Below are 72,089 nucleotides of genomic sequence, written 5' to 3'. Positions count from 1 at the left end.
AGGTGAGCGTGCCGTGAACGCGCATGACGTCACGTCCAGTCTAAAATTCCGACCCGAATCCCTCTTATTTATTTTACTGTACAGGATTATAGAGACAATCGCAGTGATCAGAGAAGGGCTCATTCAGCCCATCAGGCAATTGTTTAAGCATGTATGGGTTAGAAAACGGGTATTTTTAACATGGAAAGTTGCGCAATGCACCTTTAATGGTGCGTTCACTCCGGACGCAAATAGCGCGTCAGGCGCGAGTGATTTACGCGTGTAAAAAATTCCTGCGGCGCGAATGAGGCGTAGAGCGCGGCGCGGTAGACGCGAATATGCCTCATTCGCGCGTCAAGTTCGCGCGAATTGAGCGTCTGGCGCGTTAAGCGTGAATGTTTTATGTAGTGCTTTTTGTGCATTCTCGCGTTTTACGCGAATTCGCGTCTGCCGCCCGAGTTGAAAAATCTGAACTTCTGCGTCAATTCGCGCCGCGTTAACCAATCAGGAGCCTGCTTGCTGCTGTCACGTGGTGAAGTGACAGTTTATAATGTTATTTTATGTTTGGCCTCGATAAATTATTTTGTAATATGACTAAAATGCTTGGTGTGCAAAGCAAATCTTTCACATAAAAACTCGATTTCAATATATGAGAGATACTCATTTTGTATTGAATGCTATTTATTCCATATTCTAGATTATATGAAACATTATTATTCTAATGTAAAGACAACAAACACAATTTAGTGTATAAAAACTTAAAAAAAAAAAATCACAGGACAGGTTTCACTTTTGGAGGCTGGCTCCATTTATTATCAAAACAAAAATAAATGACAGATTAGGTGGGTGCGGGCGAGGGTGAACCTCCCGCCGGGCTGTAGAGACCACTCGAGGCCGAGGCCTTATACGGCCTACGCTGTCCTCGTCAGCGTCCTCACCGTTAGGTCCACCAAACCTAGCTCCTGGAGCAAATTGTGAAACTCCTGAAACCCTCCGGAGGGTCTGGTGGACCCGAGTACAGCGACGATGTCCCCTACGCAGCTGTTTCTGCTCTCCAGAGCATATACGAGCGGTGACTCTCTCGATTAATGCTAATGCTCGATAAACATCTAAAAAAGATGGCCGCCAACGGGTTTCGAAACTTTCGCCTCTGACGCGCGTAAATTTCGCTTCAAACTTTTGTTTTTACGCGCATCAGACGCGTGAATAAACACAAAGTGGTCAAGCGTCAAACTAGACGCCGTAGACGCGAATTTGATGCGCTATTCGCGTCCGGTGTGAACGCACAGTTTTGAAGAACCAACAAGAAACACAGGCAGATATATACTGGGAGAAGACAAAGAGCACTAATTAGGTAACAGCTGAAAACAATGACTAATCAAATTGGAAGCCATGGTGACAAATAAAAGAGCTAACTCAGACAGGGTGATGGTGAAATCAGAAAATAAAGTCCAAACACAATGAACTGTTACACCCACAGATCAGTCTCTCTAAACCACAACAGCCTCACAACTAGTGATGGCCAAATGAAGCGTTTCGAAGCATTATTGCTTTCTGATACAATTGTGTCGAAAATGGTTCATTACTCGAAGCTTCATTCATATAGAAATTGCAGCACCATCTCCTGGTGAAGTAAATGTAATGCAACAAAGCTGACAACCATAAAATGCAAATGCTTATATGTCAACGCCCCGTTTATTACGTGTTTACCGAGGCGATCAAAGCTGAAACAGTGTTAGTGCTGTGAAACTCATTTATGTAGGTGAATTTTACAGATACTGATGAATTTCATGTGTTCACCTTGATAATAAAACATTAAGCATGATGTGTGTGTAATTATTATGACCGCCGCTAGCGTAGCTAGCGAAAGCGGTCATATAGGGATTGTCAAAGTTTTTTTTTTTTTTTTTTTTTGTCACCTTACTGAATTTTTCGTCAACGATACCAGGGACACCGAAGCACCGGGGAACATGACATTTGGTGGGCATGTAGCCCCACTAGACTTCTAAGGAAAAATTTCGTTTGGTCCCCGGGGGCCACTCCCCCCCCGCGCTGGGCCCCCCCAAACCCCCAAAAATGCAGTTTTTCCTAAATAACTACCTGAACCGTGGCACCGAGGATGAAGAAATTTTTATGGTATGTTGGTCTACTAGACTTTTACGGAAAAATTTCGTTTGGTCCCCGGGGGCCACTTCCCCCCCCGCGCTGGGGCCCCCTTACATTTTTCGGCAACGATACCAGGGACACCGAAACACGGGGGAACATGAAATTTGGTGGGCATGTAGCCCCACTAGACTTCTAAGGAAAAATTTCGTTTGGTCCCCGGGGGCCACTCCCCCCCCGCGCTGGGCCCCCCCAAACCCCAAAAAATGCAGTTTTTCCTAAATAACTACCTGAACCGTGGCACCGAGGATGAAGACATTTTTATGGTATGTTGGTCTACTAGACTTTTACGGAAAAATTTCGTTTGGTCCCCGGGGGCCACTTCCCCCCCCGCGCTGGGGCCCCCTTAAATTTTTCGTCAACGATACCAGGGACACCGAAACACCGGGGAACATGAAATTTGGTGGGCATGTAGCCCCACTAGACTTCTAAGGAAAAATTTCGTTTGGTCCCCGGGGGCCACTCCCCCCCCGCGCTGGGCCCCCCCAAACCCAAAAAAATGCAGTTTTTCCTAAATAACTACCTGAACCGTAGCACCGAGGATGAAGAAATTTTTATGGTATGTTGGTCTACTAGATTTTTACGAAAAAATTTCGTTTGGTCCGCGGGGGCCACTTCCCCCCCCGCGCTGGGGCCCCCGTAAATTTTTCGTCAACGATACCAGGGACACCGAAACACCGGGGAACATGAAATTTGGTGGGCATGTAGCCCCACTAGACTTCTAAGGAAAAATTTCGTTTGGTCCCCGGGGGCCACTCCCCCCCCGCGCTGGGCCCCCCCAAACCCAAAAAAATGCAGTTTTTCCTAAATAACTACCTGAACCGTGGCACCGAGGATGAAGAAATTTTTGTGGTATGTTGGTCTACTAGACTTTTACGGAAAAATTTCATTTGGTCCCCGGGGGCCACTTCCCCCCCCCGCGCTGGGGCCCCCGTAAATTTTTCGTCAACCATACCAGGGACACCGAAACACCGGGGAACATGAAATTTGGTGGGCATGTAGCCCCACTAGACTTCTACGGAAAAATTTCGTTTGGTCCCCGGGGGCCACTCCCCCCCCGCGCTGGGCCCCCCCAAAACCAAAAAAAATCAGTTTTTCCTAAATAACTACCTGAACCGTGGCACCGAGGATGAAGAAATTGTTATGGTATGTTGCTCTTAAGGGCCCACATCAACCTAGCCCATAATCACTCATTTGTGATTTACGCCCCTCCCATAAAAAATGAAAATGCAATATTATTCTGCTTTAATCGCCCCTATCTTCAGTGGAGATGTTCAGAACTGCACCATATTTCATGTGTATGATTAACTTGACAACCTCTGGGGGTATCCTCTGCTAAGTTTTGTAGAATTTCATCCATGGGGGGGTATAAAATAAATTCATTTATGTGCACATTTAGTGACTGTACACTCATCGGCCTGTAGATGGTGCTGTTGAGCGAAGGGTTGCTGGTTTAGGATGATACTGTCACACACACACATGCAGGAATACAAACAAACGCAAGCATGCACACACACTGACATCCACACGCACAGACACACACCCATACACACACATACAAATCCACATGCACAGACACACACACACAAACACACACGCGCACACATGTACGCACACATACATACACGCACAGACACACACACACACACACACACACAGACACACACATACACAAACACACACACATACACACACACACACACACACACACACACACAGACAGACATGCACATACTATTACTTTTTTTAGGTATATACATAAACACGCAATACAGCCAAATTACTCCACGTCATTTATTTTTGTGGAAAGCCAGTGCAGGCCTGAGCGGCGGTCATATTTTGTACCGCGATGCGGTACATCTAGTTTCTTTAGACAATGACAGAAGATCAGACCAGCTTAAAAAAAGTCGGAAACCATCACAGAAATACTAATGGTTTCTATTAAAATACCAATAGGAACCATTGGCTTTTACCATTTAAACCACTACAGAATTCTTTTTTGTAGTGTGTTTGGGACATATTGCATTAGGATTTAATGCCCCCACCAATAGAACCCAACACATATCAGTAGAGACTCACAGAGACCACTATAATTCCCATTACAACCAATAAAATTCTCATGAAAACCATTAAATCCAATAGAATTTCGGTAATGGTTTCTATAGTTTTGTTTTTTTAGCAGGGCAGTATCATGTGTGAAAGCTTTATCTTGTTTAGCTGTGGGAAGCAGAACTCTTAACTTGTTAACTGGTGGGACTGATATTTTTGTATGTTGAAAAGGATGTGCTTGTGTAACTGGTTGTACTTGTATAATGTAGCAGAGGGTTTTTGAAGTTTCTTTCTTTGATGCATATTTTTATGCAACAATGTTCATATGTTCTCTAATTAATAATAAAAAAAATGTGGCAGAGGGTGTGCTTTGGGTACATGCAGAAGGCTTAGACAAAGTGTTCATTAAATGGTATGGTTTTTATTCAGAAATATTATTTTCTTTGTCTTTGGTGAAAGGTGATATCTTTTTTTTTTTAAACAATTTCACCAGCTTTAGAGACACCGACTACTGTTGCCATGGTTTGGCTTCACTTTTATAAGAAATACAGCCGCCAGGTTTCAAACCTGTCAACACTGGATTGGGCTGTCAAAGGTGGTTCACTACAGGAGTGAACCAGTGTGTTTGCTTCAGAAGTCATTTTCACGTGACTAGTGACGTAATGATACAAGCTCCGAAGCAGTGGTTCATTGCAAGGACCGTTCGAGTTTGAAGCAAGCTTCGGAGCGTCGGTGTCAGACGTAACATCACTACTCACAACATCTCCATGACCAGACCAACATCATCAATGAGAATCTGATCTTAAAAGACAAACTGACACTCTCTCATCAGACAGACTTACCACTTTCTTTTAAAAAGCAGGGTAAAAGACCACTAAAACAAACTTGAAAGTTTGTTTTTTCAATATTTATCATTCATTCACGTTTTCAAAACTCTTCACACAGTTCTCCTAACCAACTTTCATCTTGGTATGTCAGTTTATTTAAAATGATACAAAAAGTTTATTTCAGTTTATTTAAAATGATACCATCATAATAAAATGCACTAAAACTATGGGAGTAAAATCATGCCAAATGTTTTTGAAACAAAAAAGCTTGTTGAATTGCACTTATTGAAAAAATATGCATTGCATTAACTTGCTTGTATATTGTATTTTTATGGCTTGCATATTTATGGGCTGAAATTTAACATGGTTGTATATTTAAGCTGTGAATATTTAAATTCAAAACATTTCACACATTTTCATTATTAAAAATTCAATCATCCATATTCACCTTTCAGATTTCACTTCTAAAATATTCCTTCTGTTTAAAAATACAACCTATAATATTCGACAGGCATTTTTCGGTCCATTTTATTCTGCTTTAAAAATTCACTTGTAGAAATTCAGTGGTTCATATTCGACAGAAACATTTCACATCCAGTAATTGCAGGAAAAGCAGTAGTGCAGTAGTGTGTCGATGCATAATCTTCCTCTGCTGTTAGTCGGCTGACCAGTAGGTGGTGCAAACGCGTGTTGATGAAGACCAGAGCATCAGGCCCCAGATAGCAACATGGTTTCGGCCCAGATCCGGCCCAAATCTGGTACACGTGGAGTCCAAACGGTCCAGATGTGGGCCGGATCTGGGCCGACACTATGTTGCTGGGTCAGTCAGTCATTTATTGATTAAAACAGATTTACAGAAATGGAGCAAGCGTCAGTATTTGTGATGATTATCAGGGCCAGTATATATGTGCGAAAAAGCTGATAAAGACGCAAAAGCTGTGTTTACGTTTAAGTCTTCACTGTTACTTTTGTACATGTAAGCAGCTTTCTCTACCGTGAACAAGATTATAATGTTATTCCCCGATGCTGACATACAGATCAAACTGGCCCGTCTGACAGTCTCGATCACTGCCTCGTGTGTCTGGGCCATAAGCATGATGAGGTAGTGTTCATGGAGGAGTCATGAACCCACTGTGGGAAGATGACCATAGAGATGCTGAGATCGAGACTCCAGTATCTCGAAAGAGGAGGAGTCCCATCTGCTATTCCCAGATCTGAGCCACTTCAGTTAATACACGGGGTGAACTGAGGGTAAACTAAGGGTTATGGTGGACTCTGGACTGGACCCCCACATAGACTGATGCTGTGATCACTGTGTGAAGAGTTTTGAAAGAGTGACATAGGTATTTAGAAGCAGGTCCTGGCGACTGTATAAAACTGTAATGTGTGAGAAAAACACAAGTAAATCACCATACCTGTAGAGAAAATATGCTTGCAAATCAAGTGCTCTCTCACATCCTCCCACACACCAAACCACATTAACATGCAATACAGACAAGAGAGAGAGAGAGAGAGAGAGAGAGAGAGAGAGAGGACAGAGAGAGAGAGAGAGAGAGAGAGAGAGGACAAACAGAGAAAGAGTGAGAGAGAGAGGACAGAGTACAAGTCATGACAATAAAGCTCATTTGAATTGAGAGGAGAGAGAGAGAGAGAGAGAGAGAGAGAGAGAGGACCGAGAAGGAGAGAGAAGAGAGAGAGAGAGAGAGAGAGAGAGAGAGAGAGAGGGGACCGAGAAGGAGAGAGAGAGAGAGAGAGAGAGAGAGAGAGAGAGAGAGAGAGGACAGAGAGAGAGAGAGAGAGAGAGAGAGAGAGATGCTTCAAGATGCCGGGGATGCTGTTAGGAGACATCGTTCCCAATTTCGAAGCCGATTCCACTTTTGGCAGATTGAAACTTCATGATTTTCTCGGGGATTGGTAAGTGTAATGCGATCATGTGTGCTTGTGATATGAGAGTGTGTTGTTTGATACGTGTTGTTCATCATAGATTACAATACCAGTAGTTTTATTCTCAATAGCATCTTCCTGAGGTCACATCTAACAATATTCCCTCTTTTCTCTCCTCCTCTGTGTTCTTCTTATTATTCAGTATTGGTTATTAGTGAATTGTGTGGCTTGGATATAAGACACGTTTCTCTCGTAATGTCCTCACAATGGACAGCATGTGCTAGTCAGGTATCTTTGATAAAACCGTACATGGTCAAAGCCGTTGTGTGTTCCTGTGTGGTGATTGTGTTTGTAGGTCATGCGGTCGTGACTCGTGTTACCACCTCTTCAGCTTCATCCAAACGCTGACACGGCTTGACACACATAAAGAGCAGAGTCAACAAAAACACTCTGAACTCTCTGTTATGAACACTATCTCTGAGAATCCTCCCGTTCGCCACCGGACGCCTCCATCTCCTGAGTATTAGTACAACTGGACTATATTTCCCAGAACCACATGCCTGGACTTATCACACACACACACACACACACACACACACACACACACACACACACACACACACACACACACACACACACACACACACACACACACACACACACACACACCTGTTTCTCATTCTCTGGACTAGTTTAGCACTGAGCATGCTTGGCTCACTGTGCAGTTTTGTCTTATCACGGCTAACATTTCCAAGCACTGTTTTGCCTGTGTTCTGACCCTTGGACTGTTTATGACTCTTGCTGGCTGTATTTTTGACCCTGCTCTGTTTACCTGGATATTGACCCGTTTGTTTGCTACCTGCCCTGATACTTCTCCTGTTATGACCTCGACTGCTGCTTTGCCTACGCTGCTGCTTGTATATCTCTCTGTTTATCAACCCCTGCCTGTATACTGTCCTCCGAGTCCTCATCACAGACTGACAAAGTGAAGAACCTTTTGGTCTGTCCTCACTCTCTGAGACCCCTGTTTGAGGGTCAAGACTTGCTTTTAGGGCTGAGGTTATAATTAGGCTAAGGTTAGGGTAAGGGTTTGGGACTAAGTTGTGGGTTTAGTGATATCAGACCCTGTTATGCTGAATGTTTTGCAGTGATGGTGAAGCTTCACTGTGGACAATGCAGAAACTTGCGTAAATGATGCACTAACAGCTGCTCTTTGCTAGAGTTACTAGATCAGAGAAACTCAATCACAAATGCTTTTTTATCTCTCTTTGCATGTTTTCACAGTCCTTTCTGTTTTTATGACATTCAGAGAATATTTTAATCAATGATCTTGGGTTGGTTATTCAGTTACTGAACATCAAAACACTCATAAGTCACTGAAGAAATGTCTTCAGCAAATGGAAATGGACCTGCTTCACATTTCCAGGTTCTCAGAAGCAGAAGTGCTCAAAGTTGGATAAACTTCTATAGTGGCGAAAGGAAACTACAACAAATAAGATTTTTTAGTTTCCATTTGCTATGACATTAAAGAGGATAAACGTGGAGCGACTTATGTTGGTCAGAAGAGAGAAAGATGTCAAATTGTCTGTCACTCCCTCAGCCGGTGTGTTAGAAACACCCTCACAGCAGCGTTAACTAGTTCACTGTAATTTAATACCAAAGCAATACAACTTTTAAAAATAATCTTTTAAAATTGTAATGTACATTTATACATCAACGGGCCAGACTGAAAACTCCAGTAATAATCTACAGTTCTTTGTGAACAAACAGTGTCTGTGTGTCTATGACTAAAACATGCAATGCACAGAAATGCTGTACGTCTTAAAATGTGTTTATGATTCTTACTCAGATATGTATGAATGCACATTTCTGCTATAGAAGAAAATCATGCTTTGCTAAGACATTAAACTTCATAATTATGAGATCAAAATTGAGTAATTTATTCAATTCTAATTAATTCGACTTTTGTCAATTATTAGTAAGTCAAAGATAAAAAGATGAACATAGCCAAGTCATAATTATGCAATTAAAAAGTCAAAGTTATGTCAATTATGACATAAATTGAGATTATGGCATAAAACGTCATAATTATGAAATACTAATAATTGACATGAGTAAAAATAAGTATGTTTGTCTTTTTATCTCATAATTATTACTTAGTATGCCACAATTTTGACTAAGTCATAATTATGAGATTAGAATCTAAATTATTACATTAAAAGTCAAAATTATGACATACTAATTATCATGACATTAAAATTTTGAATTATGAGAAAGTCAAAAATATCACATACCAATTCGTAATTTTGACATACTAAATACTTTTACTACGTACTTGCATACTAAATACATACTTTCGATGTCATAATTTCATATCTATGATTTACAAAGCATGATTTCTTTTATTCTTCTGTGGCGGCAATGGGCTTCCTCAGTTCTGTCATTCTCCTTGAGTGACCTGAGTTTCTCCTCGTCAGCTGGGGCGTCCTGTTCTCTCATCCTCGAGACTTCACTCCTGTCTGCACCACTGAACTTGGCAGAGCAGCTCAACTCAGTCCAGAGTTCAGCAGACGCAACGTCAAGCTGATCGCGCTCTCCGTCGACAGCCTCGAAGACCATCACGGCTGGAGCAAGGTTCGCTTCTTTCAGTAGTGTCTCTCTGAATGACCTGCTGCTCAGTGTTCGAATTGTGTCAAAGCTCTTCGGGCGTCCCCCCCCCCCCCAAAAAAAAAAAAAAAAAAAAAAACGTAATAATATACATATATTCATTTATTTATTTCATATAATACTCTACTTTCATTTACTTAACTTTTAGTGTTTCAGAACATGTTTTTGCAGCTGAGCATTAACTCTGCATAATTGATGAACAAAGACTTTTCTAAATCTATGTAATAATCCGGGTTTTTCCTGGCTCAAAATGAAGCGTAGGTGCTAAAATCCCGATCATGTATTTTAATAAGATAATTAAATGTCTATTTTTTGTAGACCAGTATATAGCCTACTGTGTTTCCCACAGTATTTTTGTGGGTTGTGCTTGGTACCTCTAGGGGGGTCGGGGGGCATGCTCCCCCGTAAGAAAATTTTGTACATTTTAAAGATAAATTCATTAATCTGGTGCACTTTGAGTCCCCCGAATCTGCTGTTAAAAATAAATAATCCACCCGCCAACCTCCCGAAACTATGATATTCTCTGATTTAGATATCTGCATCTGATCATCACATTACAATTATTCAAATTCTCAGTGTTAAGCATGATAATATGATAAAATATTACACTGAAGTAGGCTGATTTAAAATTAAGATTGATTTAAAATAAAAGTTCTTCTTTTGTCAAAATTACATTTCCTGCCTAAACAGAGGCTTTACTCCCTTCAAACTTAAATTGTCAATGTTTCATTACATCACTGTTGGAAAACACTCTTATCATAATAATGTTTTAGCTTTATAAAGGGCATTTCTTTCCCTATTTTTTACTCTCTATACTCTCTCCCTACTCTCAGGGAACTGAGGTTATACGTTAGTACCGAGTACGTTATTTCTTATTTAATTTTTTTTTATATTGAAAATTGTTTTAATCAGGGCATTTGTCCGGTTGGGCAAGTACAATTCTCTTTCACTTGTCCCTTAAAAAACACACGCACGTGTCCCGGACAAGCGTTAATGTTGAAATTCTATTCAGATCAGTAAATTACCAAACAATCATAAAAGAAAGAAATATTATCTTACCGTCATCGTGAGGTGAAAATGAGGATCCACTCTGCCAGACTCTCGTGAAAGTGCTTAGCACGATATTTATTTCTCGTACCATTTATTCGCCAAAAATAGTTTTTGCGTGCATATGATACGCACTTTATGGCATGTAATACGCACATACTCCACACCCCTAATCCTACCCAAGGGGTTTAAAAAAAAATATATATATATATTTGGCGTATAAATGGCACGATAAATAAAATGTATCTGTTTATAAATTTAACAGTCTGTAAATTCCTTCAGAAAACAGCGTGTGGCGCACTTGAGCGTCTTTTCAGACGCAAATCTAATTTGAATTACTTTCTAATGGGAGCGGCAGCGCAATACTTTGATTAAAAAAAATATATATATATTACCTAATAAATTATGTTTCTATTATTTTAGTTTTAATGAAAAACCAGGGGACCCCCCGAGGTAATTTTTTTGGGCCTTATGGGGGGTCCCTTGATGCTTATGGGGGGTCCCGGACCCCCCCAGCCCCCCCTCAATTCGAACACTGCGTGCTGCTAATGAGTCTCCATGGATGATTTCAGGACATCTTGGCTTACAATAACGCGGAGTCCGGAAGCGAGTTCCCTTTCCCAATCATAGCGGATGCTGGGAGGCATCTGGTGGAGACGCTGGGCATGCTGGACCCGGAGGAGAAGGATCAGACCGGGATGCCGCTCAGCGCGCGATGTGTAAGTGCACTGCACTCATGAATAAAGCTTCAAAAACAGAGCAAATTTTAACACTAAAGTAACACTTTAGTTTAGGGTCCAATACTCACTATTAACTAGTTGCTTATTATGTTTATTACTAGGATATTGTCTGTTTATTAGTACTTATAAAATCTTATAAAAAAAAATAAGTACTTATATGCACACACATGGCCTTTTGCTGGGCCATGTGCTTGTGTTGTCCCGTCATCTAGCCCCGCCCTCCTTGTTATCCTTGTTTAGTCATTATTGTTTCCCCATTATCACCTGTTGCCCTCATCATTTGTTCCCTATTTAATCTCCTCATGTCTGCTGTCTTGTGTCGGTTCATTGTCAAACATTGTGTGATCTACCTGTGAGTATTCCTGTCAAGTGGATTGTCTTGTGAAGTTCTGATCTTGTATTTGCTGTTTGTTTATTGTCTAGTTAATTGTCTAGTCATAGTCTAGTTTTTGTTACTCTTTATTTGCCCCGCCTATGTTTTGCCCCATCGTGGGTTTTGTTTTCCCTGTTTTCTTTCACCAATAAACCTTGTGTGTCCTGCAAACTGTCTGCGATTGGGTTTATCCTTCACCCTCATAACAATTATACATCCTTAATCCTACCCAATACCTAAACTTAACCATTACCGCACTAACTATTAATGAGCAGTAATTAGGATTTTATTTTAGGAGTAATTGGGAGCAAACCTCATAATAGTTAGTTAATAGTCAGAATTGGACCTTAATCTAAAGTGTGACCCAAATTTCAAATAAAAATGGCGACTAAAAAGAGAATGTTGTGGCCAACAATAGTAGCCACAATTACTGGGACTAATATAACATGCCTGAAAAGAGTGTAAACCTGGTTGTGTGTTTGTTGATTCTGTTATTTTTGCAGCAAGAAAAAAACAATATTTACTAAATCAAAAAGTAGGTCACACTTTACATTTGCTGTCTTTAACTACTATGTGCCTGCATAAAAAAAATAGTTAGGTACATTGTACTTACTCTGTTCATGTTGTACTGTAAAACACTTGCGCTGCTATTGAAATGGGATACGGGTAAAGTTAGGAACAGGTGGTCATGCCCACGCCCGACTATCCCTCCAAATACACCCAAATTCTGATCACAGACACCGGTCACAATTACAGCCACAATCAAGGACTCAATAAAACCTGCACTTCCAATCAGTCAGTGTCTGGTGTCCAGAAGCATACAGACTCTTGTAATGTCTCCATCGGTGGTCATACCCAAGAGACATGACTAACTGAGACTTGTTACAGCACTTGTATACTGTTGCTCTCTTGTTGGCCTGATTGCTTCTATTGTTCTCCTCATTTTTAAGTCGCTTTGGATAAAAGCTTGAGATCGCAGACGGCTCTCTAACCGAGCCTCCTCGACCAGGCTGCCCCGCCAACCATGACTAAATCCCATCCTCACTCCGTATGGATCCCATGGACACCGCTCACTCCTCACTAGGGATGGGTATCGTTAAGGTTTTAACGGTATTACTACTCTTACCGATACTCCTTATCGATCCGGTACTTTAACGGTATTCTTATCGGTTCTTTTTGTTATATTAAAAAAAGGGGAAAAAATTATTTAGGACATAATTAATATTGCTTTATATTTTGAAATGTAAAATAAATATCTATAGCAAAAGAAAAAGCAATGCTTTAACAAAACAAATAAAACATGTATGTTATGCAGAAGGGTGCACGCTTTTGTGTTTTATATAGACAGACAGGACGACAAAAACAAAGTACAAACACATGGTCAAACAAAAAAGTATACAATAAAACAAATATACAAATTATATACCCAGTGCTTTAATTTCAGTAATGTCTACTGAGATTACTGTTCAGGAGTAATATGGGTTAAAAAGACATCTAATAAAGTCAGATGTAAAATAACACTGCATAGTTTATCATAGATAGATTAAAGCTTATAACATTCAAGAGCTGTGACTGATTTTCTCTTTGCCTTTTGTTGTTTGATTCACATTAATGGAGCAATCGTCAGCAGGTTTATTAGACTGCTGCCTCTTTAAGACCAAATGCAGATCTAATCATTATTAAGCCTCATATTTTCTCCCAACTATTTACGCCGATTTAAGACATAAACTGTATTTAAGTGAATAAACTGTTTAAGTGAATCTCCAAGACGGCCATTTTGACATATTTGTGTATTTGATCGTTTAGATGCGCACACGAAGCCCAAAATATACGTTGCTTGTCTCGTTGCGGTGTGTTTCGGAGCGTGCGCCGCATTTTGGAACAGCGTCAATTGCGTCAAATTTGGTACTTTTAATAGCCTTTTATTATCAAACGCGTCCCGCAGTTTAGCATCAGTATAGACTACATTTTACAACAATCACCGATCGTGCAGATTCTGACGTTACTTTTGGGTTTTAGGGAGAAATGACAGCGCATCGCTCTGTGAAGGGAAGGAAGTTGCGCTGGAGAGAATGTGGCTTAAGTTTTTAATGGTACACCTCAAATATCTTCTTTTTTATAATCATTGGAAGCCAAAATCTAAATCTAAAATAAAATTAGTTTAATATCAAAGATCTAAAGTGTAACCTTTTGAATGTTCTGTCCTCATCGTCACTCATTAAGCAGGGCTGTTGTGTTGCGCGCGCCGTGGCTTTGCGTGAAAGATCGCTCTCTCTCTCTCACACACACACACACACACACACACACACACACACACACACACACACACACACTCTCTCTCTTTAGCAAAAATGCATCACAGATGCATGGTTCAATATTATTATATATAGAAGTGGCTGGCGAGATTAAATTCGCAAGATAATAATTTCTTAATAGCAATAATAAATAGCACGTGTACTTTCATAATTTCTCCAGTACCGACAGCAGAACCGATAACGTCCGAGCTTAACGATCCAGCGGTCTTTCAAAATTCAGCACCGAGGCCCGTTTAATACCGGGTTTCGGTACCCATCCCTACTCCTCACTGGGCACTGGCCACCCTGGGACCAATCAAACCCTCTTGCTCCTCCAAGATTGGTACTCGTGGCCTAATCAGAAGGCTTGTTCTGGGAATGTGCCATCTCCGAGAGTCCCTGCCACTTACCATCTAGTAAACTTCTCCTGTTGCCCATTCCAGACCATCCATAGTCACATCTAGGAGTGGATTTAATCACCGATTGGCCCTTGATTACTTGTGTTCTTGTCATATTGAATAGATTCTCTAAATCATGCAAGATGATGCTCCTCAAGGGTCTCCCCATGGCTATGGAAACAGCAGAGCTACTTTCAACCATGTCTTCTGTATTTTTGGTCTGCCTAAATATATAGTTTCAAACCAAGGACGAGTTAGGGAGTAGTGGGATGATGCCATTTCAACCTGCTCTGCATGCTTGGTGGTTTACTGAATAAGATAAGAGTTTAACATATCTGAAAAGGTTGGGTCACTGGTTTGGACAGAGCCATCAACCCTTCACACTGCACTAATTGATTTCTAAATGTGTGCATTTTTCGTTCAGGTATTTGTGATTGGTCCAGATAAGAAGTTGAAGCTGTCCATTCTCTATCCTGCAACAACGGGACGTAACTTTGACGAGATTCTGCGTGTGGTTGACTCTTTGCAGTTAACGGCACACAACCATGTGGCCACACCTGTGGACTGGCGGGTGAGAAATGTCAAGCCTGGTCTGTTTGGAGTGTGTATGTCTGTTCCTGTCATCAGTGTGTAATGAGTGACGCTCATCTGCTGTTGTTTGAAGCCTGGAGACAGTGTTATGGTGCCGCCCAGCATCCCTGAGCAGGAGGCCGTGAAGCTCTTCCCAGCTGGAGTTTACACCAAAGACTTGCCCTCCGGGAAGAAGTACCTGCGCTACACACCACAACCAAACCCCCATCAGGAGTGAACGTACAGACGGCTGATGTGTGGATTCAGTGATGCTGTGTGTGAGCAGCTGTTCGTCAAACACCAGTGCTGTTCTCACAGGAAGAGGCAAAGTCCAAACATGTTCCACACACAATTTACAGGTTAAATGAACATTACTTACACTTACAAATTTTTTTTATAAATAAACAATACAATTCTAATTTGTATTTTTACATTTCAAATGTAATGTTTTATTTATTCAAACTATGTATTTCATCAACTAACATCAAATTCTAACTCAGTTCCTAACTAATTCCTGTAAGTGGGTTAGGAATAGGATTTCAAGTGATTTAGAAAAAATGGCCAAAAAAGAGAATTACATACCCCACCTATAACTAATACAGCTGCAAATTTCAACTATATAGCTCAAGTATAGATTTTAAAACACACACATATATAAATACACACACACACACACACACACACACACACACACACACACACACATCATTGAAAGTCAGTTCAGTTTTGTTCAATAACTGTGTAAAGTTCATCAGTTAATGAGTTTAATTCATCTATAAAGCAGCTGTGCAGAAAACAGGGAGATGTCATCCTCCAGCCCAGTTAGGTTTCCATCCCCAAATATTATTAAGTGTTCCCAACTAAGCAAGCCAAAGGTGACACACACAAGTTATGGAATATGCAATTATTCTATTATAAATATGCCTTTTTGTGTATGAAGCACTTATGTATTGTAGTCAACCATAATGGTAACCTTATATAATTAAAGTGTTTTTATAAAGCAAGACACCAGAAGTTGTTGTTAAACGATTTATTAAGGAAGTGTTATATAAAGAAAGACACTTGTAATAATCATATATGAAGCAAGTGGTTTATAAAGAAAAAAACTGCAATTGTTTTTGTAAAATGGTTTGTTAAGAAAGTGGTTTATAAAGAAAAACATCCCACACTTAATGTTTTAAGCATTTATTAAAAAGCATAGTGAGGAACAAAACATGTATTAGAAAGAGGTTTGCCAAAGAAATAATAAAAATCCAAGCATTACCGTCATATATGTTGCGGACGAGACACAGAATACAACGAAGAAGGAGGAAGAAGAAGCGAAAGGCTTTATATGAACATGTCCTGGGAGTTTCCAGGAGGGGTTTTCTGAAGATGTCAAAAAGTAGATGGACTGGAAAGATAATGTCAGTCAGACACTGATTCACCAAGGACGGCCTCTCCGGTGTTAGATGCCTTGCCATTGCGCCTCCTGCAGTTAAAGCTTGTACACGATTTGGTTTATAATAATTAAAATAAGGTAAAAGGTGTTTATAATGCACCATAAAACAACACACACACACACACACACACACACACACACACACACACACACAGTCAGGATTTAGTACAGAGGACCCAAAAGCAGAGGTGAAAGCAATAATAGAGTTTATTCTCCGTAACTAGTAACAAAGGAGACTGCCGTCAGCAGACGCAGATCTGTATTCAACACAAAATAATAATGCTTGACTGAAGAACAGCAGGAACGGAGAATCCAGTGCAAGTGAAGTAGCGAGCAGCAACAGAGCACAGTCCCTGAACCAGGTGGAAGAAACTCTCAGGTGGCTGGTAAGGTGGAGGACCACAAACAGCGGGTAAACTGGGCAGAGAACAATGTTAATGCTCCAACAAATAACTCACGACAAGACAGGACAGGACAGGACAGGACAGGACAGGTCGAAGTAACTTCTCGTGAGAGATGGTACAGGTGAGATAGCCAACGAAGAGACTGAGCGAAGGCTCAACGTTCAACAATAATCTGGCAAGGAAGCAGAGAAAACAGTGACTAGAAGAAGCAGAGTGAATTAGGGGAAAAGAGGGAACAGGTGTAGAGTGAGCGAGAGAAAACATGAATGGGAGTGAGTGTGTGCGCAGCGCGAGCGCTGATATGATGAGGACCAGCTGAGCGTGTGTGTGCGTGTGTGAAAGATGAGGAGGAAAACAGAGAGAAAGAAACCCGGATCATGACACTCTCACACACACACACACAAACACGAATAAATCTTGCAAAAATGATTTTTTAAAAGCCCTTTATTGCTCTGAAAGTCATATTTCAACAGTTATGGTTGAACACTTGTTTTTGAACTGGTTTTATCTGGTGATATTTTCCTCACTCGTGTTCATTTGTGTAAAATACCTGTGCAGGAGTAAAAGGCTGAACACTTGTAATGTTCAGTTAAAGGACAGATTAATCTAGTGTTTTTGGTCATTTGAAGCAGTGTTCATGTCAAGACTCTTCTAGTGTTTAATCTGGCCGTCTGTGTCACACTAAACACTACTGACACTATATAGTCTCGCTTAGCCTTAGCCAAAGTTTGCTTTGTTCCGCGTCATGTTTAGGGGTGTGACAATATAATGGCAATGTCCCTACAATAACAGACCGGTGTGCATCTAATAAATGATTAATTCAAGAACGTTATGCAAGTTTACTGCAACAGTGGAGCCGCGAACTTCACACACTTTTGAAAATCCAGCGTTTAGTTGATCCTGGTAAGCGCTCATTGTCACAGTTGTAAACACAAGGCTTTCTTCTTCCACGAGGGGTTTTGGCGTCACGGCATTTGTTTTCCGGCGGACCGATAAAAACGCAACACACAAGTCTCCCGGACATCCTGTATTCAACCAATCAGATCGCGACTTCGAAACTCCTGAAGTGTTTCCAGAAAAGTGTGCCGTATGCATCAGACGTTCAGCCAACAGTCCGTGGCTGAGACTAGACACTATAGCTGTGTCCCAATGTGAAGGCTGCATCCTCCGAAGGCCGTATTTGAAGGCTGATTGCATCACAGCGGCGCGACGAAGGACGTCCCAATTCAATTCTGCATCCTTGGAAGGTCGTATTTGAAGGCCGGTTGCGTCATCGCGGCGCGACGAAGGCTACCCTGATTCAAAAGCGACGCCAAATGCGCCCTTCGTTTCCCCGTGAAAGAAGGATACATAAATGAACACTTAGCGGCCTATCCTACCCTATTCTACCCCATAAATCATTGCGCGCCGTTGACGACAGCATTTATTTATTTATTTTTAAAGGCGGCCGAGACTGGAGATCGGTGGTGGACAGCAAATTCACATTTAAATGTAAGTATTATGTTTTCATTTACTCAAATATCTAGCCAAACCAGGGTTAAAGTTTCTTATAAACTTCATCTTAACTCCTTCGTCACCATTGCGTGGCTTCATTTGTCAGGTAGTTTGAGGCAAAACTTGTGGCAATAACGTTATTAGTTTAACGACCTATTTGTAATATTTGCACTAGTCTATCTCACTTGTGTATTATAAGAAATATCCCTCACCCCATAAAGCCTAAAACAATAAGAAAAGCAGTAGATAAGGCAGTGGGGTTTCACTTTTATGTGTTTTTGAAGTGCAGTCATGCAAGCTATGTGGTTTTAACCAAATTTGAGTATACAGAAATATTAAGTATATTTTGCATGTCTTGATGTGTCATATTTTGCAGTGTTAACAATGCACTTAAGATTGCACCCCTGTGTTACCCTTTTCTGCTTTTTTAGAACAATTCAGGAAAAAATGGGTCTGGGGAACGTAACTCCTATACAGGCACAAAAAATGTATTATTATTATTATAATTATTTATACAATTAATACACACATCTTTGCTGAAATGTATTGTGCTGTTGTTGTTAACAAGCCATGGTTCATTTGCTCTGCCCTTAGGATTGCAAGTGTCCTGGGACAGGTGAGGGTGTGAGTGGGAAACCCACTGCTGAAACTTGGCCCTGGTTTATCCTCATGGATGAGGTGTTGGGACAGAGGCATTGCACCAGCCCCCCTGTCGTCATTGCCTCAATCCCTGAGGACACATGTAACCCAGGTCCCATGTAGTTAGAAAATAAAGCTGGAGTGGTTAATACAATGAGACTGGGACTGGGCTCGTTGTAGGGAAATACAACTTGTTTTGTTTGTTACTTAATAAATGTATATTTGTAATACTCTTGGCTATTCTTATAAAGACCACCACAACTGTATTTTAGTTGCAAAAATATTCACAAGTATTTATTTACAACATGAAATAGAAGATAAATGTATCTTAGAATAAAATAAAAAAACAAATCACATAGGCATGAAAAGAGATGGAAGAAAAAAATAAAACTTAAAAGGAAAAACTTCACTTTCCCAAAAGGAAAACCTTTTCTGTGGTTATATTGAAGTTAAACAATTATTTATTCCCTCTGAGAAATGTCCAAACTCGTTGCAGGCCTGTTTGACGACACTTTGTGTGCGGTGGGGCCTAAAAACTGGAATGGCCGCTTCACTCAGAACTGAGCATAAACAAAAAAAGCACGTGCATGTGAATGTTAGTACTCACGAATCCAGGTTAAGTCAGTACAGCAAAGGCAATGGTAATGGCGATGGTAATGGCAAAGGTAATGGCGATGGTAATGGCAAAGGTAGAAGCACAGCACAGAAAGTCACGGCACAGCAGCAGGGCACGCAGAACAGCAGGGTAGAAACAACAGGGCATTCGGTTGGAAACCCGTCTCTCTCTTTCTCTCTTTCACCAACGTCCGTCTCCTTAGAGCATATTATCTGAATTTAACCACATTATCAAACACTATCTCTTATTGAATTAGCGTTAGCTTTGCTTTAGCTTTAGAGATATCACAATGCTAAAACTACAACATATGAACACATTGGCACAAATGCTACCTCTAGCTAGCATGTCGCTAACCACGTTATACATCCAGTCTCTTAACTATAACAGTTCGATATAGCACAAAATTACAGGCATACACAATCATATTCACCTCTTGCAGGTCACACCAACGTTTTTTTGTCAGGACCACGAGTAGTCGACCTTCATAACAAAACATTAATGCTTCCCACACCACGATGCCTCCTTCATTAGCTCTCTCATTATAGCGTCTGTCCTTTTTCCTCTGCGTGCTCGCTATTCCTCACACAAACCTGTCCCACTAGTCCCGCCCCTTACACAGTGATGTTACTCTGATTGGCTCAAGTACTAACACAACCAAAAGCAAAACAGGAATTAAATGATTGACATGTGACAGGTAACAGGTTAGGTTACACAGATAAACACAGCTCTTCTTCTCTACTTTTCTCTCAGATGAAACTTAAAGACTTTTATATGAATTTAACTTTGACTGTAAATAGTCTTATTTATTAAACTCTAAATATTATATTTATACTTTTAACCAGTACACCTTTTAACCAATTTTAACTAACATGAACTCTATTTATGAACTTTTCTTCTTTTGTGTGTGTGTGTTACACTGTTTATGATCTTTTATACTCTGTAACTTATAGGAATTTTGTACAGGGCTACACCCTCCCTCTTCTGAATGTGTAGATGTCCTCATCACACCTTTTGTCCCTCTTCAACTTGAAAGGGTGATTCCTTTTATCCTCCTCCATATACCTTTGGGATGTTTTGGACTTTTTCCTTGGTTTGTTGTCTTGGTCTGGAGGGTTTAACTTGAGTTGGATGACCATGCCATGGTGCATGATGGTAACTGGTTCAAAAGATGGATGACCAGGTTTCTCATAAGTAAATCTCATAGGTGGCTTTGGTTTTCTCAGGGATGTCCGGACTGTAGAAGACCTTTCACTTTTTGCACTTTCAGCAGCTATATTACGTCTGTTTTTTTGTAAGGGAGGTGAGCTTGCTCCCTCTTCTGAATCTTGAGAATCTTCTTCCACAGATTCAGTATTTGTCTCTTGGATATCGGAGTGTGACAGAGGAGGTGCAACACCTTCAAGCGGTTCCTCATTCTCTGTTTCTGTAAGTTGTTGAGTTTCTGTAACTTCACAGCTTTCCTCCTCAGCTTTTCCATCCTCCTCAGAGTTTTCACTCTCATCATTCTCCACAGAGTGATTTATGCTTATCCGTCTCCGGACCTCATCCATATCAAAATCTGGAGGTTTGTGGACAGTTTCAAACTCTGAACCTGATGACTCTGTGTCACTTTCTTCAGACTTGGTTGGTTGACGTTTCTGAGTACGTTGAGTTCTTGTTACAGGCCTCCGAACAGAGCTTGCATTATCTGATGGGTTAAACATCCTGACCATGTAACCGATGGGCAACAGATGATCTCGATGGAGAGTTTTCAGCACACCTGAACCATGCTCTGGTTTGACCTTATAAACAGGCAGGTTAGGCAATTTCTCCACAACAACATATGGTATTGATTTCCATCGATCTTGGAGTTTATGTTTGCCTTTTAGACCCACATTCTGTATGAGAATTCTGTCTCCTTTCTCCAAAGGTAGGTCTCTCACACGTTGGTCATATCGGGCTTTATTTTTCAGGTGATTCTTTGTAGCAGCGTCAGATGCCAACTGATAAGCTTTTTGCAACTCTTTCCTCATCCTGGCAACGTACTGTTGGTAGGAGGTTTCACTTTCACCGTTTGGTGAGATCCCAAAACAGATGTCAATGGGTAACCTTGCTTCCCTTCCGAACATGAGATGATAAGGGGAGTATCCCGTGGAATCATTTTTTGTGCAGTTGTATGCATGTACCAGGTAGGTGATATGTTGACTCCAATGTTGTTTCTGTACAGTATCCAGGGTACCAAGCATGGCTAAAAGTGTTCGGTTGAAACGTTCTGGTTGGGCATCCCCTTGAGGGTGGTAGGGAGATGTTCTTGACTTCCGAACCCCAAGCATGGACAAGAGTTCTTTTATCAGGCGACTTTCAAAATCTCGGCCCTGATCCGAGTGTATCCTTGCAGGTAGGCCATAGTGCACAAAATACTTGTCCCACAATACTCTTGCAACTGTGATAGCCTTTTGATCTTTTGTAGCAAATGCTTGTGCGTAACGTGTATAATGGTCTGTCACTACCAACACATTAGCAACACCTTTAGAGTCAGGCTCTATTTGCAAAAAGTCAATACAAACTAAATCCAGGGGGCCATTACTTGTTATTTGGTTTAAGGGCGAGGCATGCTGAGGGAGTGTCTTTCTGGAGATACATCTACCACAGGTTCGAATGTACTGCTCGACCTCAGCTGTCATTCGCGGCCAATAAAATCTGTCCTTGATCAGTTCGGTGGTGCGTTCGACTCCCAAGTGTCCACACTCATCATGTAGAGACCTTAACACCATTGGGCGGTATCTGGTGGGCAAGACAAGTTGTTTGATCTGTTTTCCGCACATCTTTTCTTTTACTCTGTAGAGTAATCCATCTCTTAACTCCAACTTACGGCTTTCACGGAGGAGCAGCACAGTTTCAGGTGAGTCGTGCTCTGAGCGTTTCAGGCCTTTATTCTTCTCCAGTGTTTTCTTAAATGGTCCAATTGTTGGGTCCATATCTTGTGATGCTTGAATGTCTTTTGAGCTCAATTGGTCAAGTGTATTCATGCTAAGGTTCACTGGAAACACATAAGCTTCAGGGACTGCGGTGGCAGGAGCTCCCAACTGATCAACTAATCTGTCTGGCACATCAGCCTCTTCACTGACACAGGCTCTTTTGCAGAGGGCTTTGATGCCAGCAGGTGGGACACTAGTCCACTCTTTTGTCTCCTCTGAAGAGTACTGTCTGGACAACAAGTCAGCATCAATATTGTGTCTCCCAGGTCGATACTGGATGGTGAAATCGTAGGTGGCGAGGGCGGCGAGCCAACGATGTCCGACTGCACTGAGTTTGGCGGAGGTCAACACATATGTCAATGGGTTATTGTCAGTTCTTACTATAAACTTTGCTCCATACAAGTAATCGTGAAACTTGTCCACGACAGCCCATTTTAATGCCAGAAATTCCAATTGATGGACTGGATAGTTGTGTTCTGAGTCTTTAAGCTTACGACTGGCAAAAGCTACTGGCCTGAGGCCCTCAGGATATTCCTGGTTCAGGACAGCGCCTAAACCATTCATACTGGCGTCCACATGTAAGATGTACGGTTTTGTGGGGTCAGCGAAAGCTAGCACTGGGGCATTGATCAAACAGTCACGAATACGGTCGAAAGCGTCCTGGCAGGTCTTAGTCCATCGTTCTCCGAATGGCTCTGATGGCTTGAAATAGACTTTGCTTGGGTCAACACTTTTTTTAGTCTTGGGGTCTTGCCAAGTGGGGGCGTAACCCTTGGTGAGCTCGGAGAGGGGACGGACAATGGCAGAGTAGTTTGCAATGAACCTCCGATAATAACTACAAAATCCGAGGAAGGACTTCAGCGGTTTCAGGTGAGTGGGCTCTTTCCAATGCTTTACTACCTCCACTTTGTCTGGATCCGTAGCTATTCCGTTAGCAGAAACAATGTGACCCACATACTTGACCTCGGCCTGACAGAATTGGCATTTGTCAATAGAAACCTTCAATCCGACCTCCTCTAGTCTGTCCAACACTTTGAGAAGACGTTGCTCGTGCTCCTCAAGTGTCTTGCCGAAAATGATGATATCATCCAAGTACACGAGAGCTTCCAGAAGATGCATATCGCCTACAGCCTTTTCCATTAAGCGCTGAAATGTTGCTGGCGCTCCTGTGATTCCTTGTGGCATGCGCTCAAATTGATAAAAACCGAGAGGGCAAATTAACGCTGTCTTCTCTTTGTCCTCCGGAGCCATCTCTATCTGGTAGTAACCGCTGCGCAAATCCAGAACTGAAAACCATTGGCTGCCTGATAGAGAATCCAAGGCGTCGTCAATGCGTGGCATTGTGTACTGGTCTGGTGTGGTGCGGTTGTTCAGTGTTCTGTAATCAATACAGATTCTTATCTTCCCATTCTTTTTGCGGACTACAACGATTGGTGAGGCGTACGGGCTACGGGACTCAGTGATAATGCCAGTGGCCAGTAGTTGTTGTATGTGTCGCCTCACGTCGTCTATGTCTGCAGGGGCTAGTTTCCTTGACCTCTCCCTGAAGGGTCTGGGGTCATGCAGGCGTATGTGGTGTTCAACACCCTTGGCGCGACCAACATCCCACTCATGCAATGAGAAAACATTCCGCCTCTCAGCCAACTTCTGCTGAAACCGACTTTTCCACTCTTCGGGAATGGGAGAGTCCCCGAAATTGAAGAGACTTGGGTCTAAGGTTTCAGCTGGGAGGTCGGAAAACCGAACTGGGGTAACGGTGTCCACAGCATACATCTCAGCAACGATGGTCCCAACTGGGATGGAAGTTGTCCTTTTGGACTCATTCTGAATGAGGACAGTGAAACTGTTATTGTCTATGTTGGCGTCTGAGAGCACACCAGGCTGTACCAGCAGACCGGCGGGGAGCAACTGTTCAGTGGGTGCGTCAATCAGTACAAGGTCTTTGGACGGGGCACTCTGTCTTTCCACTTTGCATGTTGCATAGTACTTCACACCTGGAGCAATGGAGAGTAAACCGGGTCCTTTCCACTTTATCTGTCCCAAGACTTCATCTTTTGCAAACTGCTCTTGTGCTTTGACAGGGGCGTAAACAGACTGAATCCTCATTGAGTGCACAATGTTCTCGTCACCTTTTGTCTTCACCAGCTCCCATAAGCGGCGAAACAGAGATGTATTGGTGCCAACCAATACAGGGGTTTGTTGCTGGTTTCTTGGCTCAGGGCAGATTAAAGCAAGCACTTCTACTCGTCCCAATACACCAGTGATCTCTTCAGTGAACTCCATCTCAACCACAACATATCCTTTGTAAGGAAACTCAGTGTCTGAAAGGCCCCAGAGTCCAAGACCAGAGAGGGGTTTTATCTGGACATCAGGTAAGTGTTTGTTATACCAGCTTTCAAAAATAATAGTCACGTTAGACCCACTGTCGATGAGAGCATCGCAGACCACATCATTAACTTTGATGGTGTGAATAAATGATGGACCTACGAGCCCTTCAGGTAAGTCAGTGTTAGGTTCTGGGACTTCAACCTTATTGGTTCTAGCTACATGCTGCTCTTCAGCTGCAGGATTTGGGTTCTCTTGGTTTGGTAAAGGGGAAACTCGCACCAAGCGTATGAGCTTTCTAATAACTTTCTGGAGATTCTCAGGAGCAGTACATCTGGTAGCTATGTGGCCATTTTCCCCACACCGATAACAGAAAAACTCATCCTTGTCTTGTCGGGGAGGAAAAACTTTGGAATGAGCGGGCTTGTGAACTGGAGCTGCTTTGTATCGGTGAGGCTGGGGTGTGTGTTCTCGTGGGGGGTCTGATGTGTATTTCACTGCCATTACACTCATTTTATTTTCTAGGGCTTTCACTTGTTTCCTTAGCGATTGCAATTCACTCTGTGACTCATTTTTCTGTTTTTGTTTCTCTTTCAGACCTGTAAAGGATTCATCAGAGGTTGGCTGAGGTTGTAGGTTGCTTCTCTGCTCTAGCTGCGCTCTCAATTCTCGAATCTGAGCTTGCAGTTCACTCCTAGAGACTGATTCAGGTTCTTTCTCCTTTTCAGCTTGGACAGTGCGTACACGCTGAGGACGCATGTGTGACACATGGCTTTGTCTGGCTGACTGGCGAACCTCCTCTTCCATCACTTCTCTTAACAGGTTCAAGAATGTAGGGGGATTACTACTCCGCTCCCTAATTTTCAACTGAAGCAACATGAGTTCAGAGGTAGACCCTCTAAGAAGCTGCTCTAAACGAGCGCTATTGGCAGCGCTAACAGTTAAACCACCTCCCTGTACTACTTTGACAAGGGATTTTTCTACTCTTCGTAGGAACTCAGACAGACGCTCACCAGGCTGTTGGTGGAGGGCTCTAAACGACAAGTATAGTTCTTCTGGGGACTCTACTGTACCAAAAATGCTCTCTATAGCCTTTATGTACTCACGTGGGCTAGCATCAGGTTGAGTCAGGCGCACAGCTTGAATGATTTCAAAGGCGGGCCCTTTGAGACTTTCCAGTATCCGACGCCGTTTTTCTTTGTCGGAGCACTCGCCTTCCTCTACTAAGAGTGTTGCTTGTTCCAGCCAGTTATCTAAGGTCTCTTCTCCAGTTGGGGTGGGACTGACCCCGGAGAATGTCCGCAGACGTCTGTATGGGTGACTGTCAGGTTGTTTGTTTGTTCTGCTCATAACATCACCGACCGCACGGATGATGTCTTCAGGGTTGCTGTTACCCTCTTTGGTGGGGGAACATAGACCTTGTATGTCCTCTAAGGTTCTCCCTTCGCTCTGCAAAAAGGTAAGTAGCTTCTCTTCAAAGTTATCAAGCTGAGGCTCTATGTAATAGACAGTTTTCCAACCACTTCCTTCACTTATAGGCATTATCTCAGGTGGGATTTTAGAGGGGTCAATCTCTTCACGACACTCACATAGCACCATTACTGATTGTTGTTGAGGTTGAAACATTTTGCCTCTCACTCTAACTTTTCCCAATGCTTTGATGGTCCCTGCTGTTTCTTCAATATCTTCTCTTGAAACACCTTCTGGCACTCCGTGTAAAAGGAGGGCATGCTTTAAATCTAATGATTCTCCTTTGCACCAGTTAATTAGCTCTCGTTGTAATGAACTACTTGTTTGGCTTGCCATGCTGTACTTTACTTAATTTACTTTTAGTTACTGGTAGCACGTTATTTTTATACAAATGCTCTATACTACTGCTCTAAAGTTGTGGGGTCTAGTGGCTTGTACTCTATGTTTATAAATTCCCGTTTATGTTAAATAATCCCAGCGGTGCCTCCATTTTATGTAACCCAGGTCCCATGTAGTTAGAAAATAAAGCTGGAGTGGTTAATACAATGAGACTGGGACTGGGCTCGTTGTAGGGAAATACAACTTGTTTTGTTTGTTACTTAATAAATGTATATTTGTAATACTCTTGGCTATTCTTATAAAGACCACCACAACTGTATTTTAGTTGCAAAAATATTCACAAGTATTTATTTACAACATGAAATAGAAGATAAATGTATCTTAGAATAAAATAAAAAAACAAATCACATAGGCATGAAAAGAGATGGAAGAAAAAAATAAAACTTAAAAGGAAAAACTTCACTTTCCCAAAAGGAAAACCTTTTCTGTGGTTATATTGAAGTTAAACAATTATTTATTCCCTCTGAGAAATGTCCAAACTCGTTGCAGGCCTGTTTGACGACACTTTGTGTGCGGTGGGGCCTAAAAACTGGAATGGCCGCTTCACTCAGAACTGAGCATAAACAAAAAAAGCACGTGCATGTGAATGTTAGTACTCACGAATCCAGGTTAAGTCAGTACAGCAAAGGCAATGGTAATGGCGATGGTAATGGCAAAGGTAATGGCGATGGTAATGGCAAAGGTAGAAGCACAGCACAGAAAGTCACGGCACAGCAGCAGGGCACGCAGAACAGCAGGGTAGAAACAACAGGGCATTCGGTTGGAAACCCGTCTCTCTCTTTCTCTCTTTCACCAACGTCCGTCTCCTTAGAGCATATTATCTGAATTTAACCACATTATCAAACACTATCTCTTATTGAATTAGCGTTAGCTTTGCTTTAGCTTTAGAGATATCACAATGCTAAAACTACAACATATGAACACATTGGCACAAATGCTACCTCTAGCTAGCATGTCGCTAACCACGTTATACATCCAGTCTCTTAACTATAACAGTTCGATATAGCACAAAATTACAGGCATACACAATCATATTCACCTCTTGCAGGTCACACCAACGTTTTTTTGTCAGGACCACGAGTAGTCGACCTTCATAACAAAACATTAATGCTTCCCACACCACGATGCCTCCTTCATTAGCTCTCTCATTATAGCGTCTGTCCTTTTTCCTCTGCGTGCTCGCTATTCCTCACACAAACCTGTCCCACTAGTCCCGCCCCTTACACAGTGATGTTACTCTGATTGGCTCAAGTACTAACACAACCAAAAGCAAAACAGGAATTAAATGATTGACATGTGACAGGTAACAGGTTAGGTTACACAGATAAACACAGCTCTTCTTCTCTACTTTTCTCTCAGATGAAACTTAAAGACTTTTATATGAATTTAACTTTGACTGTAAATAGTCTTATTTATTAAACTCTAAATATTATATTTATACTTTTAACCAGTACACCTTTTAACCAATTTTAACTAACATGAACTCTATTTATGAACTTTTCTTCTTTTGTGTGTGTGTGTTACACTGTTTATGATCTTTTATACTCTGTAACTTATAGGAATTTTGTACAGGGCTACACACACCAGGGCAGAGTTCAGTAGTGGGAGCCCACGGTGAGGAGGAGCGCACCACCAGCACGAAGGCAGAGGTGAGGAGAGCACAGGAGAGGAGGGAGAGGATGGACAGGCTGTTTTCTCTTCTTGAGATAATGATTGAAAAATATATTTTCTACATATTCTTGTTTAACTTTTTTAAACTTTTTTTTTTTTTTTAAGAAAAATTATGTACATTATTTTTATGCAACTTTAAATGTGTAAATAAAAGAGAATGAATTGTTCAGGACATTGTTTATTTTTGGAATGACAGTCATAATTTCTACATGAAACAAATTCTTCTACACCTTTTTTTTTTTAAATAAATTTGGTAAATGAAAATCGTCTCGGTTACGGATGTAACCCTCGTTCCCTGAGTGGGAACGGAGACGTTACGTCGGATGACGACGATTGGGGTTTCGCTTAGAAGCCTATCACCTTCGAGTATATAAAACGAGCCAATGGCAATGAAATGCCATGGGTCTGCGGAATTTGCATAGCGTAACTCCGCCCGCCGCAGGGGGTATATAAGGAAGTACGCTGGCACAATGCAGATATGTCTTCGCTGAGGAGCCGAGACTAGCCCCAGGCGTTTTTCAGCGGTACAGCGGAAGTGGCAGGAAGACGTAACGTCTCCGTTCCCACTCAGGGAACGAGGGTTACATCCGTAACCGAGACGTTCCCTTTCGTGGTCACTCCGAGTTACGTCGGATGACGACGATTGGGGTTCCAGTCTAATCACGCCACCTCGGCTGTCTTCCAGTGCCCTGCGTAAGTCTGAGCTCCCTGTTGTGAGACTAGCACGAACGAAGGAGTCCTACTTAACACAGGGATACCAAGGTACACTGGGAAGCATATCTCCAGAGAGAAATATGCAATTATGCCCAGCCATTGATGGGGGGGACTTAGAATACACATATGACCCAGAGGGCTGCATATGGAAAATCACTGGGGTGTCCAGCCGCAGGTGGAATTTTAAACCCCAGGGGTGGCAAGGTGGCTTGCCAAGGGAAAGACACACGCTCACAAGGAGACTTACAGTGGAATACACATGTGGGGGTCGCCCAGAGGGGGAACCATGCACATGGAGGCACTTAGTCAAGCGCAAAAGCTGCGTTATGGCAGATTGGCATAACTCAGGCGTTGACGTAACCAGTGCTGGAGGAAACTCAGAGCTTATCAGACTCACCTGAGAGAAATATCGCACGTATCCCGTCCGTGGAGAGGAATGGCGAGCAAGCGAAGACACCTGAGCAGAATCTAGCACCGGCTGGTTGAAGCGAGTACATGAGAAGAAACTGGCTCTACTCGGAGATTATAGAATCTCGCGAATGTGTTGGGTGTCGCCCAGCCTGCAGCTCTACAAATGTCTGTTAGCGAGGCGCCATGCGCTAGAGCCCAAGAGGAAGCCACACTACGTGTGGAGTGGGCTTTCACACCAAGGGGGCACGGACGACCTTGCTGCTGGTATGCCAAAGCAATGGTATCCACTATCCAGTGGGATAACCTTTGCTTTGAGAGAGCCTTTCCCTTCAGCTTCCCACCATGACAGACAAAGAGCTGGTCTGAGGTCCTGAAACACCGCGTTCTGTCTATGTAAGCACGGAGGGCGCGTACTGGACAGAGCAGTGCCAAGGCTGGGTCTGCCTCCTCCAAGGGCAGCGCTTGCAGGTTCACTACCTGGTCTCGAAAGGGTGTGGTAGGAACCTTGGGCACGTATCCAAGCCGGGGTCTCAGGATCACGTGAGAGTTAGCCGGCCCGAATTCCAGGCACGCTTCGTCAACCGAAAATGCCTGCAGGTCCCCTACCCTCTTGATGGAGGCCAATGCAACCAGGAGCGCTGTCTTCATAGACAGGAACTTAAGCTCCACTGATTGCAGAGGCTCAAAGGGAGCACTCTGCAGGGCAGTTAAAACCACTGAGAGGTCCCAAGAGGGAACGAGAGGAGGGCGAGGAGGATTCAGTCTCCTTGCTCCTCTCAGGAACCTGATGATCAGGTCGTGCTTTCCAACAGACTTACCTTCGACTGCGTCGTGATGTGCGGCAATGGCGGCAACATACACTTTCAGGGTGGAGGGAGACAGCCTTCGCTCCAACCCTTCTTGCAGGAAGGAAAGCACGACACTGATCGGGCATTTCGTGGGTTCTTGATGTTTAGAAGAACACCAGTTGACGAAGAGGTTCCACTTCAACGCATAGGCATGTCTCGTGGACGATGCTCTAGCGGAAGTGATGGTAGCCACCACCGCAGGTGGTAGGGTACTCAAGCCTGCCTCGTCCCGTCCAGGAGCCACACATGGAGGTTCCAAAGATCGGGACGAGGGTGCCATAAGGTGCCCCGTCCCTGAGAAAGGAGGTCCTTCCTCAGAGGAATTGGCCAGGGAGGTGCTGTCGCGAGGAGTACTAGTTCGGAGAACCAGGTCCGGTTGGGCCAATACGGGGCAACCAAAATGACCTGCTCCTCGTCCTCCCTGATCTTGCGCAAGGTCTGCACAAGAAGGCTCACTGGGGGAAACGCATACTTGCGTTACGCATACATCGAGGAGGGCGGCAGTGGCGGGACCCGAGGGTGGCGCGCACTGCGGCCCTCTGGCTCTGTAGGCTCAGGATTGGGGATTTCGATTCTTTCTTTAACCACATTAGGGTGCTGCCCGTCGTGAGACGAGCAGCGGGGAGTGGAGAACAAAAGATTCTCCCCCGGCCCTCCACCGGGGGAAGGAGTGGCCCTGCTACCACCTCCTGTAGAGAAAAGAAAGCCAATCCTGAGCTGCCCGTCTCAGGAGCGCCGCTTAGCCTGGCGTTTAGCGGGCTGCGGGGCTGGAGAGGGCTGTGGCGCCTTCCTACGGCTTCCTCCACGACGCGGCCCAGATGAAGGCTGCTGCTGGGGCCGTGCGGGAGGGGCGGGAGCCGCGGGAGGGCGCCCTCGGCGGCGAGCAGGCTGAGGATTCTGTACCGACGGCTGAGCAGCAGAGCGTCGGGGCAGAATGTGCTTAATCGCCTCAGTCTGCTTCTGAGCAGTCGAGAACTGTTGGGCAAAGTCCTCGACTGCACCGCCGAAAAGGCCGGCCTGGGATATGGGAGCGTCAAGCAGACGAGTCCGCTCGGGCTCACGCATATCAGCCAGGTTCAGCCAGAGATGTCTCTCCTGGACCACAGCTGTGGACATCACCAAACCCAGGGAGCGCGCGGTCACCTTCGTCGCCCGGAGAGCGAGGTCGGTGGCGGCGCGCAGCTCATCAGAGAGCCCTGGATCTGTCCTACCCTCGTGCATGTCACGAAGCATCTTGGCCTGGTAGACCTGTAAGATGGCCATGGCATGCAAAGAGGCAGCTGCCTGTCCCGCCGCTCTGTAAGATTTCGCCACCATGGTAGACGAGAATCTACAGGCTTTGGACGGGTGCTTAGGATCACCACGTGATGAAGCGCTTGTCGGACACAGCTGCATCGCGACAGAACGTTCAACCGTGGGAATCCCAGTGTACCCACAAGCATCAGCTCTATCGAGGGGAGGAAAGGCGGAGAAAGCCGACGAACGATCACGGGAAGACATGGGAGCCTTCCAGGACCGCGTGACTTCCTCATGCACTTCCGGGAAGAATGGTATTGGGGTTGGGCGGCGACGGGTGTCAGCGGCCGCTCCCAAAAACCAATCATCCAGCCGCGAGCGCACTGGATCAGGTGGCGGGGACCACTCAATACCAATGGCCGCGGCTGCCCGGGAAAGCATGGCGGTCAGCTCGGGATCAGACTCGGGCAATGCTGGCACGCCCGAGGGCGGCAACACAGCCGAATCCTCACTTCCCGAGGACTCGCGCCCACCTTGTGATGCAGCGATAGACATAGAATCTTCCTCTGGAGCTCCAAACGAGACGCGCTGGGGCTCCGAAGAGGGACCAGCGGTCTCAGTTTGAACACTCGCGGGTGCTGATGCTGGAGAGGGGTGTGTGGACCGTGGACGTGTCGGCGGTATGTCCCACACAGTCACCCTCAGGTCACCCCGGCCACCAGCCGAAGTACTAGCCCTCTCGGGACCAGTAGATCGGGGTGTGGGTAGGGGGACTCTCGCTCTAGTGAGCTCATTGAGTCTCGACCGCAGCATAGAGATGGTCATGTTCCCGCAGTGGGAACATGAGTCATCCACGAACGCTGCTTTAGCGTGATCAACGCCCAAACACGCTAAGCAGCGATCGTGCCCATCAGAGAAAAATATCTCGCCACCGCAACCAGAAGTGCACGGGCGAGGCATCTTTGAAAAGACGTGCCACGTGCAATGCTCTTTTTGTGAGAGGAAAAACTCCGCGGATGCTGAAGCGAACAGGGAGAAACACACTATCTGTCAGATCACTGACAAGATCAGCAGGGTAGTGAGCACTCGCTGAAATCGCCGTCACACCAACACCGGAGAGTTCGCTCGTCTCGAAGGTAAGAGAAGACTAACTCAGAATATTTGGCTTGCAGGAGTGGAGAAGTTCTCGGCTCCGAAGCGAAAACATATCTGCATTGTGCCAGCGTACTTCCTTATATACCCCCTGCGGCGGGCGGAGTTACGCTATGCAAATTCCGCAGACCCATGGCATTTCATTGCCATTGGCTCGTTTTATATACTCGAAGGTGATAGGCTTCTAAGCGAAACCCCAATCGTCGTCATCCGACGTAACTCGGAGTGACCACGAAAGGGAACATTTGTTCTATAGGCTACATTAAAGTACTTTTTCCAACATACGTTAAACATATCAAAATCAACATAAACATTTAAATTTACAATACATAAAATAAGAAAAAAAATGATGACTCTTATTTAGAGCAGCCATGTCACCCTGTAGCCCAAGACCGGTTGCCCACTGAAGCTAAGCAGGGCTGAGCCTGGTTTGTACCTGGATGGGAGACCTCCTGGGAAAAACCAGGTTGCTGCTGGAAGAGGTGTTAGTGAGGCCAGCAGGGGGCGCTCACCCTGTGGTCTGTGTGGGTCCTAACGCCCCAGTGTAGTGACGGGGACACTATACTGTCAAAGAGCACCGTCCTTCGGATGAGACGTTAAACCGAGGTCCTGACTCTCTGTGGTCATTAAAAATCACAGGATGTCCTTCGAAAAAGAGTAGGGGTGTAACCCCGGCATCCTGGCCAAATTTGCCCAGTGGCCTCTGTCCATCATGGCCTCCTAATCATCCCCATACACTGATTGGCTTCATCACTGTCTCCTCTCCACCAGTAAGCTGGTGTGTGGTGGGCGTTCTGGCGCAATATGGCTGCCGTCGCATCATCCAAGTGGATGCTGCACATTGGTGGTGGTTGAGGAGATTCCCCCCTTCTATGTAAAGCGCTTTGAGTGCCGAGAAAAGCGCTATATAAATGTAATGAATTATTATTATTATTTATAGACTCTTATTGAGCTGAGCAGGGAGACACTGGTGCTGCTGGACCGGGATGGGCTGCCCCTGGTAAAGCCTCCTGCTGGTAGGACATCATCTGGGATGGTCTCCAGAGTCCACTAAGTTGTCTACCAACAGGTTTGCAGGGCTGATTCAATCGACGGCTTTCTGAAAAAAATACTTTTAATAACTACTGCATTGGGGAAAAACTACTAAAACCTTAGTTAAGCAAAATTATCTTGCATACTCTAATGTACCTGAAGTATCAAGAGTAAAACTAGAGGTATGTATTCTGCAGGGGGAAAAAACTCCTTGTCAGGGTTTTTATGATAGTTTTGCATTTATGTTAGGCTATTACTGCGTAGGCAATGTTGCATTTTACTTCTGTATATTTTCACGGTTGTTACATTGTATACTTTTGTGTAGTTTAATGTAAAATCATATTGTGATGTGAGGGAAAACAGGTTCAGTAGGTTACTTCACATTTGTACGTGAATACTTAATGAAATATGCAGTTCCGAAAATTAAAGTAACAAAATGTAGGTCTGTTGTCACTATATTGACAAATTGTTGCTAACTACAGCTGTGTCCCATATCAAAGGGCTCATCTGAAGCGCTCGGACCGGTCTAGCCTACGGAGGATTGTTCTTGTCGCCTGGCAACCGTGACTGACAGCTGCTGATGACGAGCGCGAGAAATACTGGACTTTTTTATATTCATTGGGTTTTATATTCAAACAGGCTGGCAGCGCCGGGGCTGAAACATCCTCACCATGTCCTCCAGTAAAATATAAAACAAAAATGACAATAGCTAATTCTGGCTCCATAGCTGTTTACTAAATTATATCAAATGAATTATCAGGATGGCAGCTGTCCTCTCGCACTGTTGCTTGCCGCCAGGAGCGGTGATCGGGAACACCTGGTTGCACAATTAGGAAATCCTACGAAGGCTACATGGTGCGTCCTTTGAAGGATGCAGCCTTCACATTGGGACACAGCTTATATGACACAACTACACTAATGTAAACTCTCAGATCTCACCATACTTCCCCAGATGATTAATCACGGTACAGTAACACTATTGTTTTTGTATTGCAATATGAAAATGAGTCATTATCTAATTAAATATGCACTCATTTGCATACATTTCCTTCACAGAAACCTGAACACTAGATAAAGCCAGATTAATATTTTTTTGTTAGATTTTGTTCATTCATAATCATGCAGTTATCATGTTAGCATCTTGTTAAACACGCAAGCAACATGGCGATTGTGTTAGCATCATGCTAGCAACATGTTAATCATTGCAAACCACTAAACCACTAGCACCACTCACATTTTCTAGTTTACTCTATTCTTTCTCCCAGTTCACCGGCCAGTTACTTTTTAATGTCTTTCGGGAGAAGTGGATGAATTTGTGTGTTGTAAAGTCAACAACTCTGATTCTCTGAAGAGCAAACTATTACATGGTGGCGCCGTGGATCACCCGTTATCACAGTTATAAAGGACAAAATCACTAACACATATTTGAGGATAGAAATATCAGATAGCCTATTTCACAATATAGTTAAAGACAATTGTTCAAGCTAAAACCAAGGGGTTTATTTTCTTATAGCCAAAAGGATTGAATGTAGTTTTGAACATTGAAGACAATGGACAAAATTAAGACCCTTGATGAATCCAAAACCAAGAAGGTTTATGTCTTAAAGGAGTAGTTCACTTTAAAAATGAAAATTACCCCATGATTTACTCACCCTCAAGTCATCCTAGGTGTATATGACTTTCTTCTTTCTGACAAATGCAATCATAGTTATATTAATAAATGTCCTGGTTCTTCCAAGCTTTATAATGGCAGTGGATTGCAACCAACAGATTCAAGCTCAAAAAAGTGCATCCATTCGTCATAATAAAATATTATAATAAAAGCATATTTATAGCTCCTACCTCTTCCTCTGTGTCTGTCTGCTGGAAGTTGTTCATTACAGAACTAAATGAGGCGCATTCGCAGTATTCTGAAAGTCTGTCTATGGTTTAATGCTCAAGTTTGTCTTGTGCCTCCATTCAATAAATCTCATTCATTTGTTAAAGTGACATATCATGAAAATCTGACTTTTCCCGTGTTTAAGTGCTATAATCGGGTGCATCTACCAACCCAGAAAACGTGAAAAGTGAAACCCAGTAACTTTGTTTTGCTGAGCCTTTCTCTGCAAGCATGTCAAAAAATAAGTCGATCAGATTTCGATTCCCTTCTGACGTAGGAAGAGGATCTTATTATAATATTACCGGTCCTTAATCTGCACGTTTACACCCACCAGCCGACATTTGGTTTCGCAAGCGACAACAGAGACCAGTTCTTACGCAATGGCAAAAGTTTGAGCAAAGCAGCAAACTGTTCTGTCGTTGAGCACAGACGAGCACTGAACACTATTGACAGTCCCAGCCTCAGATGAGACAAGAGGTATCAGCGGGTCATTAAAGAGAGGTTCCTTCTCTGTCCAAAGTCCAATATTTGAGAGAACCCTCTTAACCTTAAAAACTTGGTTTTTACATGGTTTGGTTTTAAAAACCATGCTCTCAAAACTGCTTTGAAGAATGGGCAAACATCCCTCAAGTCCATGTTAGCCAGGTTAATCAAAAACAGTTACAGCACATTATACTTGAAGACATTTATCTTTCTCAACACAGCGCGCTTCCGCATTCAGCAATCTCTGTGCTGCTTGAAGTCTGAAAGTCTTTATTCTGTTTTTAATGTCCATCAGGCCTTGTCCTCCCTCTTGAATAGGTAGGAAGAGTACAGCAGATTTTTTTTCCAATGCTGCCCATCACAGAAAAAGTCAATTAACTCTCTTTGCAGCTCTTCAACAACACTTTCTGGGGGATCCAGAACATTTTATGCCATAATGCAGATGCAGCCAGATTATTCGTGACCAATACCCTGCCCCTATATGCTAGCTGAGGTAGAACCCACAACCATCAAGACAACCGGTCACATTTTCTCCACCATACCCTCCCAGTTCTTCTGCCTATATTGCTCTGTTCCTAAAAACACTCCCAGCTTCCCCATTTAACTCCCCCTGGAAGCACAGGAGGGCCCTTCCCTGCCAATCTCCTTATAAATATCCTTTTCCCAATTTACTTTAGCTGACAAAGCCTTTTCATAAATTTTTAAAGCATTTCTTAAATTCATAACATCTGTATCACTTCTTATAAAAACAGTTATTTATCAGCATAGGCTGAAAGACTGATTGGCCTATTTTCACAACTCTTCACTAGAAACCCCTGCAATTTCTTCCTAAGTTTGTAAAGTAAAGGTTCAATTGCCAAAGAGTACAACTGTCCTGATAAAGGACAGCCTTGCCTCATACCTCTATGAACTAACACTGGATAACTTAGCCCATCTCCAACCTTTAACAATGCAGAAGCTCCAGTGTATAACAGTTTGATCCAAGAGATAAAGTTCTCATCAAACCAAATGTTTTAAGATTTTCAAATAAATAAATATGATCAACTTTATCAAAAGCTTTCTCTTGATCAATTGAAAGAAAACCTACATCCTCATTAGTAGCATTTGCTATGTTCATTATATCACGCACAAGAGAAAGATTGTTCAGAAAAAAAAACTTTTTTAAGAAAACACTCTAAAAATGTAATCTATTTGAAAGACACTTAGCAAGAATTTTGTAATCAGTGCACAGTAAAGTTACTGGTCTCCAGTTCTTAAACAGTCCAAGTTCACCTTTTTTTGGAAATAAAGATAGAACTGCTCTTCTACAACTGGTCAGTAATTCATTTTTCCTTTCAGAAATTCTTAAAACGTTGAGTATATCCTCTTTTAAAAGAGTCCAGAATTGCTTATAGAATTCAGAAGGAAGTCCATCAATGCCAGGAGACAGACCATTAGAGAGTTTCCTTTACCGCCTCTGATTTTTCATCTAATTGAATATCGGCATCAAGCCATTGTCTCGGATCATCAGTGAGCTTTGGCAAATCTCTTAGTAGGTCATCCTTGCAATTAATGTCAGTCTCTTGCTTTGAATAAATCAGTATAGAAGTCCTTTGCATGGTTTCTCATTTCTTTTGGATTAGTTGTTAAAGTCCCATTTGGTAGTTTCAAATGTAACATAAGTTTTCTTTCTCCTTCTTTCCGCTCCAAGTAAAAAAAACAAAACAAAAAAAAAACAAGCATCTATTTCTCGTATTGAAGAAAAACAGACTCTTATCAAAGCCCCTTTTGCTATAATACTGCTTAATGAATTAGCAGACTGGGGATAAGGTTCATCGCCATTTCGGTCTAGTGTAAAATCTAAGGTACAATTCCAGTCACCCCCAAGAACCACACATGCATTATCACATATGTTTGTAAGAAATTCTACCCTTTCTGCTCCATTATTTGGCGAGTTAAAATGAATGAAAAGAAAACCCCTTTAACTCTACATGTACAATCAAAATTCTGCCCTTATCTTTCTCATAAGAAGATATATTAGTCATATTAAGCTTCATTGAAAACAGAATTGCAAAACCTCCACTTAGATTAGAGCCATGACTTAGAAAGTTCTTACCCTCCCACCACATTTTCCATTCTACTTCATTACTTACATTGTTGTGTTTCTTGCAAACAAAATTACATCCATTTGTTTGTTTTGAATCAATGCATACAAAGTGGCTTTTTCTATAATTCCTTCCTCCATTAATGTTAATTGTCCTATTTTCATGCTCTCCATAAAAAGAAAAAAAATAGAAAGACAAACAAGCAGAAGAGAACAGAAAGAAAAAAGCACCCATTGTGACAACTATTACTTGTATTACTTTTTAACCCATTATTTTCTTTATCGTAATTTTGTAACCATCTTTTCAGACTAAATATTTTCCTTCAGCTCAATTCTTCAAATCCTACACTCTTCTGTATTTTATCTTCTGATCTCAAGAATCTTTCAACATCAAAAAAAAAAAAAAAAAAAACTCAACATCAAAGTCTTTCCAAAAGTTACATCCAAGAGGTCATTTATTTATTTCACTGTATATAACTAAGAAATTATGTCAGACAAATCTGAAAGACTATCATCATCACCCATCTCCTCCATTTCATCATCCCTATCAGCAACCTATCAGCAACCTCAACAGCACCTTTATGATCATTACTGTATCCAGTTTCATCTTGGAGACCACCTCAGGTGCACACCCAACAGGACGGGAAGCGAGAGGAGATAGATGACAACAAGCGCACGGCAAACTGTAATTCCTCGCCTAGGCGTCCTGGGCAAAGCAGCAGACAAGGGTGAGACACAGCAAACGTCCAGCAGCACACAATATGATCTACTGACAACGAGGGACAGACATAGCAGAGAATATAAGGGAAAGGGTTAGGGTTAGGGTTGTGTATAGGCTAAAGCCTTATACACAAAAACAGCCATTTTAAAATCAATTCTGAATTTTACAGGAAGCCAATGTAAAGTCGCTAAAATGGGTGAACTGTGGTAAAATTACATTACTCCATCTACTCTTGTAAAGCTAATCCCGACCGAACAGGGCTTTAGTCGGGGAAAAAAAGGTTGTCACCGAACATTTTTTTTGTCATAGTTTTCGTTAACGAAATTAACACTGCTACTGAATCTCTTACTAAAAAGCTTTCCGGCATCAGGCTTTTGAAAATTGAGGAAATCACCCTCATCCACTCAATCAAAGTGTTTTCTAATGGCAGAAACCAAATCAATTATGATACTCAGTAGAAGTGCTTCAAATTAAATCCTTCATGACTGAAACTTTAAAGAATGCATGAAAACTGTATTGTTTATCATTTTAGCTATTACAATCTTCTAAATCATTATATGTGAAATATATGCATCACATCAATTTTGTGTTCACTATCAACATGTGGATGAAAGTGTTCATTACTGTCATTATTTACATTAAGCTAAGATGCTGTTTGATTGTTCCTCAAGTGTACCATACTGTGAAAAAGTCTAATGTTCACAATATCTGAACATGAATTAGCTTTTCACCAATATTAACACAACATAATTTAACAGGTGGAACGCACATTTTGTAATTATTTATAAATATTTATCAGAAATGCCCATTTCTCGTGTGGATACAGTTAATATGCTTTACATTTATCACTACATCAAGTGTCAATAATAAGAATCAGACACAGATTAGTGGAACATTATTAAAGCGTAGTGCAGAATCAAACTAACTCAACGTTTACTGACAGATTGATGTGGAGATTCACACACATCACAACATGTAGTGATTTTGTTCCCTTACGAGAACGTTCTCTCGTACTGCGTTGCAAACACTGTTGGAAAACTCCTTTTCTCGAGAATATTGAAGCCTTTATTATAAAACGCATTGCAGCTGCACAGCGAGAGTGAGCTGATTGGCTGTGCTGCGGCAACTGCACAAACCTATGGCGAGTGAGCAGGAGCGCGCGATCCAATGGGAGCGCTTGGCACCCTGCCAGACTATGGACAAAATGGACGCGGAGGACTGCAACAGGCAGGAGAATATAAATTGAGAGAAAACTCGCCATATGACAGATCTATTCTCCTTCAGCTCTGAGACTCACCTCGTCGCTGATTTCTCCGGATTAGGAAGCCGCTCGCCGTAGAACAGCCCCTCAGCGGAACAGCTTCAGCGCCTTGGCAGACTTCGCCCAGCTAAGCGTTTCCCTGTGGAATCCGGCGAGTATCCTTTACATACGCTTTTCTAAAAGAGCAGAGCGCGTTGTTGCAAATGCCGCTCCCCATCTGCGAATCCTGCGGGATTCCCCTGCATGTGTCAGACCGACACACCCAGTGCGCTGTCTGTCTCGGCCCTGAGCACGCCGAGGCAGCGCTCACTAAAGGCGGCTGTCATCATTGTGATAGCATGCCTGTTGCAGTCCTCCGATCCAGACTCGCTCTCGCTACTTCAGAGAGTGAACCTGCCCATCTTCCGTCTTCGGCGCCCCACGAGCCCCGTAGGAAGAAGTGGCGCGATCAGAGGATCCCTGAACGCGGTGATGTCCGCGTCATGTCCTTCTCCGTGTCTTGTCTCGCGCTGTCGACGAGCTGGGTCTTGACTGGCTTTCCCCAGCTGAACCCGCTAGAAGCCGCCTCGACAAGTGGTACCTGCCGGGGCGCCAACAGGCCCCTCACCAGCGCGCCGCTCCATTTCTCCCCGAGGTCCACGAAGAGCTCACAAAAAGCTGGCGCGTGCCCTTTTCAGGGCGAACGCGCTCTTCTTCCTCTACTACGCTCTCCACTGTTGACGGCGCTGAGGAAAAGGGCTATGTGACGCTCCCGCCACTTGAAGAAGCGGTCGCTGCTCATTTGTGCCCTCCCACTGCAGGAAGTTGGAGGACAAAAGCGATGCCCCTGTCCAAGCCGTGCAGGACTACTTCCGCTATGGCCAGCCGCACATATTCCGCCGCCGGTCAAGCCGCCTCTGCACTACACGCCATGGCGACCCTTCAGGTGTTCCAGGCTAAGCTCCTCCGCGCTATGGATGAGTCAGGACCTGACCCGGACGCCTTCAAGGACCTCCGCAGTGCAACGGATTTAGCGCTACGAGCCACTAAGACCACTGCTCAGGCCATCGGCCGCAACATGGCCAGCCTAGTAGTATTGGAGCGCCACTTATGGCTTAACCTGACTGAGATCAGGGACGTGGATAAGACCGCCTTCCTCGACTCGCCAGTCTCCACAACTGGTCTCTTCGGCCCATCCGTCAGCGGCTTCGCAGAGCGCTTCACCGAAGCTCAGAAGGCTTCCAGTGCTATGAAGCACTTCCTTCCGAAGCACTCCAGTTCGGCACAGACATCTGAACAAGGCCCTCATGACACGGCCATTCAGAATGCTTACAACCAGACACATCCTAGCGCAAATTCGCCCAGGAGACTGGTTTCTTTTCAGTGGATCTAAAAGACGCTTACTTTCACATCCAAGTGTATCTCTAAGGGAACCGAGGTTAAGTAAGTAACCAAGTACGCAGTGCCGGCCCGAGCCTCTTGGGGGCCCTAAGCAGAATTTGATTTGGGGGCCCCGCTCCCACCACGCAGAGTCACATGTGCTAGAAGATTATTGACACAAATGTCACGCTATAATGTTATAGCGAATATTATAAACTAATACAGTGAGGTTATGTATTAATACAAAATAAATAAAAAACGATACTTAAAATACTTCACTCTTTTATTAAAACTTCTGAATACAAACTGTCACAAAACATATTAAATAAATTATTTGCAAATGTGCATTAAATGTGCAATCTTTTAAATAAAACCAAAATAGACAAACATTAATATAATAAAAAATAGAATGTTACAAAAAAGATACTTAAATAATGAAAGCAAACATAAGAACAGCAAGGGTTCAACAATGACAATTGTACAACAATGACCTCAAAATCGTTCCTTCCTAGCTTTTCTGGAGGCAAAGTCACTGATGACATCATTGTATGGTATTGCTTGGCCAACTTTGTTATTAATACTAATGACTGCAAGTCCACTTAGTCTTTCCTGGGCCATTGATGATCTCAAGTATGTTTTTATCAATTTGAGCTTGGAAAAGCTCCTCTCTGCTGAGGCAACTGTCACAGGCAGAGTGCAGGCTATCCTGAGAGCTACCCAAAGATTTGGGTAAAGCTCACACATCTCATTTTGTGAGAGGTATGTGAGAAGCTCAAAGGTAGTCATCATAGTTTGGGGAAGTTCAGGAAGACTCTCTATCTCTAATGCCAGTGCGCTACCATCAATATCAGCCTCTCCACAAGAGAGTATTTCCCCAAGAAGCTCATTGTTCCCTCCGGACCTTTTGATCTAGCTCCCTAAAATTGAGCAGCACTCCAAAGTTCTCTTTAACCTCACTTAGAGACTGAAATCTATCCTCCAATGACTGAATGCTACAGTCCACTACAGCATTAAAAAAGGACACTTCTAGCCTCTTCATAGCATCCACTATCGGCTGCAGCCTCATAGGCAAAGTGCCTTTTTGTAGAACGCAATCGCTTCTCTTTCAGCACTGCTTCCGTGTTCATCCGCTCACAAATTTCTTTAGCAGATGTCTGTGCATCACAGAAGCCTGTTTTTCGATAACCGATGAGTTCGCCTTTGTTCTTTTTTACAAGGTTTTTACAAGGTTACATCAAGCTGCATGTTGGTTGACTGTAGAAGCTTGCTCATGATGTTAATTTTAGACAAAATGTCACACCAGACAACACAACAAATCTGAAACCTAAATGAACCTATCTCTTCCGCAAGGGAGTTGGCTTCAACAGCCACTACAGGGTCAGTCGCTTTACTTCTCACTTCTAGCAGGGCTTCCCTCACCTTCTCTGACTGGTAGCGCAAAGCTTCAATACTTTTTATCCGGCTTTCCCAGTGTGTCTCACTCCAGGACTTGAGGGTGATGTCAACAAACTTCCGTAAGATGGCCCACCTTTGAGTGGACCCAGCGAACAAATTGTACACCTTCTCCACATTTCCAAAAAAACAAGAGGCATCCGTTGATGCTTTAGCCGTATCTGAGACTGTCAGATTTAGTGTATGAGAACTGCAAGGCACATAAAAAGCTCTTGGATTCTTAACCAATAGCCTAGCCTGCACACCTTTGTTTTTTCCCTTCATATTAGCCCCATTGTCATAGGACTGCCCCCGACAATCCTGAAAAGGGATGTTCAATTCCTCAAGCCTGTTAAGGATTAGATTGGACAAACCCAGGCCAGTGGATTCTGGAACTATCAGAAATCCTAAAAAGTGCTCTTTTATTTCTGGTGTTTTGCCCAGAGTGACTGTGCGCACCACAACAGACATTTGTTCATGGTGACTAACATCAGGTGTACAGTCTAAAATTATTGAATAATATTTGCAGTCCTTGATTTCTGCCACCATTACCTTAATTATTTTGTCACTGACACACTCTATCAGCTCATTCTGGATAGTCTTACCCAGGTACGTGTTGTGCTGCATTCCACTATCAATTCGTCTGATGTGGTCTTTTAACACCGGGTCCAATTTTGCCATCAGTTCCACCTCTTTAAGGAAGTTCCCATTGTTGGCCTGATGCAAAGTATCGACAGACCCCCTGAGTGCAAGATTCCTCTCTGCCAAAGACTGAATGATACTAATCAAACGGATGAGAACATCTCTCCAACGATTTCTTTCTGCCTCCAAAAGGGCCATTTCTGTTGCATCAATAGTCTTCTGCTTAGAAAGACGGAAGGCAAAGTCTTTCCACTTCACCATAGTATTACAATGATCTTGACTATTCTCATGCTGTTTCAGCAAAGCACCTACATTTACCCAATCACGCTGTCCCTCTGTTGACAGTTTTGTGGACTTTCTCAAGAATAATTTGCAACAGAAGCAGTAAACCGCATCATTTTTCTTTGAATAAATTAGCCAGCTTCGCTTGATTTTTTTCCCCATTAATGAATTGTCTGTATGTATAGTGGTAGTGAAAGCTTCGTCCATCTGATTTCTTGGGGAAGGTAAAGGTGTCACTTATTGGCACTGGCCCTCTTCTTACCATATCAGTCCTTTCTGAGTCTGACAGGAATGCTGACCATTCAACTGGGTCAATTGGAGGAGCTGTTGATCTATCTTGATAGCTGGAGCTTGTTGAGGGAGTGGATGGGAAATCTATAGCAGTGGGTGCAGATGTAGAAGGACCTGTAGGGACATTAGATAAAAAAAAATAGAATTATAAAATAACATAACACAGAATATTTTATAGTAAAGCCAACACAAAACAAAAACCTTTAGATTAACTGACCTGTCATGCCGGCTGAGGTTGAAACCGATGTATCAGTGAATGTAAGTGCTTGTAACTGCTCCTCGCTTTCAGTCGCTTGTAACTGCTCCTCGCTTTCAGTCGCATGTAACTGCTCCTCGCTTTCAGTCGCATGTAACTGCTCCTCGCTTTCAGTTGCTTGTAACTGCTCCTCGCTTTCAGTCGCATGTAACTGCTCCTCGCTTTCAGTCGCATGTAACTGCTCCTCGCTTTCAGTCGCATGTAACTGCTCCTCGCTTTCAGTCGCATGTAACTGCTCCTCGCTTTCAGTCGCTTGTAACTGCTCCTCGCTTTCAGTCGCTTGTAACTGCTCCTCGCTTTCAGTCGCATGTAACTGCTCCTCGCTTTCAGTCGCATGTAACTGCTCCTCGCTTTCAGTCGCATGTAACTGCTCCTCGCTTTCAGTCGCTTGTAACTGCTCCTCGCTTTCAGTCGCATGTAACTGCTCCTCGCTTTCAGTCGCATGTAACTGCTCCTCGCTTTCAGTCGCATGTAACTGCTCCTCGCTTTCAGTCGCATGTAACTGCTCCTAACAAAAAAAAAAAAAAAAAAAAAGCATTGCATAAGTGCATAGTTGATCGAGCAGAATGAGTTTATTTTGCCATCATTACTTACACAACAAGCAATTCCACACCACACCTAACACAATTCATATTCTATTGGCAAATGAGGCATAATTGCAGTATGGTGAAAACTTAACATGGTGATCTACTGCAGCCTATAAATATGAGGATAGCACTGCTACATCACTCACCACCATATTAATAAAATTGAAGTCTATTTTCATCACAGAAGTCTCCCCACCCAACATGGTTTTGGTATATTTTCTCATAAAGATCAATACCATCTCTCACCAAAGATCTTAGAGCAGAGAGCGCATGTGCTTTGCCTATGAAGCTGGAAACATTCACTTCAACACAAACAGCAATGCTAGCTAAGCTGGCATCGCTGTTTTCTCCAACTTAAACCGATATCTATCAATACGTGAAATACACACCTACCTAGATAAATGTATATTAATAATGGGAGACATTTCACTGTTGATGGCGGGAATTTAGCTCTGGTGATGGCTTATAAATATCATGAGTCATGACTAGCTAACGTTAGCTGCTACCTCAAGTGACGTGAGCACAATTTGTGCTGCTGCTGCACAAAACATACTGTAAATAATCATGCAAACATACCTTTATCTCGCTCTTTTTTCTCCTCTTTTTTCTAACCTTTTTCTTTTTTCGGCACCAGAGGGATACGTCCTTTTTTGTGACATGGCTTAGGCTTATTTATTATCGTGACGTGCGCGCCCGCGCGGATTGTCATTGCACGCACGCGAGCCGTGACAGCCGTCGCGAGGTGTCTAGTGTATGCACATGATTCAAACGCTGGCAGACACAGCAGCAGTTGTCGACAAATCAGAATTTTATTGTCTTGAATTATTCATTCATTCATTCATTCATTTATATCACTTTTTAAAGTTATTTAATTGTAAAAAAAAAAACGAAAAAAACATTGGGGGGCCCCCGCAGCCGCTTAGTTCGCTTATGCATCGGGCCGGCCCTGCAAGTACGTTTTCAGTAGTAAAAGCTATAAGGTTTTATTTTGCTCTTTCTGCATTTATAAACATATTTTGAAATATTTAAAGTATGAAAAAATCTTAGTATTATATCACTGTATTTCTGGCTGTTCACATTCTCCTTTCTATAACACTTGTGTCTTTTTTTAAATGGTTTTATATTGTGGAGTTTGGTTTGGTTTGCTGATTGCTGATGCGGTTGCATGTGCATTAACTGTTAATGATGTTTAATGCATCTTTGTTTGGTGTTTCTGGAGTTAATTCAGGCTATAAAAGAACGCTGAGCAGCTCATAAACACCATCATCTCCTGATGAGCAGCGTCTTCAGTCTTCAGTCTGATTCCCGGTAAGATCATGTCGTCTCATGTGGGAATTATTGTGTCATTGTGTTTCAGCCTTTATTCAAACGTTAGCACATGTTGTTCAGCTTGTTGTAACTGTAGCTTTAAGATGTGTGTTTTTACAGTGTGTGCAGTGAATGAAGAGCTCTTTAAACACGGCAGTGGAAACTTGTGAAACATCTGTCAGTCTGTGTGTTGCTCCACAAACTTCTGCTTTGACCTGCAGACGAAACACACAATCCTGTCAGTAACGTAAGTTCTTCAAGATTTATTCCTAGTTTAATAAACCATTGTACACTGTGCTGGACTGAATATTCAGAACAACAGCATTCTTGCTTCTGTGATATTGTTCAAATGGAGGATTTCCAAACTTTAATCTTACATTTCACGTATTTCAAGCTTTCTAACATTACACACATCTCCTCTAAAGAACATGTAAAGCAAACTGAGGAAACTTTATTTCAACAATCACACAGAAAACAAGTTATGTCATATATTTTCCCTAATGTTTTTAATAAAGTAGTAAATAGTAATTGAATGCATGTTTTTTAAACTAATGACTGGTTTGTTATTTAGTGTTGCCTGTCAAGATTTCATGAAACAATGGCAGAACAAAACGCCAGCATCACCGGATCAAGTGGAGTAGATTATGATGACGATCAGATGAGGGAATTTCTCTGGAAACTTTATTCTGCAGACCCATTAATTATCATGATAATTTCATCCATTGAGATTCCAATCATGATCTTAACTCTGTTTGCGTTGTGTGCTCTTATCAAATCTAATCGCTCCACTCCAGTGTTTGTTATTCATTTGATTCTTTCAGATCTCATTCAGATCATTTGTAGATTAACACACACAATCACAGAGTCAGAGGATGCCAAAATTACATATATGTATAGTTTGATTGTGGATCTGTATTTTATGGCATGTGTTGCTTTTGAACGATATCTTCTGGTTTCTCATCCTATCTGGTACAGATCTCATCATTCACTAAAAGTCTGCTGTGTCGTTTCTGTGATCATCTGGTTTGTTCCTCTGATCATTGCAGTCATACTAAGCCCTCTGTTCCTACCGATCGCCTGTTTAATCCCCTACCCGATAATCATTCTGTGTTTTGTTGGCACTTGTCGCGGTCTTTCACGCGCAATATCACTTACTTCTCTAAAGCGCAAGAAAATTTTGGGCAGTTTGTTCCTGGTGCTTCTGACTTACACTTTTCTCACTCTCCCCTTCATAATCATTTTTACTGTAGGTTTTTTTTTCCAGTCACAACAGTTTTACATTGTTTGGTATATTTAGATATTTGTCTAGTTATCTCCTGTTTCTGAACCCACTGGCTGACTGTGTATTGTACATGTTCTTGAGGCCTGATGTTGGAGGGTTAATGAAGTCTGTTCACTGCTGTTGTAGAACTGATGTTGGAGGGTTAATGAAGTCTGTTCACTGCTGTTGTAGAACTGATGTTGGAGGGTTAATGAAGTCTGTTCACTGCTGTTGTAGAACTGATGTTGGAGGGTTAATGAAGTCTGTTCACAGCTGTTGTAGAACTGACACACATCAGAGTTCGACACACAGCCGGGACGAACACTCTCGAGACAGTAGTGCAGCGTTTGCCTGCTGTGTTTCAATGCAAAAGCCTGCGTCTCATTCACAGACCGCCTGCAGTTCAGTTTAAACATCTGCACTCAATAAATGAAGTCAATGTCATTCTTTTCACTGCACACACCCTTCCTTTCTGTGACATTTAGGTTTATTAGAGATAACTCTTGATTCATAAAACTCAAAACTCAATTGCTCTGTTTGCGCTCCATTAAACACATACGGTAAACAGAGTTTTATTAAAGATGTATTGATGTGCCGTTGATGCTTCTGCTGACGTTCTGTATCAGCAGGACTTTATCATATGATGGAGAGGAGGGTTGTATAAAGCACGGTTTATTCTCATTAATTCCCCCGATAGACTGACAGATCAACAACATCAAGTAGTTTAATGTCATAGTCTTGCTTGTGTTCCTAATGCATGTACATTATACTCTTTTACCAAATAACTACTATTCACACTATTATTCATCATAGCACTTGAATATTGTTAGTTTAACTTCTATTGTTCTCCTCATTTGTAAATCGCTTTGGATTAAAGCGTCTGCTAAATTATCCAATGTAAATGTATTAAAAAGATGGTTCACTCAAAAAAGATAATTGACAATGTACATATGCCCTCATGTCGACCAAAAGCTGGATAACTTTCTTTCTTCTGTGGAACATAAAAGACAATATTTAGAGATTTCTTTGTCCATACATTAGAAGTCAGTGGACAGTTTCGGGTGAACTATCCCTAAAAAGACTTGATTTAAAGTGTAAAGAATACTAAGTTTAAATACAAATATTAACCAGAGCTTGCATGGAAATCAGAAGAGAGTTATTTGTAATATTGTTGTGTCTTTATAGAAGTGTTTCATATCGAGTCAGAGACTGTCCTGTATTCTCTCTTTTCTATCATTAATATAATTAAAGAGCTCTCAGTTCTCCTGTATATGGATATCACTGGATTCAAACTCATATGCTGTATTGATGATAAACAATACACCCAAAGTACTTATTTAATTCTATTCGAAGACTTGTTTATCAATTTTTTATACTTTAAAGGGGTCATGAACTGGATTATTTTATTGTTTTATGATGTTTCCTGGGGTGCCCTTATATGTTCGTATGATTTTTACATAAAAAATTGTCATAAGTCTCTGCTCTCTTCCTTTTCTGTTGATGTTCATGCTGCAAAATCTTCATATTTCCACAACAAGATCAATAGCGCCTCTAACACACGATCACTTTAAGACATTCAACTCTCTCCTCTGTCCACCGGGGTTACACCCCTACTCTTTTTCGAAGGACATCCTGTGATTTTTAATGACCACAGAGAGTCAGGACCTCGGTTTAACGTCTCATCCGAAGGACGGTGCTCTTTTGGCAGTATAGTGTCCCTGTCACTACACTGGGGTGTTAGGACCCACACAGACCACAGGGTGAGCGCCCCCTGCTGGCCTCACTAACACCTCTTCCAGCAGCAACCTGGTTTTTCCCAGGAGGTCTCCCATCCAGGTACTAACCAGGCTCAGCCCTGCTTAGCTTCAGTGGGCAACCAGTCTTGGGCTACAGGGTGACATGGCTGCTGGCCGCCTGTCCTCCTACCACCTGTCCTCTAGACCCCATCCCCTCACACCTTCTACAAGCCATCTCTCCCACACTTCTACCAGCACTCACACACATCATCAACTCATCCCTCCATACTGGCATGTTCCCTACAGCATTCAAGCAGGCTCGGGTAACTCCACTGCTTAAAAAACCAACACTAAACACATCACTTGTAGAGAATTATAGACCTGTCCCTCTCCTACCATTCATTGCGAAAACACTTGAACGAGTAGCTTTCAACCAAGTAACATCTTTCCTGTCTCTGAACAACCAGCTGGACGTCAACCAATCCGGCTTCAAGAAAGGGCATTCAACCGAGACTGCATCACTGTCGGTCACAGAAGCCCTACGGATCGCAAAAGCTGCTTCCAAATCTTCAGTTCTCATTCTCCTGGATCTGTCTGCTGCCTTCGACACTGAATCGTCAGATCCTTCTGTCCACCCTCTCATCTCTGGGCATCACAGGTACTCCTCTCCACTGGTTTGAGTCCTATCTCACAGGTAGGTCATTCAGGGTTGCATGGAGAGGCAAGGTATCCAAAGCACAGCAGCTGACCACAGGGGTTCCTCAGGGTTCAGTTCTTGGACCCTTGCTCTTCTCCATCTACACCACATCACTGGGACACATCATACAGGCACATGGTTTCTCTTACCATTGCCATGCTGATGAGACACAGCTCTTCCTCTCATTTCAACCAGATGATCCCACAGTAGCTGCACGGATCTCAAGCTGTCTGGCGGACAGCTCGGCATGGATGAAGTAACATCACCCATCCATCCATCCATTTTCGTCCGCTTATCCGGGGCTGGGTCGCGGGGGCAGCAGTCTAAGCAGGGATGCCCAGACCTCCCTCTCCCTGGACACTTCCTCCAGCTCTTTCCGGGGGGACACCGAGGCGTTCCCAAGCCAGCCGGGAGACATAGTCCCTCCAGCGTGTCCTAGGTCTTCCCGGGGCCACCGCCCGGTGGAACATGACGGGAACACCTTCCCGAGAAGGCGACCAGGAGGCATCCGGAAAAGATGACCGAGCCACCTCAGCTGGCCCCTCTCGATGTGGAGGAGCATCGGCTCTACTCTGAGCTCCTCCCGAGTGACCGAGCTTCTCACCCTATCTCTGAGGGATCGCCCAGCCACCCTGCGGAGAAAGCTCATTTCGGCCGCCTGTATCCGGGATCTTGTCCTTTCGGTCATGACCCACAGCTCATGACCATAGGTGAGAGTAGGAACGTAGATTGACCGGTAAATCGAGAGCTTCGCCTTGCGGCTCAGCTCTTTCTTCACCACGACAGACCGGTACATCGACTGCATCACTGCAGAAGCTGCACCGATCCGTCTGTCAATCTTCCGATCCATCCTTCCCTCACCCGTGAACAAGACCCCAAGATACTTGAACTCCTCCACTTGAGGCAGGAACTCTCCACCAACCTGAAGTGGGCAAGCCACCTTTTTCCGACTGAGAACCATGGCCTCGGATTTGGAGGGGCTGATTCTCATTCCGGAGCTTCACACTCGGCTGCAAACCGTCCCAATGCATGATGAAGGTCCTGGTCTGATGGGGCCAGCATGACAACATCATCCACAAAAAGCAGAGATGAGATCATGTGGTCCCCAAACCTGACACCCTCCGGCCCCTGGCTACGCCTAGAAATTCTGTCCATAAAAAATATGAACAGAACCGGCGACAAAGGGCAGACCTGCCGGAGTCCAACATGCACCGGGAACAAGTCTGACTTACTGCCGGCAATGCGAACCAAGCTCCTGCTCTGGTCGTACAGGGACCGGATAGCCCTTAGCCCCGGACCCCATAGTCACAGAGCACCCCCCACAGGATGCCGCGAGGGACACAGTCGAATGCCTTCTCCAAGTCCACAAAGCACATGTGGATTGGTTGGGCAAACTCCCATGAACCCTCCAGCACCCTGGAGAGGGTATAGAGCTGGTCCAGTGTTCCACGACCGGGATGAAAACCGCACTGTTCCTCCTGGATCCGAGGTTCGACTATCGGCCGTGTTCTCCTCTCCAGTACCCTGGCATAGACTTTCCCGGGGAGGCTGAGAAGTGTGATCCCCATATAGTTGGAGCACACCCTCCGGTCCCCCTTCTTAAAAAGAGGGACCACCACCCTGGTCTGCCAGTCCAAAGGCACTGTCCCCGATCGCCACGCGATGTTGCAGAGGCGTCTCAGCCAAGACAGCCCCACAACATCCAGAGACTTGAGGTACTCGGGGCAGATCTCATCCACCCCCGGTGCCTTGCCACCGAGGAGTTTCTTGACTACCTCTGTGACTTCAGCTTGGGTGATGGACGAGTCCACCTCTGAGCCCCCAGCCTCTGCTTCCTCAATGGAAGACGTGACGGTGGGATTGAGGAGATCCTCCAAGTATTCCTTCTACCGTCCGATGACATGGGGGGGCTATAAGCAAACCCACACCAGCCCGCCGCCTCTCACCATGGGCAACTCCAGAGTGGTAAAGAGTCCATCCTCTCTCAAGGAGTGTGGTTCCAGAGACCAAGCTGTGCGTGGAGGTGATCCCGACTATCTCTAGTCGGTACCTCTCAACCTCCCGCACAATCTCAGGCTCCTTCCCCGCCAGAGAGGTGACGTTCCACGTCCCTAGAGCTAGTTTCCGCGTCCAGAGATCGGGCTGTCGAGGCCCCCGCCTTCGACTGCCGCCCGATCCACTTTGCACCGGCCCCTTACGAGACGTCGTGTGGGTGGTGGGCCCACGGGAGGGCCGGCCCCACGTCGCTTTTTTTCGGGCTGAGCATACGAGCCCCATCCCCGGGCCTGGCTCCAGGGTGGGGCCCCGGCTGCGCCTTACCGGGCGACGTCACAGACCTTGATTTTAGTGCCATCATAAAGGGTTTTTGAAGTAACATCACCTGCAGCTCATATTGTGATATTGTATACAATACAGTAATATTGATGACCAGCTGACCTTCACAGACCAAATTTCAAAGACAGCTCGATCATGCAGATTTGCACTGCACGACATCAGGAAGATCAAGCCTTTCCTAGCTGAGCATGCAACACAACTTCTCGCCCAGGCCCTGGTCATTTCTAGGCTTGATTACTGCAATGCTCTTCTGGCTGGACTTCCATCATGTGCAACTAAACCTCTACAAATGATTCAGAACGCTGCAGCCCGTCTTGTCTTCAACGAGCCTAAAGGGCCCACGTTACTCCTCTGTTCATCTCTTTGCAATGGCTACCACTCACTGCTCGCATCAAGTACAAGGCATTGACACTTGCTTACAGATCTACCAGAGGCTTAGCTCCCTCCTACTTTCACTCACTCCTACGAGTCTACATCCCTACCAGAAGCCTACGATCGGTCAACGAGCGACGTCTCGTGGTTCCATCACAGAGAGCCACAAAATCACTCTCCAGAACATTCTCATTCACGGGTCTATGCTGGTGGAATGCTCTCCCCACCCTCATCCGGAATGCAGAATCCCTGACAACATTCAAAAGACAACTGAAAACTCATCTCTTCCGTGAGCATTTAACCTCATATAAAAAATAAGTAAAAAACAATAAATGTAATCCTCCCTTGTCTGGCTTATGCGACTCTGAGCAATGCCTGAACTTTGTATTTTGAGCACTTCTTGCGTTGTTTTTGCCTCTTCACGATGACCCAAAGCTGTTCTATCGGGCTGAAGTCAGGACTCTGTGCAGGCCAGTCCAGTTCCTCCACACCAAACTCCTCATCCATGTCTATATGGTCCTGCTTTGTGCACTGGTGCGCAGTCATGTTGGATCAGGAGCATCCCCAAACTCTTCCCACGAGGTTGGGAGCATGAAATTGTCCCAAATATCTTGGTATGCTATTTCTTTCACTGGAACTAAGGGCTCAAGCCCAACCCCTGAAAAACAACCCCACACCATAATCACAAAGAGAGGAAATTTCACGAATGGACTTATTGCACAGGTGGCAACCGATCACAGTCCCACGCAAAAATGTGTTAGGGAGCACAAAATGAAGCTTCTGCCATGACCGTCCCAGTTCCCTGACCTGATGAGTGGAGTGAACTGAAGAGAAGAAGAGCCAACATGGATCTGGGAATCTGAAGGATCTGGAGAGATTCTGTATGGAGGAATGATCTCTGATCTCTGGTCAGGTGTTCTCCAAACTCATCAGGCATTATAGGAGAAGACTCAGAGCAGTTATCTTGGCAAAAGGAGATTGCAAGGTATTTAATAAAAGGGTATCAATAATTGTGGCCAACGTGTTTTGGAGAAAAACATTTATTTCATAATGTGATCTAATGTGAACGTAATCTTTATTACCTTTATGGACGTGAACAGTATACCGTCCATTGACTTTCAATAGAGGGACAGAAAGCTCTCGGAATAAATCTAAAATATCTTAAGATGTCTTCAGAAGAGAAACGGAGGTCTTACGGGTTTGGAGTGACGTGGGTGAGTCATTAATGACATAATTTTCATTTTTGGGTGAACTAACCCTTTAACAAGTTTTGTGTGTAGTTTTAAGAAATGGAGGTATAGTTTCAGAAATTGTAAGCAATTTGAAAAAACTGTAATAGATCTCAAGACTCATATGGCTCATAACCTGTGTTTTTATCAAAACATCAAGACTTGAATTCAAGTTGATTTTGTCGTAGGGTAACTTTGGGAAAGAGTTGGTTACAAAAAGCTTTGAAGAGCAAACAGTGCGGCACTTTATTTTGAATTTTTAAATTGAATTTCAAAAATACAATTGGTTACCATGGTTTTATTTGTAGAACGTTTACAAAAGGGGTTTTTAGGTTTGTTTCTGGTAAGCCAGGAAAGTTTTCTTAACAGAAATGGAACATTAATATTTGTTATCTAATATTAATGTTATCTAACGTTTCTCACACATTATAGTGACAAAATGACTGCTAATTGTAAATTGCGATCGTTTGCAGCTTTCTGTGGAAGACAGGAGATCAGATGTGCAATAGAGCTCTTTTTAGGTCATTACACAAAAACATCTGCAAGGTTTTAACTAGAAGGTTAGTTTACATGGTCAATAGCGAACGTTCTGTACATGTTCTTTTGAGGTTATTTACAATGTTATTTATTTATAAAATAAACAAATGCTAACGCTAGGGAATGTTCTTTGTTATGATCAGGCAAGAGCTTCAGCGATAGAAAGCAGATGTTTCTGCTCCACACGAGAGTTACGCTGTTTCACAGAACCGAGATCTGCTGTTGTTGTAATGTTCCCTCCAGTAACAGGACAGTGTCTGCTCCACACGAGAGTTACGCTGTTTCACAGAACCGAGATCTGCTGTTGTTGTAATGTTCCCTCCAGTAACAGGACAGTTTCTGCTCCACACGAGAGTTACGCTGTTTCACAGAACCGAGATCTGCTGTTGTTGTAATGTTCCCTCCAGTAACAGGACAGTTTCTGCTCCACACGAGAGTTACGCTGTTTCACAGAACCGAGATCTGCTGTTGTTATAATGTTCCCTCCAGTAACAGGACAGTTTCTGCTCCACACGAGAGTTACACTGTTTCACAGAACCGAGATCTGCTGTTGTTATAATGTTCCCTCCAGTAACAGGACAGTTTCTGCTCCACACGAGAGTTACGCTGTTTCACAGAACCGAGATCTGCTGTTGTTGTAATGTTCCCTCCAGTAACAGGACAGTTTCTGCTCCACACGAGAGTTACACTGTTTCACAGAACCGAGATCTGCTGTTGTTATAATGTTCCCTCCAGTAACAGGACAGTTTCTGCTCCACACGAGAGTTACACTGTTTCACAGAACCGAGATCTGCTGTTGTTGTAATGTTCCCTCCAGTAACAGGACAGTTTCTGCTCCACACGAGAGTTACGCTGTTTCACAGAACCGAGATCTGCTGTTGTTATAATGTTCCCTCCAGTAACAGGACAGTTTCTGCTCCACACGAGAGTTACACTGTTTCACAGAACCGAGATCTGCTGTTGTTATAATGTTCCCTCCAGTAACAGGACAGTTTCTGCTCCACACGAGAGTTACGCTGTTTCACAGAACCGAGATCTGCTGTTATTATAATGTTCCATCCAGTAACAGGACAGTTTCTGCTCCACACGAGAGTTACGCTGTTTCACAGAACCGAGATCTGCTGTTGTTGTAATGTTCCCTCCAGTAACAGGACAGTTTCTGCTCCACACGAGAGTTACGCTGTTTCACAGAACCGAGATCTGCTGTTGTTGTAATGTTCCCTCCAGTAACAGGACAGTTTCTGCTCCACACGAGAGTTACACTGTTTCACAGAACCGAGATCTGCTGTTGTTGTAATGTTCCCTCCAGTAACAGGACAGTTTCTGCTCCACACGAGAGTTACGCTGTTTCACAGAACCGAGATCTGCTGTTGTTGTAATGTTCCCTCCAGTAACAGGACAGTTTCTGCTCCACACGAGAGTTACGCTGTTTCACAGAACCGAGATCTGCTGTTGTTATAATGTTCCCTCCAGTAACAGGACAGTTTTACTTCACTTCAGCTTCATAGACATTTTGGGGTGATTTCAAATATCAACAGTGTTTCTCAGAAATCACTTACTGCTTTTGTTTTGATTTAAATCAAGTTTTATTTTAGCTTTATCAAATTTAATATTTGAATTATTTTTTAATCAAATGTTAAATGTAGTTATTTTTATTTAAATCAAATTTTATTTTTTGAAATGTGTTCATTTATACCAATTTAATTCATTTTAATGTTGCATTTAAACAATGCTAATTTAATACTTTTTTATTATAATAAAATGTACAGTATTTAATCTCATTTTTATTTATTTTTTTCTCTCAACCTTCCCCCAGACTCCAGTATGAAAGTCGTATCAGTCTTCTTTTAAATTACTGAAAGAGACTGTAAGAGATTCTCTTCAATTTCTTTCTAACTTGAGTTAAATATTCATTCAATACATTCAGACTCTTAAGCTGTGCTGCACCAGTTAACAAGGAACTCATGAGGTTTATTCAGAGATATAAAACACTGAGATGTCCTGTACTTACATACAAAAACTAGACTTGAGAACAAATATTTACAAAATCATATTTACTGCCTTTCAACATATTAATGCCCAGAAATATTGAAAATCCAGCGTCTCGTGTCAGTCTGTGCTCGTGTGAAGGACAGATCCAACTCTCTCTCTCTCTTCTGATCACTGCTGTACATGGAGTCGTGACAGACGTCCTCACTCACTCACTCACTCTCTCACTCTCTCACACACACACACACACACACACACACACACACACTCGTGTCTCAGCTGAGCATGGTGAGGTGCTGGCGGTGGATGTGGTCCTGCTCCAGCTCCTCGTGACTGGGATGCCAGAGTCGGGTCAGGATCCGCTCCATGTTGAGCGCGTACATACTGTGAGATGGCATCACCCTGCGCTGGACCTGCACACACACACACACAATATCACTCTAACTACACACACCCAGTCTGAAAGCTCGACTCACCACAGAAACCAGGCGTCTGTGAGAAGAACAACAGCGGAAAACCTGAGCAAAGTCAGAGTCACTGAAGGTCTGCTGAACGGATGCAGAAATACATTGTCGCCTTCATTTATACAGTGATAATAGGAGATTACAGTAACAGAGATTGTTCTGGCTTTAATAAAGTTATTGTCCAGCTAAAGTTAGCTTTGATAGATTCACTTCCGTTGTAAAGATCATTAGTTATTAACTTAGAGGCCACTAACACGACACCGTTCTCACAGAAAACAGAAACTTTTAAAGTGTTCTGGCCGTTCATTCGCACAACACCAGTGTTTGGTGATCGAGAACACAAACCTTGAAACAGGTTCCAAGGTGCAAGTTTAGAAAAACGGATAAAACGTTATCATCTCCGTGTAAACGTACAAAAATGTGAATCTGTGAAAACGATGATGGCGTGCTCATGCATATTACACATAGTCTATAGATGAAAGCCTATATTAAAAGCCTATAAGCCTACATTTCTCAGCTAAAACTCAGTTCAGAAGGGTCTGGAATATGGCATAAAACTTTTGCGAATAAAGCAGTGTTTCCATCCCATGTGTTCAAGAGAACAAGATCATCACTTCCTGGGAAACTGGCTCAAAATATCAGTAATAAAAAGTGTACGTTTCTGCAATCTGGCTTTTTTCCTCTCCATCATAAACGAGTGTGTCTCAGAGCGTCAGACGAAACACAGTAAACACTGTCATGTTCTCTAGCGTTCGGGAACACACTCGTGTGTGTGAGACGCTTCTGAAGGGAATTACACCCAATCATTCTGATCACACACTTCCACTCCGGCATTTCAGAAACACCAAACCAACATTAGAGATGCAGCGATGCCATTGGTCCACTAGTTAGATCAGTTATCCAATCACAGCTGACGCTGAGCCAAAGTCATGTGAGTTTGAGGAATTTATTCAGCAAATGTGTTTCCATCTTAGTTTATGTGTGTTATCGGATAAAACAAGTATCTGCTTTAATTGCAGACTTTTGTATGTGCATTTTCAGAACTGATGCACATCTTGGCTGGGTTTTTTTTAATGCGATATCCCATAATGCACATAAAAGCAGTTGTCTGGAAACACAGCTAGTGACGTGTTCAGTCCCTGGTTTACTGTGACACAGAGGCACAGTATGAATAAAGCACACACTGACCACATTATGAATTAGAGTTATGAATTATTGTTGTGTGTTCAGCCGCACCTGCAGGGCTTCCAGCAGGTCGTATCCGCTGATGGGCGGCAGTGGAGGCGGAACACGGTCTCCTGAACACGCCAGTAGGAGAGCGGCCTGTTGCTCCGCATCATCCGGAGACACCTGAGGAGGAGGGCCGGCAGGAAGTGATGCACTCGGGGGAGGCCTGCCACACACACACACACACACACGTTTACATCACGAGCTGTAGGTCAACAGTGCTGAGCAGTGTCGGGGGTAGCTCATTACAAGTAACTCGAGTTATGTAATCAGATTACTTTTTCTAGTAACTAGTAAAGTAACGCATAATTTTTTCAATTTACAACAAAATATCCAAGTTACTTTCCCACTCATTTACTGACTGACAGCTCTCTTGCTGAGAGAAACCAAGTGAAGAGGTGTTGTGTGTAAATATGATGGTTATTGTAGCTCTAGACTAAATGTGAACATGCATTCACTCGTCTCACTTGCACAGAAACATTCAGTATTCCTCAAAATGAATAAAAACAGTAAAATGCAATCTCAGAATTTCTCAAAACTTTTATAATGAACTATATTAAATTACTCAAATATACTTAAAGTATTTAATCTCACTTTATTAACCAGTGTCTTTGTTGCTGACCTTCAATGATCTAATTCAACCATACTAATAAGCAAAAATGACTTTAGATTAGATTTAGAAATAAGATTGTTGAACTTCCTTCTCCTGTATCCTATTGTTCTTTAATCCAGAACAGAAGCTGAAAGGTTTGTTTGAGTGGCGCCCTCTACTGTACCCTACTGTACCCTACCTCTACTGCCCTCTACTGTACCCTACCTCTACTGCCCTCTACTGTACACTACTGTACCCTACCTATACTGCCCTCTACTGTACCCTACCTCTACTGCCCTCTACTGTACACTACTGTACCCTACCTATACTGCCCTCTACTGTAACCTACCTCTACTGCCCTCTACTGTACACTACTGTACCCTACCTATACTGCCCTCTACTGTAACCTACCTCTACTGCCCTCTACTGTACCCTACCTCTACTGCCCTCTACTGTACACTACTGTACCCTACCTCTACTGCCCTCTACTGCCCTCTACTGTACCCTACCTCTACTGTCCTCTACTGTACACTACTGTACCCTGCCTCTACTGCCCTCTACTGTACACTACTGTAATCTACCTCTACTGCCCTCTACTGTACACTACTGTACCCTACCTATACTGCCCTCTACTGTAACCTACCTCTACTGCCCTCTACTGTACCCTACCTCTACTGCCCTCTACTGTACACTACTGTACCCTACCTCTACTGCCCTCTACTGTACACTACTGTACCCTACCTATACTGCCCTCTACTGTACACTACTGTAACCTACCTCTACTGCCCTCTACTGTACCCTACCTCTACTGCCCTCTACTGTACACTACTGTACCCTACCTCTACTGCCCTCTACTGTACACTACTGTACCCTACCTCTACTGCCCTCTACTGCCCTCTACTGTACCCTACCTATACTGCCCTCTACTGTACACTACTGTAACCTACCTCTACTGCCCTCTACTGTACCCTACCTCTACTGCCCTCTACTGTACACTACTGTACCCTACCTCTACTGCCCTCTACTGTACACTACTGTACCCTACCTCTACTGCCCTCTACTGTACACTACTGTACCCTACCTATACTGCCCTCTACTGTACCCTACCTCTACTGCCCTCTACTGTACACTACTGTACCCTACCTCTACTGCCCTCTACTGTACACTACTGTACCCTACCTCTACTGTCCTCTACTGTACACTACTGTAACCTACCTCTACTGCCCTCTACTGTACCCTACCTCTGCTGCCCTCTACTGTACACTACTGTACCCTACCTCTACTGCCCTCTACTGTACACTACTGTACCCTACTGCCCTCTACTGTACACTACTGTAACCTACCTCTACTGCCCTCTACTGTACCCTACCTCTACTGCCCTCTACTGTACACTGCTGTACCCTACCTATACTGCCCTCTACTGTACACTACTGTAACCTACCTATACTGCCCTCTACTGTAACCTACCTCTACTGCCCTCTACTGTACCCTACCTCTACTGCCCTCTACTGCCCTCTACTGTACCCTACCTCTACTGCCCTCTACTGTACACTACTGTACCCTACCTCTACTGCCCTCTACTGTACACTACCTCTACTGTACCCTACCTCTACTGCCCTCTACTGTACCCTACCTATACTGCCCTCTACTGTAACCTACCTCTACTGCCCTCTACTGTACCCTACCTCTACTGCCCTCTACTGTACACTACTGTACCCTACCTCTACTGCCCTCTACTGTACACTACTGTAATCTACCTCTACTGCCCTCTACTGTACACTACTGTACCCTACCTATACTGCCCTCTACTGTACCCTACCTCTACTGCCCTCTACTGTACACTACTGTACCCTACCTCTACTGCCCTCTACTGTACCCTACCTCTACTGCCCTCTACTGTACCCTACCTATACTGCCCTCTACTGTACCCTACCTCTACTGCCCTCTACTGTACCCTACCTCTACTGCCCTCTACTGTACACTACTGTACCCTACCTCTACTGCCCTCTACTGTACACTACTGTAATCTACCTCTACTGCCCTCTACTGTACACTACTGTACCCTACCTATACTGCCCTCTACTGTACCCTACCTCTACTGCCCTCTACTGTACACTACTGTACCCTACCTCTACTGCCCTCTACTGTACACTACTGTACCCTACCTATACTGCCCTCTACTGTACCCTACCTCTACTGCCCTCTACTGTACACTACTGTACCCTACCTCTACTGCCCTCTACTGTACACTACTGTACCCTACCTCTACTGTCCTCTACTGTACACTACTGTAACCTACCTCTACTGCCCTCTACTGTACCCTACCTCTACTGCCCTCTACTGTACACTACTGTACCCTACCTCTACTGCCCTCTACTGTACCCTACTGCCCTCTACTGTACACTACTGTAACCTACCTCTACTGCCCTCTACTGTACCCTACCTCTACTGCCCTCTACTGTACACTACTGTACCCTACCTATACTGCCCTCTACTGTACACTACTGTAACCTACCTATACTGCCCTCTACTGTACCCTACCTCTACTGCCCTCTACTGTACCCTACCTCTACTGCCCTCTACTGTACACTACTGTACCCTACCTCTACTGCCCTCTACTGTACACTACTGTACCCTACCACTACTGTACCCTACCTCTACTGCTCTCTACTGTACACTACTGTACACTACCTCTACTGCCCTCTACTGTACACTACTGTACCCTACCTCTACTGCCCTCTACTGTACCCTACCTCTACTGCCCTCTACTGTACACTACTGTACCCTACCACTACTGTACCCTACCTCTACTGCCCTCTACTGTACACTACCTCTACTGCCCTCTACTGTACACTACTGTACCCTACCTCTACTGCCCTCTACTGTACCCTACCTCTACTGCCCTCTACTGTACACTACTGTACCCTACCTCTACTGCCCTCTACTGTACACTACTGTACCCTACCTCTACTGCCCTCTACTGTACACTACTGTACCCTACCTCTACTGCCCTCTACTGTACCCTACCTCTACTGCCCTCTACTGTACACTACTGTACCCTACCTCTACTGCCCTCTACTGTACACTACTGTACCCTACCTCTACTGCCCTCTACTGTACACTACTGTACCCTACCTCTACTGTATACTCACTCTCCTGTACACTACTGTACGCTACCTCTACTGCCCTCTACTGTACACTACTGTACCCTGCCTCTACTGTACACTACTGTACCCTACCTATACTGCCCTCCACTGTACCCTACCTCTACTGCCCTCTACTGTACCCTGCCTCTACTGTACACTACTGTACTCTACCTCTACTGCCCTCTACTGTACACTACTGTACCCTGCCTCTACTGTACACTACTGTACCCTACCTATACTGCCCTCTACTGTACACTACCTCTACTGTATACTCACTCTCCTGTACACTACTGTACTGGAGTAAATATGCTTTCCTTCAGCCTGAGGATTATTAATTCCACTTTTGGTGTGAAGGCCTTAACATTTGCCAAAATTAGAACTTTTTTTGGGAGTAAGGCACTATTGTAATGCATGACTGTTCAAGTAAGTGTCGTGAACACTGGTGCTGAGTGAAAGCTAAGAGGAGGAAGAGGACGTACCGCTCTGTGACGCTGAGGTACGCCGGCAGACTGTTCTTCAGGTACGGCCGCGGCGTGACGTCACTGCCGAACGCGTACTGGAAGTGTCCGTCGCGCAGACGATAGGCTTTCCTCCGCGAGACCAGCGCTGTCAGGATATCCTTCAAATGGACCTGCACAAGACAACCAGAACTCATGAGCACATTCATCACGCTTCACTCTCACTTACAGGATAGAGATATTATAGGTCTCGTAGTGGCGCTCCTGTTCTGTCTTGTGTTTGATCAGCGTAGTCTTTCTCTTACAGCTGTGTGTGTTCAGCTCTTCCACAAATGCCTGATTTTCATTAACAATATTATCGCCAAGATCTAATATTAAGATATTATTAACATCATAGTTTGTGTTATACAAGCAAATTTGACTTGAAGGCTTGTTTATATATAGTTCAATTAATGCATGGTGTTTCTAAAGTTAATGGGTAATTGTGTTAAACTAGATAAAGTTGAGATGATGAATGTGCTTGAAAATGCTCAGGTTGTTTTACTATTTTCATGACAAGTCACCACAATTCCTCCCTAAACAAAACATGCAAATCACAATGGGCCTAAAAGAGGCTTTATTTTCTGTATGCAAAGTATATATATATTTTTTAAGTCCATGAGACGTTTTAGCAAGATCGACCCATGAAGAGCATGAGTAATGAATGCATGAGCTGTTATGAATGTAGTTATGCACAAGCTGTTAGGAATACATGCAGAGTTATGAATGCATGAGTTGTTTTGAATGAATGAGCTGTTATGAATGCATTAGTTATGAATGCACGAGCTGTTATGAATATACGATCTGTTATGAATGTAATTGTGATGAATGAATGAGCTGTTATGAATGTAGTTATGAATGCACAAGCTGATATGAATGTAGTTATGAGTGCACAAGCTGTTATAAATGTACGAGCTGTTATGAACGTTTGAGTTATGAATGTACGAGTTGTTATGAATGCATGAGCTACGAATCTATGAGCTGTAATGAATGCAGGAACTGTTATGAATGTACGAGCTGTTATGAATGTAGTTGTGAATGTATGAGTTATGAATGCATGAGCTGTTATGAATGCACAAGTTATGAATAGATGAGTTATGACTCACGAGCTGTTATGAATATATGAGATATGAATGTACGAGCTGTTATGAATGTAGTTCTTATGAATGTAGTTGTTATGAATCTACGAGTTATGAATGCATGAGTTACGAATGTACGAGTCCTAATGAATCACTGAGTTATGAATCTACGAGCTGTTATGAATGTACGAGTTATGAATGCATGAGTTGTTATGAATGCATGAGCTGTTATGAATCTACGGGTTATGAATGCACAAGCTGTAATGAATGTAGTTGTGATGAATGTAGTTGTTATGAATGCATGAGCTGTTATGAATCTACGGGTTATGAATGCACAAGCTGTTATGAATGTAGTTGTGATGAATGTAGTTGTTATGAATGCATGAGCTGTTATGAATCTACGGGTTATGAATGCACAAGCTATTATGAATGTAGTTGTGATGAAAGTTGTGATGAATGTAGTTGTTATGAATGCATGAGCTGTTATGAATCTACGGGTTATGAATGCACAAGCTGTTATGAATGTAGTTGTGATGAATGTAGTTGTTATGAATGCATGAGCTGTTATGAATGTAGTTGTTATTGAATGCACGAGCTGCTATGAATGCATGAGCTGTTACAAATCTATGAGTTATGAATGCACAAGCTGTTATGAATGTAGTTGTGATGAATGTAGTTATGAATGCACAAGCCGTTATGCAGTTACTAAATAAATGAGCTACTATGAATGCATGAGCTGTTATGAATCTACGAGTTATGAATGCACAAGCTGTTATGAATTTAGTTGCAATGAATGTAGTTGTTATGAATGCACGAGCTGTTATGAATGCATGAGTTATGAATGTTTGAGCTGTTATAAATATACAAGTTGTTATGAATGTACGAGTTATGAATGCATGAGTTATGAATCTACGAGTTACGAATGCATGAGTTATGAATCTACGAGCCTTTATGAATCACTGAGTTGTTATGAATCTACAAGCTGTTATAAATATACTTATGTTATGAATGTATGAGCTGTTCTGAATGCACAAGTTCTGAATGCATGAGCTGTTATGAATGTAGAAGTTATGAATGCACGAGCTGTTATAAATGTATGAGTTATGAATGCTTGAGTTATTATGAATGCATGAACTGTTATGAATGTATAAGTTATGAATGCATGAGCTGTTATGATTGTAGTTGTTATGAATGCATGAGCTGTTATGAATCTACGAGTTATGAATGCACAAGCATGCTGTTATGAATGTAGTTATGATGAATGTAGTTATGAATGCATGAGCTGTTATGAATGTAGTAGTTATGAATGCTTGAGTTGTTATGAATGCATGAGCTGTTATGAATGTATAAGTTATGAATGCATGAGCTGTTATTGAATGTAGTTATGAATGCACAAGCTGTTATGAATGTAGTTGTGATGAATTTAGTTGCGATGAATGTAGTTGTTATGAATGCACGAGCTGTTATGATTGTTTGAGCTGTTATGAATCTACGAGTTGTTATGAATGTAGTTGTTATTAATGAATGAGTTATGAAAGTACGATTTAGCTGTTATGACTGCTGACCTCCAGAGCACACAGCAGGCTGCTAACGGCGTCCTCGCTCACGTTGTCCAGGCCCATCTCGAAGGCGCTGACCATCATGCGCGCCTCCATCTGTCCTCTAGTAGGCAGCAGCAGTGTCTGTGCGCTGAGCCGAAGCTCATCGTCCTCCGCCTCCCGAGGGCTGAACGCCTGCGCCGCCTGCAGGGGGTTCTGGGGCTGGAAGCGGTGCTGTGACACACACACACAGACCACGCTTACAGCGACATGACTACTCTAGACCAGCAACAATTCTCATCCTCATGACTATAACGCCAAAGCTCATCATGATACGTATATACAGTACAGTAATACACCACTGTAATAACATCTGCTGCTTTAAGACACACTTCAGTAATATCAGTTTGACTGCACTGACACTCTTGAAGCTTGTTTCTGACACAGAACAAAAAAATAAAGGCAATTGCAACTCTCATAATTCTTTTTTCTCACGATTCTGAGTTTATATCTCGTTATTCCGACTTTTTTCTCATGATTCCGACTTTCTCATTATTCCGACTTTTTTCCTCATGATTCCAAGTTTCTCTCACAATTCCGACTTTCTCACGATTGCAAATTTAAATCTCGCAATTGCGACTTTCTCACAAAGGCCAAATTATACATCACAAATCCGACTTTTCTCTCGATTGCGAGTTTATATCTTGCAATTCTGCTTTTACACCTCGCAAATATGGCAGAAACAAGCTTCCATTGCTCTCAGATGAGAACAAAACTTGATCTGAATAACAACACAATCATCTTCTGTAGAGCTGCTTTACAGCTGAAATAGAATTTGTCTCAAAAGCCGGGTTTCCACCGCAGGAACTTCCCCAGGAACTAGGAACTTTGGGGTGGGACTCAGTGTTTCCCCCTCTCAAAGTCCCTGCTTGTAAGGTAGATCTTTTTAAAAGTTCAGGAACTTTCAGGGGTGGGACTTGGGTGGGCTGAACATGCTAACTGGTTGCGTTCTTCATGCCGTATTTTGATTGGTTAACTCCACGCAGCATTTCTATGGAAGTAAAATAATGTCAAATGTTTTTGAAATAAAAAGCCTGTTGAATTGCACTACTTGAAAAAAAAATAGGCATTGCATTAACCATGCTTGCATTTTAATGCATTGTATTTTTAGGGCTTGCATTTTTATGGGCTGAAATTCAACATGGTTCAATATTTAAGCTGTGAATATTTCAATTAAAAACATTTCAAACACCTTTTCATTATTAAAAATTCAACAATCCATATTCACCTTTCATATTTCACTTCCAAAATATTCAAACTGTTTAAAAATACAACCTATAATATTCAACAGGCAATTTTCGGTCGATTTTATTTCGCTTTGCAAATTCGCTTCCACAAATTCAGTGGTTCAAATTCGACAGTAAATTCAACATTGACGTCCAGGAACTGCAGGAAAAGCAGTAGATTGCAGAGCATACTCTCCATCTGCTGTTAGTCGACCTCTCCAGCAGGGGGTGCAAAAGCGCGTGTTGTTGACGAAGACATTCATTCATAAAATGAAAATGATTATCTGTGTCAGTATATGCGGAAAAGATGATAAACACACAAAAGCTGTGTTTATGTTTCATTCAATAACTTCATTGTTACTTTCCCTGTGTAGCCTACATGTCACAGCTTTCTCTACCATGAACGGGATTATAATCGGTTTCCCTCAATACCTCATACTCAAGGATTCCCCTTCCGTTGGGACAAAACGCTTAACGCAGCTTAATGGACTAATACAGTGATATGAAAGACCAATCTTGCACCTTATTGGGGAAGTAGGCTACTATATAGGCTACAGGCAAGAAGATGGACTCAGAATATGAACTTAACGCGCAAAGTTTCATGCAGAGCGTTTCGTGATATACTGGCATAAAACACTTGATCAATTAATACTAACACTTTCTCTTCTATTCTATTCTATTTTCTCTCTCTCTCTCTCTATATATAGGCCTATATACAGTATATATATATATATTAGGGGTGGCACGGTACATGAAAAAACATCCGAACCGTTCGGTTCGCTTGTCTCGGTTCGGTGCGTGTGTGCGTCGCGCGGTTCGCACGGTTCGACGCATGCGCAATGTAGCCTTGTGCCCGTGCTACTGCTAATACAATGCTAAATCATAAATCAGACAAATGTAGAATAACATTACAATGTCCAGCAATCGATTTAAATAGTACACTGGGTTTACTTAGACATTTAATGAGATCAACTCCACCAAGCTATATGTTGTTTTTTTCACGTGAATAAATAGGCTACATAGATCGACTGTTCCACGTACCGGTATGTACTTTAATGGTCCAGTGGCAGAACTTGCCAAGCGTGTCAAAGGTTCTGAGTTCTAATCTGCACTCGTATATATTTTTCTTTTTCATCAAAAGCGATTATGTTTATCAGCGGTTGTATATCAAGCAGGGACAGATTTGTATGAATTTTGTTTTGTGATTTCATCGGAACGAATAGAGTAGCCTAGAGTCTCCTCAACGGACTGAAGCGCGCGTCTGAGTGAAGAATGTGCGGCCGCTGCGGTGTGTGCGCGAGCCACGAGAACACTGTATCAGCGCCACTGATCGCAACGGCAACGAGCACTTTGATCACTTGATTAAAAAAAACACATTTCAGCGCTAGATTGCTTCTTATTTAACAAACGAACGAAACGAATACTTTGCTAGTTAACTGGAAATGTTTTATTTATTTGTATTGGTACATCCGTGCTGGGACATAATATCAACCCTGGCAAAAAGTGGTGACAAATAACTGTCCGACACAGCCCACGGGAAATGAGAAGCTGCGTTTTGCAAACACACCCCATTTATGAAATAAATTAATTAATAATTAGATAATTCAGCTATATATCAAATGCTGAAGTACATTTTTGGAGTGTTAAAGATTAAAAGAAAAAACAACAACAAGAACCGTACAGAACCGAAAACCGTGACCCTAAAACCGTGATACGAACCGAACCGTGGGTTTTGTGAACCGTGCCACCCCTAATATATATATATATATATAGTATGCCTACGTGTATTGCATTAGCTTAAACTGTCATAGCACTTGCATATTGTCCTCCTATTGTTAGTTTAACTGTAAATCGCTTTGGATAAAAGCGTCTGCTAAATGACTAAATGTAAAATTGGCTTGACATTGGACATTCGCACATTTATGAATGAATGACTTGCTCTAACTGTTGCTGGTCTTCGTCAACAACACGCGCTTTTGCACCATCTGCTGGTGAGGTCGACTAACAGCAGAGGGAAAGTATGCTCGGCAATCTACTGCTTTTCCTGCAGTTCCTGGACGTCAATGTTGAATTTACTGTCGAATTTGAACCACTGAATTTGTGGAAGCGAATTTGCAAAGCGAAATAAAATGGACCGAAAAATGCCTGTTGAATATTATTGGTTGTATTTTTAAACAGTTTGAATATTTTGGAAGTGAAATATGAAAGGTGAATATGGATTATTGAATTTTTAATAATGAAAATGTGTTTGAAATGTTTTGAATTGAAATATTCACAGCTTAAATATTCAACCATGTTGAATTTCAGCCCATAAAAATGCAAGCCCTAAAAATACAATGCATTAAAATGCAAGCATGGTTAATGCATTGCCTATTTTTTTTTCAAGAAGTGCAATTCAACAGGCTTTTTTTTTCAAAAACATTTGACATTATTTTACTTCCATACATTTCATCTGTTGCGGTGCGTGCAGTAACAGTTGTTTGCTATCCGAATCAACAATGGAGTTTAAAAAATACGACCGATGGACCGGCATTGAGGTTCAGGCTTTATTAAGCTTAAATTCAGAGGATGAAATCCAGCGGGAACTGGAAAGTTGCACACAGTCCTACGTCACCGGACTATTTGCCTAATCTTCACGGTACTTTAGACCGCGGTGGAAACACAGACAGCAACAGGTCTGGAGGAAAAAGATCCTGGGACAGATTGTTCTGGGTAATTTCGGTGGAAACGCGGCTATATTTGATGAAGTTTGCATCATTAACACTGTTATTTTCATCACTGTGAAGCTGCTTTGAAACAATCTGAATTGTATAAAGCGCTAAAGGAATAAAGCTGACGTTACTATTATTAACTTAATTAAAATTATCCGTAAGAGTGTCTTTTATTGCCTTAATTTTATAAAAACTAGAATCATCGAAAATAAGAGGAAATAAAAAGCCAAATTACGTTCAGGCAGATATTAGAGTAAATATGAGCTTAACTGTCATGAGAATAAACTCACATTGCCCCAAATCATGAGGGTTCAACTCCTTTATGCACAATATCATTTCTTTTTAACTAAGTGAGACCTATATTTGTGAATATGGTAAATATGGTAGAAAACAGAACTAACATCGAATTTCTGCCGAACGGAGGGAAACTTCTTCTTGCCTCGGTTGGGTTTGCCTGGTTTAGATGCGGATCCGCCAGTCCACTGCAGCGCCCCCGCGCCCTCTGCACACACACACACACACACACGTCAGCCACACACACACACACACACACACAGTAAACCCCTGCTGAGGCAGCAGACGTGCGAGTGCTGGAGTACCTGAGGTGGAGACGATGATCTGGCAGCGGGTGAGAATGGCCAGGAGGAAGTCATTGTGCACATGGACTGTGGAGGGAAACACACGAGCGTGAGCTGCAGTCGATGAGGTCAGCACGAGCCCTGCAGGCGTGTGACACGCGTGACCTTACTGTGGTCCTGCGTGACCTTACCGTGGTCCTGCGTGACCTTACCGTGGTCCTGCGTGACCTTACCGTGGTCCTGCGTGACCTTACCGTGGTCCTGGGCCAGCAGACGCCGGGCCTCCGTGTCAAACTCCTCCTTGCTGATCTTCTGCTTGAACCACAGCTTCAGATTGGCCCAGTAACTGTGAACGAGAGCAGCTCATGAACACACACACAGAGAAACATCAGTGTGAATGGACCAGCACGCACGCACGCGCACACACACACACACACACACACACACACACACACACACACACACACACACACACAGATAAATCATCAGCAGCTGAACGCACATGATCACCACATGAGAAAATAATCAGGCTTCAATAAATCATAACTGTGACACGCGTCAAAAATATGACATTGTGGACAGTCATTTCAATATTTCAATCTCATAACTTTGTATGTCAATTTGGATGTATCATATTTCCACACTATCTCATAATTATGACTTGGAATATCATAATTTTGACTTTTTGTCAATTATGACCTAGTGTGTCAATTTCAACTCTTTATCTCATAATCATTACTAAGAATTATTTTGTCTGTTTCTCTCATAATTATGACCTAAAAGTATATCATAAATTCAGCTTTTTGTCAATTATGACTGTCAAAACTTTTTTTAGCTTATAATTATGACTTAGAATATCATGATTTTCTCTTTTTATCTCATAATTTTGACTAGTATATTAGAAATTCAACTAGTCATAATTGAGCTAAGTCGCAATTTCAATGTGTTATTTTCATTTTTAATTAGTTATGATTTGCCAAAGCATGATTTAATTCTCTTTATTTATTTGAACACATTAATAAAAGAATTTAGGTGAAATATTGATGTTTTGATTGTATTATTCAGTGTGCTGTGACTCTAAACCAGCTCTGCAATCACAGTCAGTGTGAAGGACTCAGAACTGATGATGATGAACATGTTTTAAAAAAAACTAGATTACCATCAAGTGAAGCAGTGAAACTACATTTCCATTTGAGTTATATTAAAACCCAAACAATATACAGCCAAAGTGAGAATTACAGATTTTTTATTTGAAATGTCATAAAAGTGCTAAAATTATCTTCAAAACAAAGTTTGCAGCTCAATATTCTGCTAAACATATAGCAGAAAAGCTCATATTCACCGAATACTCAAATGCTGTCATTAAAATAACTGTGAAGCATCTGAAGACACAAAAGAAAAGTGTTATTAATAAAACTTAACAGTTACTCGATCAGTGTTTACAGTCACCGCTCATTCTGAACAGCACACGTGATAAACACTGTTTGACCGCTCATAAACACTCACTGTTTGACATTATGTACCGCTCATAAACACTCACTGTCTGACATTATGTACCGCTCATAAACACTCACTGTCTGACATTATGTACCGCTCATAAACACTCACTGTCTGACATTATGTACCGCTCATAAACACTCACTGTTTGACATTATCTCCGATAGCATCGGTTAAATTCTTCTTGGCGATCTCTAGTTCACTCGCATGAGCCGCCATCGTTACACCGGAAGCTGCGATGACGCGTTCTTCTTCTTCTGCTGTTCGTGTCTTGGCGCGTTACAGACATCGCATGGTTCACACCGCCGCCCACTGTATTCATGTGTGTAAAAGCATGGCTTTATTAATCCCTAGCTTTATTCTCCAGTTTCACGTAAACATTCAACTAATGCTCTTATAACTTCCAACTGATTTCTTGTTTCTAGTATCTAGTCTTTAAAATCCCATTTCCTTCCAGTTTTGAAAAACCACTCTTCTCTTTCTGCCCTAAATTTCCCACGATTTATTTGTACATTTATGAATAGCCTATGTGTTTCTCCCCCTTCTCTTTTAGATTGCCATGGTGCTGGCCAGTTTGACGGTAATTTAACAAGCCTAATGTATGAAAGCAGCTGATACGAATGATAGATTAGAATGGAAAACAAATAGCAATTGGAAGTCGTTAAACATAAACATGTTTTTTAACTACATCTGCATGACACAATATTTATAACCTGAAGATTTGCTGTTACAAAACTACAGATTTGTAGGTTTAAACTGAAGGTGTCAGAATAACCAGATTGTAGGATGGCATCGCTCATCTGTGCCAGCGGAGGGCGCACTGCTCCTGACTGACTGGGCCGTGATGAGGTCTGTCTGAACAGAAATATCAACATGCTTGTTAATTAAAAATGAGTGTATTTGTGCACATATCTGAGCTGTTCAGTCAGTGTTGAA

At 42.9% G+C, this 72,089-nt stretch overlaps 2 protein-coding genes and 1 long non-coding RNA gene across 4 annotated transcripts in view; 2 read left to right on the top strand and 1 right to left on the bottom strand.

Moving 5' to 3' along the window:
* LOC309502011 (peroxiredoxin-6-like) overlaps window positions 1-15,991 on the top strand; it is a 27,205-nt gene extending 11,214 nt beyond the window's left edge. The window contains exons 1-5 of one of the 2 annotated variants that reach the window (XM_082174333.1): window positions 6,714-6,932; window positions 9,380-9,536; window positions 11,189-11,335; window positions 14,846-14,992; window positions 15,086-15,991. In XM_082174333.1, coding sequence (XP_082030459.1) covers window positions 6,841-6,932; window positions 9,380-9,536; window positions 11,189-11,335; window positions 14,846-14,992; window positions 15,086-15,229 — 687 coding nt within the window. In that variant the 5' untranslated portion in view covers window positions 6,714-6,840 and the 3' untranslated portion in view covers window positions 15,230-15,991. Of the gene's footprint in view, window positions 1-6,713; window positions 6,933-9,379; window positions 9,537-11,188; window positions 11,336-14,845; window positions 14,993-15,085 lie in introns of those variants that run through there. The other variant, XM_082174332.1, reaches the window with a different exon arrangement.
* Window positions 15,992-44,705: 28,714 nt separating this feature from the next.
* Window positions 44,706-48,912, top strand: LOC309502061. Its single transcript, XR_014207112.1, has 2 exons — window positions 44,706-46,630; window positions 46,955-48,912. It is a non-coding gene; the product is annotated as an uncharacterized lncRNA (long non-coding RNA).
* Window positions 48,913-56,499: 7,587 nt separating this feature from the next.
* tada1 (transcriptional adaptor 1) lies at window positions 56,500-71,416 on the bottom strand. The gene is made up of 8 exons (XM_082174292.1): window positions 71,299-71,416; window positions 69,911-70,002; window positions 69,678-69,743; window positions 69,480-69,580; window positions 65,109-65,315; window positions 62,447-62,598; window positions 58,239-58,395; window positions 56,500-56,951 (listed from the first exon to the last, which is right to left on the bottom strand). The coding sequence occupies exons 1-8, from the start codon at window positions 71,370-71,372 to the stop codon at window positions 56,814-56,816; spliced, it is 987 nt and encodes a 328-aa protein (XP_082030418.1). The 5' UTR covers window positions 71,373-71,416; the 3' UTR covers window positions 56,500-56,813.
* Window positions 71,417-72,089: the final 673 nt, after the last annotated feature.

Source organism: Leuciscus leuciscus (genome assembly GCF_965113295.1).
Source record: "Leuciscus leuciscus genome assembly, chromosome: 6".
Lineage (NCBI taxonomy): Eukaryota > Metazoa > Chordata > Actinopteri > Cypriniformes > Leuciscidae > Leuciscus > Leuciscus leuciscus.
This window is presented reverse-complemented; position numbering and strand designations above follow the sequence as displayed.

Bases quoted from the DNA above. Each gene is read 5' to 3' on its own strand.
- tada1 (XM_082174292.1), bottom strand. From the start codon at position 71,372: ATGGCGGCTCATGCGAGTGAACTAGAGATCGCCAAGAAGAATTTAACC. The intron at 65,316-69,479 runs GTTAGTTCTGTT...TGTGTGTCACAG, and splicing joins CCGTTCGGCAGAAATTCGAT to CACCGCTTCCAGCCCCAGAA. The intron at 56,952-58,238 runs GTGCGGCTGAAC...GTGTGTGTGCAG, and splicing joins ACCTGCTGGAAGCCCTGCAG to GTCCAGCGCAGGGTGATGCC.